Raw genomic sequence first — 72,089 nt, forward strand, 5'->3', positions numbered from 1 at the left:
TTTTCTCCCTTAATAATAAAAACCATCATTTAAAAACTGCATTTTGTGTTTACTTGTGTTATATTTGACTAATGGTTAAATGTGTTTGATGATCAGAAACATTTTGTGTGACAAACATGCAAAAGAATAAGAAATCAGGAAGGGGGCAAATAGTTTTTCACACCACTGTAAATGAAACCCAACTTGTTGACAACATTGAAACATAATGCAAAGTTATGTGGTGCATTTCATTTTGCCATACCTTTATCAGGTCATAATTAAAAAACATATCAACCGAATAACCAATTACTTTCACTATGACATGCAATTTTTGTGTCAGTTTTAATTGTAATGCTAAAGTGCATTGCATTTTCATGTCCGTAGATCATGAGTCATAACAAAACGCAAGCAAATGTATTGTGTTTCAATTCACAGTCATGCTGCAATTGTGCCAAAGGTAAATGACCAATCTGTGTCAAGAGGTGGGACTAGAGACTTCCATAGTTTGTGGTAAGAGGTGTTCAGTGTTGCGAGGTCCATGGTTTTGTCACCCAATTAGGCTATTTTTGATCGTCTTCCATGAGAAAAATGGAATCCAGCCACAGGGGATGCACAAACCACTGTGTTTCTTCATCCTGGTTCAAAGCCTGGATAAATGGGGAGGGGTACATCAGGAAAGGCATCTGGTGTAAAATTCTGCCAGATCAATATACAGACAACAATACAGATTTCCATACCAGATCGGTCAAGGCCCAGGTTAACAATGGCCGCCACCAGGTGCTGGCAGAAATTGGGCTACTGTTGGCCGAAGAAGGAGAAGAAGAGGGGGGAGACATGTCCGCAGGCAGGAGAAGAGGAGGAAGGTAAAGAGAGAGGAACTGAGAGTAGGAACTTTGAATGTTGGCAGTATGACTGGTAAGTGTAGAGAGTTAGCTGATGTGATAGAGAGAAGGAAGGTTGATATATTGTGTGTGCAAGAGACTAAATGGAAGGGGAGTAAGGTCAGGTGGATCGGAGATGGATTCAAATTGTTCTATCATGGTTTGGATAGAAGGAGAAATGGAGTAGGGGTTGTTTTGAAGGAATAGTATGTCAAGAGTGTTTTGGAGGTGAAAGAGTGGCAGGCAGAGTAATGATTATGAAGCTGGAAATTGGAGGTGTGATGATGAATGTTGTTAGTGCATATGCCCTACAGGTTGGGTGTGCGATGGATGAGAAAGAAGATTTCTGACCCAAGGGACAGAGAGTGGTGATTGGAGCGGATTTCAATGGACATGTTGGTGAAGGGAATAGAAGAGATGAGGAGGTGATGGGTAGGTATGGTGCCAAGGAGATGCATGAAGAAGGTCAGATGATAGTGGATTTTGCGAAAAAGATGGTCATGGCTGTGATGAATACGTATTTTAAGAAAAGGGAGGAACATAGGATGATGTACAAGAGGGAAGGAAGATGCACACAGGTAGATAATATCCTATGTATGAAGGTAAATTTGAAGGAGACTGAAGACTGGAAAGTGGTGGCAGGGGAAAGTGTACTTAGGCAGCATAGGATGGTGGTCTGTGGGATGACGTTGGAGATCAAGAAGAGGAGAAAAATGAGACAGAGCCAAGGATCAAATGGTGGAAGTTGAAAAAGGAAGACTGCAAGGTTGAATTCAGGGAGGAGGTAAGACAGGCAATGGGTGGCAGTAAAGAGTTACTAGACAGTTGGGCAACTACAGCAGAAGTAGTAAGAGTAACAGCAAGAAGGGTACTTGGTGTGACATCTGGAAGGAGGAAAAGGAAACCTGGTGGTGGAATGAGGAAGTACAGGAGAGTATACATATGAAGAAGTTGGCGAAGAAGAAGTGGGATAGTCAGAGAGATGCAGAAAGGAGACGGGAGTACAAGGAGATAAGGAGTAAAGTGAAGAGAGAGGTGGCGAAGGCTAAAGAAAAGGCGTATGATGAATTGTATGAGAAGTTGAACACTAAGGAGGTAGAAAAGGACCTGTACTGATTGGCTAGACAGAGGGACCAAACTGGGAAAGATATGCAGCAGGTTAGGGTGATAAAGGATAAAGATGGAAACGTACTCATAAGTGAAGAGAGTGTGTTGAGCAGATGGAATTAGTACTTTGAGAGGCTGATGAATGAAGAGAATGAGAGAGAGAAGGTTGGATGATGTGGAGATAGTGAATCAGGAAGTGCAATGGATTAGCAAGAAGGAATTAAGGACAGCTATGAAGAGGATGAAATATGGAAAAGCCGTTGGTCCAGATGACATACCTATGGAAGCATGGAGGTGTTTAGTAGAGATGGCAGTAGAGTTTTAAACCAGATTGTTTAATGGAATCTTTGAAAGTGAGAGGATGCCTGAGGAGTGGAGAAGAAGTGTTCTGGTAGCGATTTTTAAGAATAAGGGGGATGTGCAGAGCTGTAGTAACTACATGGGGATAAAATTGATGAGCCACAGTATGAAGTTATGGGCAGGAGTAGTGGAAGCTAGGTTAAGAAGGGAGGTGATGATTAACAATGTGGTTTCATGCCAGGAAAGAGCACCACAGATACGATATTTGCTCTGAGGGTGTTGATAGAGAAATATAGAGAAGGACAAAAGGAGCTGCATTGTGTCTTTGTGGACCTGGAGGAAGCATATGACAAAGTGCCTCGAGATGAGTTATGGTATTATATGAGGAATTCAGGAGTGGCAGAGAAGTATGTAAGAGTTGAACAGGATATGTATGAGGGAAGTATGACAGTGATGAGGTCTGCAGCAGAAATGATGGATGCATTCCAGGTGGAGGTGGGATTACATCAGGGTTCGGCTCTGAGTCCTTTTTTATTTGTAAAAGTAATGGGCAGGTTGACATACAAGATTAGACAGGAGTCCCAGTGGACTATAATGTTTGCTGATGACATTGTGATCTGTAGCGATAGTAGGGAACAGGTTAAGGAGACCCTGGGGAGGTGGAGATATGCTCTAGAAAGGAGAGGAATGAAGGTCAGTAGGAACAAGACAGAATACATGTGTGTAAATGAGAGGGAGGTCAGTGGAATGGTGAGGATGTAGGAAGTAGAGTTGACAAAGGTGGATGACTTTAAATACTTGGGATCATCAGTACAGAGTAATGGGGATTGTGGAAGAGAGGTGAAGAAGAGCGTGCAGGCAGGGTGGAATGGGTGGAGAAGAGTGTCAGGAGTAATTTGTGACAGATGGGCATCAGCAAAAGTGAAAGGGAAGATCTACAGGATGGTAGTGAGACCGGTTATGTTATATGGGTTGGAGATGATGGCACTGACCAGAAAGCAGGAGACAGAGCTGGAGGTGGCAGAGTTAAACATGCTAAGATTTTGCACTGGATGTGACAAGGATGGATAGGATTAAGAACGAATACATTAGAGGGTCATCTCAAGGTGGAAGATTGGGAGACAAAGTCAGAGAGGCGAGATTGTGTTGGTTTGGACATGTGCAGAGGAGAGATGCTGAGTATATTGGGAAAAGGATGCTAAGTATAGAGCTGCCATGCAAGAAGAAAAGAGGAAGACCTAAGAGGAGGTTTATAGATGTGGTGAGAGAGGACATGCAGATGATGGGTGTAACAGAGCAAGATGCAGAGGACAAGAAGATATGGGAAACAGATGATCTGCTGTGGCAACTCTTAACAGGAGTAGCTGAAAGAAGAAGATACTTGGGAAAAATGGGTTTTCACGGGTTGAGGTTTTTTGGGTTACTTTTTCAAAGCAATGTGGTATTTTGGGCTATTTTTACCATGTTTTCAATCCATCTGGCATCCCTTCCCCTGCTATCACATTTGTATTATTTTCTTTACCGTTCTAAAATCCCCCTCCCTCTGCTGTATGATGGTATATTCAATCACTCTGAAATATCTCAAAGGGAACTCCCCAACTTGGGCTTTGGTATGTACCTAACCTTCTCGCTCTGATACTGTCCCGTCCCGGCTTTCCAGTGTGTCATTTTGTCTACCTCGGCCATTGATCTATTTTTTCTGGGAGCCAAATTTGCTATTTTTAAGCAGTCATTGGGCTATAAAATTTTTAGGAACCTGGCAACACCAGAAGCGTTCCAGTTCTAAAACTCTCTATGTTCTGGTGCCAAAAATGATGTTTTGTCAAAGTGAACTGAAGAGTGATTTAATGAAACAATGAAAACTATGTTTTAGGTCTCACAGAAAAGGTTTACTCTTATATTGTCTAAAGTTTTTCTTTTTCATTTTATAAGTGTTAAAATAAGGTATGTAGTTAAATCTTCAAGGTATGGATTGTTAGCAGTTTTAATTAAATACTGAATATACAGGTAGTGACATATGTGTTAGTCACCTGACTTGCTTTCTTCGTGTCTTTTTATTCATACCCTCTGTGATAAGCAGATATTAGATATTTTTTCCATCTTTTGACATGGCAGAAAATGAAATCATAATTTAGATCACCAGCTTCCACTTGTTTAATGTCATGACAAATCCCCTGCCTTATCATCTGCTTGTTCCCCCAACTGCTGACGCCCCTTGCCCGCCTCTTGATACTGATCGGTCAATTGATTAAATTTACTTTTTGTACGATGGAATCTTTTTCTTGACTCAACATGGAATACATTTGCTTTTCTTTTACTCATGACACACAATCTATTGATGTAAATTAAAATGTAATGCACTTTTCTATTACATTTTAAACTGATATGAAGTGTTCCTTAGTGAAAAGCAGTTATTTGGTCTATGGGTTTTTAGTTATGATCTGATAAATCCGAGCCAAAATAAAATGCACCACATGAATTTGCATTTAATTTCAAATGCTGGATTACATTTTAGCCTGAAAAATCTTCCATATTAGTCACTAGCTGACTTAATGGGCATGGCACTCACATTAAGCTATAAACTCAGTCATGGAGTTAATGAAGATATCATGAGAAAGTCTAAATGATTTCTATTAGACTTGACTGTTAAATTTCTGTAATTAATCTGCCCAACAAAAGAACCAAGAGATTTGCAAGGAAACAAAAGCCAGAAAACAAGCAGTGGTCAAATACCAGGAGATCAAAACTGACACGACACGACTTCTTGTAAGGGGATGTCATACTTGATGCATGATGTTTTTAGTGTGAAAGTGTCCATGCTTTAGCTTCTTAAGGTTCTTTTGTAATTGCAGACAAGTTGATCGTAAAAATGTCTAAATAATATTTATGTGCTTACAAACCCTGTTGTACATGCACTCCCTGCAATAATTACCTCTGGAATCTTTAACAAGGGGCGGCACGGTGGCTCAGTGGGTAGCGCTGCTGCCTCGCAGTTGGGAGACCTGGGGACCCGGGTTCGCTTCCCGGGTCCTCCCTGCGTGGAGTTTGCATGTTCTCCCCGTGTCTGCGTGGGTTTCCTCCGGGAGCTCCGGTTTCCTCCCACAGTCCAAAGACATGCAGGTTAGGTGGATTGGCGATTCTAAATTGGCCCTAGTGTGTGCTTGGTGTGTGGGTGTGTTTGTGTGTGTCCTGCGGTGGGTTGGCACCCTGCCCAGGATTGTTTCCTGCCTTGTGCCCTGTGTTGGCTGGGATTGGCTCCAGCAGACGCCCGTGACCCTGTGTTCGGATTCAGCGGGTTGGAAAATGGATGGATGGACACGCTGCATGCTGCTGAGACCAAACCTCTGAAAGGATTCAACACTAAGCCTCTGAATACATTCACAATGGCAGAGAACGGTTTGGCTCAAAGTTCTCCCCACTGCCAGGGATGAACCTCTGCATACCTTAACAGTGGCAGACTGCATGCTGTGTTGCTCATGAAGCAAAAATGAACTGCAGAAAATGTCCTAAAAGACATGATAGACAGAACAAGATGTTTGAATTAAGGGAGAGGTGTTGTGCTGTCAGTGAAGATGACCTAACTAAATGAGCTCTGAATTACCTTCCTGTGCTTGTGGATGTAAAAACCTACTGGACTGTCAAAGTCTGCCCAGCTGTTATCATCTCCTCGCTTTATCCACGTCATCACCATGCTTACCTCTGCAACAGCAAACACAAGGCAGGGACCAGCCAGAGATGTAAATCCATCGCAGGGCCCACACAGTCACTGTCACTCATTCCACTGGGCTGTACAAGAGGATGAGAACAAACAGTCATGGGGAGAACATGCAGAATCCACACAAAAAGTGACCAGGATGTCATCTGGAGATGAGATCCAGCCGTGCTGTTTGTCTCAAAGGAGTCTCCAGCAAATTGTGAACTGGAAAGCTGCTTGCAATGGTGACAAAGAATATGGAATTTGGACTACAAGCAATAAAAACAAAAGTCTGAAGACATCGTCTGAATTGGGGTCTTGTTTTGCTTTATAAAGTGGCCTACTGATGGTTTTAAAATAAACGTGGACCGGGGTGGTATTGTCATGACCCATCAAGGAGCCTGTCATGGATGTGCTCACTGGGATCCTAGTTAGTATTTTTCACACTAGCTAACTGGCATATGAAAATAGTAGATATCATTCTTTTAATTTTCTGTGCCTTTAGTGTTGAAAATTGAAGAGATGGTAAAATACATAAAAAAAAAAAAAAAAAAAAAACTCATCCTGGTGCTGGAAACTTGTGACTAAATTCTCAGAACAAGGCGTGTGCTCAGACATTCCTTTTATATATGTCACATCATGTGAAAAAGTGAATTTATGGATTTTATTTAATGCATTCTTGTTCAGGGGTGACATATTGCTTGTTTACCAGATGTGCCAGTAAGGGTTTCAATGTGCTCTGTGCATGTGGCGTTACTACTGTGTGCAGTGTGTAAAACATCAGGTGGCCAACTTGCAGATATGGGCTGCATTTATCTTTACACACTGATTTATTAACAAAGACCATCCTACGGAAGATGGCACACATCTCCATATGGCTCTCGATGTGCTCATCACTCAGTTTTCATTTGTCCAGAGTCAATGAGTAAGGAGTGCTGAGGTTTAAGCATCTCTTGTAATAGCAGAGCAGGACATGGCGTACATATACAGAGCTTATCTTCACCCTTTTAGAAGTTCTTGCTTTTTATTGATATACAAAATTGAATCATGAAGGATGTAACTTGGTTTTTTGAAATTATTCAACAAAAAAAAAAACTCTTCAATGTCAGAGTGAAAACAGATCTCTGCCAAGTGGCATAAATAATTTACAATATAATTAAGCCAAATTGAGTCTACTGTTGTATAACAATAAAATGTGAGAACTCCTAAGGGGGTAAATGCTTAGGTATTGTACTTTAGGACTGAAGACAAAACAAAAACTTGACCACAACTGAGCATCAGTAGCTCAGACCCGTTAAAATGGGGTTTAAATGCAAAAGTTAAAGAATGTTCAAGTGAAGCATCAGATCAAACCTCTCTATTATAAAAACATGCAGAGCAGGTTAGAGATGATGAAAGTACTAAAATGCGGAAGTCTCAAAAAAGGATAGTAAAGATCGCATTAGCGCAACAAACAGAAATTACTACTCAGTGAAATAACGGAACAGCGAAAAGAGATCAAATATATTGTTTGGATTTAAACTTTAAGTTGGAGGCTTGTAGATCGTCTGATTCGTGTTGCCATCAGGGAAAAGTAGTGTTTTTTCCCAATAAAGAGGCGTTGCCGCAAGAATTAAAATATTTGTTGTTTGGTGAAAGTGAAATCCTGCGAGAGAAAATTTCAACCCCCACGAGACAAGACTTTATGCAAAGATATTTGGAAAAGTCCTACCCACATCTAAAACATTTACAGCCACGCACACGGTTCAATCATTTCTCATTTGTGTGAATGCTATTGTCAGACACGGTTCGTGTAGAGATAAAGAAACAATATTCGCTCACGGGCTGTTATACGTTGCATTGTCATGATGTAATTCTAACATGGAATCCAAATTAAATGCGATATTGACGAAAAGGTAAAAGTGAAAAGAAATCAAATATATGGACATAGGTGTTGACAGAAGTATGTAGATATTGTTTGGCTTTAATCTTTAAGTCGGAGACTTGTAGATCGTCTAATTCGTGTTGCCATCAGGGAAAAGTAGTGTTTCTTCTCAATGAAGAGGCAGGCCTGTCCGCGGGAATTAAAAGATTTGTTGTTTGGTGAAAGTGAAATCCACATATGCGATCAGCAGAGACATGAAGTTGCTGGTGCGTAGCGCAGGCCGAGGGGGTTGGCAAGCAAAGCGAACAGGGGGCAAAGCTCCCTAGTATTAAAAAAAATAATTAAGGTGAAGCATAAATGTGACTTCTTTTTGGCAGATGCTACTCATCTAAAGGAACATACAGTACCGGTCAAAAGTTTTTATGGAAATGCATACAATTTAATGTCTTAATATTTCATGAAATCAAGGCATAGGACAAATAAACAATGGCAAATAAAAAATATGTTAAGGAATCATTAAGTGTACAAAATGTTATTCAAATTGTTGAGTCATCAAAGTGGCCACCTTTTGCTGATATAACAGCCAAACACACACGTGGCATTCTTTCTAAAAGGGAAATCAAATGTTGGTCAGAAAGATCTTCCCAGCACTGCTCAAGATGTTCCTACAAATGTGTTGCTCGTGTTGGTTGCTTTCCTTTCACACTTCTGTCCAGTTCATCCTAAACTAACTCAATGGGGTTAAAGTCTGGAGGCTGTGCTGACCATTCCATGTTTTGAAGTGTGCCCTCTCTTTCTTTTTTTTTTAGCGTAGTTCTGACATTGCCTGGAGGTGTGTTTGGGGTCATTATCTTGCTGTAGGATGAACAACAACATAAATAAATAATTAAAATTAGAGAACACTAATTAACAGAATAAAAGTAAGGTCCGATGGCCAGGGAGGACAGAAAAAGAAAAACTCATGACGGCTGGAGAAAAAATAAAATCTGCAGGTGTTCCAGGCCACAAGACCACCCAGCCCTCTCTAGGCATTCTACCTAACATTAATGACCTCACAATCAGTCCTCATTGTATTCAGGGTTCTCATGGAAGAATTTGATGATGATGGTCATGTGTATTTCTGGCCTTTAATCCATCAATGCAAGGACATCATGGTGCTTTGATCAGGTGGTGGTGGCGCAGATCATCACCACAGAAAACCGGAAAAAGAACAGAAGAGAAAGTAGGGGTTAGTACGGATTTTGGAGCCACCATGAATAATAATAATATTTAATTGAATATACAGAGCATCAGGATTTAACTAAGATGAAGCCATGAGAAAGCCATGTTAAAGTAATGTGTTTTCAGCAGTTTTTTAAAGTGCTCCACTGTATTAGCCTGGCAAATTCCTATTGGCAAGCTATTCCAGATTTTAGGTGCATAACAGCCGAAGGCCGCTTCACCACTTATTTTAAGTTTAGCTCTTGGAATTCTAAGCAGATACTCATTTGAGGATCTAAGGTTACGATTTGGAGTGTAAGGTGAAAGACATTCTGAAATATACTGTAGAATGGAGCGAGATTATTTAAGGCTTTGTAAACCATAAGCAGTATTTTAAAGTCAATTCTAAATGACACAGGTAACCAGTGTAGTGACATCAAAACTGGAGAGATGTGCTCGGATTTTCTTTTCCTAGTTAAGATTCTAGCAGCTCCATTCTGCACTCGTTGCAATCGATTGATGTCTTTTTTGGGTGGTCCTGAGAGGAGTGCGTTACAGTAATCTAGCCGACTGAAAACAAAAGTGTGATCTAATTTCTCAGCATTTTGCAATGTTATAAAAGATCTAACTTTTGCTATATTTCTTAAGTAAAAAAATGCTGTCCTAGTAATCTGATTAATATGTGATTTAAAATTCAGGTCAGACTCAATAGTTACCCCTAAATTCTTTACCTTCATCTTGATTTTTATTCCTAATACATTAGGTTTATTTCTAATAACCTCATTATATCCATCATTGCCAATCACTAAAATGTCTGTTTTCTCTTTATTTAGTTTGAGAAAATTACTACTCATCCATTCAAAAACACAAGTAAGACATTGTGTCAGTGAATCAAGAGTGTCGGGGTTGTCAGGTGTTATTGATAAATACAGTTGTGTGTCATCAGCATAGCTGTGGTAGCTCACGTTATACCCTGAGATAATCTGACCTAAAGGAAGCATGTAAATCGAAAAGAGCGGCGGACCCAGGATAGAGCCTTGTGGAGCACCATATAGAATATCATGTGTCTTTGAAGTATAATTACCACAACTAATAAAGAATGTTCTACCTGCCAGGTAGGATTCAAACCAATTTAAGACACTGCCAGAAAGGCCCACCCATTGACTAAGGCGATTCCTAAGAATATTATGATCAATGGTATCAAATGCGGCACTCAGATCTGAGAGGATGAGAACAGATAACGGCCTCTGTCTGTATTTACCCGCAAGTAATTTACTACTTTAATGAGTGCAGTATCTGTACTGTAATTTGTTCTGAAACCCAACTGAAACTTATCAAGAATAGCAGGTTTATTGAGGTGATCATTAAGCTGCATAATGACTGCCTTCTCTAGGATTTTACTTAAGAAAGGCAGGTTAGAAATAGGTCTAAAATTTTCAAAAGCAGAGGAGTCAAGATTATTTTTCTTGAGCAGGGGTTTAACTACAGCAGTCTTAAGACAATCTGGGAAGACCCCCATATCTAATGACGCGTTTACTATGTCAAGAATGCTATCAATTAGCACACCCGATACTTCTTTGAAAAAACTTGTTGGTATTGGGTCAAGGACACAGATGGAGGGTCTCAGTTGAGAAATTATTATATATAAATCAGGTAAATCTATCCTGGTGAAAGAATTTAATTTGTTTAAAATGGAGTACCGGGGATTAAGTGGTTCAGTATTGGGGAGATGTACTATATTATTTCTAATATCATTCATTTTTTGATTAACAAATACAGCAAAAGCCTCACAAGTTTCAATGGAACTATTTTGGAGGCATTCCATTGAGTGACCTGGATTAAACAGACAATCAATTGTAGACAATAAGACTCTGGGATTACTAGCATTGTTATTTATAATTCTAGAGAAATAACACCGCCTCTCAAGATGGACTATGTTGTTGTATTCTATTATTTTAACCTTCAATATCTCATAGTGGATAATCAGTTTAGTTTTTCTCAATTTACACTCAGCTCTCCGGCATGTTCTCTTTAGATCAGACACTCTTTGGGTCTTCCATGGTGTAACAGTGCTAGAAGATTTTTTAACTATCTTTTCAGGTGCGACTATGTCAGCAGCTCTCACCTTAGTATTAAAATTTTCCGCCTTGCTATTTACATTATTCTCACTATTGTATTCTCACTAAGCACTACAAATGGACTGGTTGCTTAGAATGTTTGTAAATTTTGAAGCTGCTAATGAATCAAAGAAGCGTTTTTTAACAATATGCTTCTCGTGAATATTTTTTATCATTATTTCTGTATTAAATAGTAAGAGAAAATAACCTGATAGACCAATGTCAATGATCTGCTTCACGTCAACTTTTAGTCCTTTTGTAATTACTAAGTCTAACGTATAACCCACTTTGTGTGTAGGCTGACTAATGTGCTGGCTCAGATGAACCCCTGACCTACTAAATGCCAACCAGAAGGAATTGAGTGGTGCTGCAAAATGCTGTGGTAACTCCTTGTGATTCAGAATACTAGTCATTCAGTCACCAACTCTGCCTCCAGGAAAAGAACCCCAAAACATCACACTTCCTCCTCCGTGTTTTGACAGTTGGTATCACACACTGAGGAACCATCCTTTCACCAACTTGATGGCGTACAAACACTCTGCATGATGAACTAAAGATTTAAAATTTTGATTCATCAGTCCATAAGACTTTCTCCCAGTCTGCAGTAGGTCCACAGCTGGTATTTCAAGGCTGTGTTTTGTTTTTTAAGGAATTGCTTTCTTGCTGGCACACCCCCCGTCAAGCCTGCAGCACAAAGTCTCCTTGTCACAGTAGAAACTGAGACTTGCTGTTTTTGACCACTGTTAGGCTGTGCTTGAAGCTCATGTGCTGTAAGGTGCCTATCATACAAAGCTGGTGACCTTCAGAAACTTATCTTCTGATTGGGTTGTGACTTTGGCTCTGACAGATCTCTTCCTATCAGAGTTTCTTCCAGTTTCCAGTTGCCTTTGGATTGTGTAGAACACCACCATACTCACAGACACTTTGATTTTTTTGACAATTTCTCTAAAGGAAAGGCCCACACTTCTAATGGTAATAATGCTCTATCTCATTTCATTTGTTAATTGCAGTTTTCTTGCCATTATAACTGGAATATTGTCCAAGTAGTACCTCAGAGGGTGTAAGTAACACAGTCTGTTCCAAGTCTGCTTTAAGACAGAGGGTTTTTAAGTAATCAACAGAAGTTGGGACACATGTGCAAATTGTTTGCATCACATTACAAGGCTTAATTTACTTTAATTGCTGCAGAACATCTGTAGGTTGTAACCTATTGTTCCCTGAAGAAGGCCCACTTGTAATATTCTGAGATTTCCTCCTTTTCAGTTTCTGCTAGCCTAAATGTTAAGTTTAAACCTCTTACAGTTTACTTCTTACCTTTTCACCATTCTAGGTCTTTTATTGCATTTCAGCTGATTAAATCTGAAGAAAAACTGGAAAAGCTGAAGTGTTCTAAAACTTGTGACTGGTAGTGTAAATATTTTTATATGATATATTGTGACCTGTAGGGGGCGTCCTGAACACAATTACCATTAAAACCAATGTCACACCACAGGATTTCTGTTCGTAGAGTATGTCAGACTGCACTTGCTGATCTCACTGCTGGACCGTGTCAATTTAGATAACTGAAAATCACTGGGAGTGTCACATTTAGCGGTTGCATGCCGCCCTTCCTTCAGTAACATGGAGCTGGTGCTGTATGAAGGGTTAACGGGTAAGGTGAGTTCACCCACAATCTTGAACCTTTTTTTTCTGTTTTCCATTCTGTCATGGTACATAAAACATGCAATTTCAGAAGGATGAGTCTCTATTCTGTCAGACAGGTCCAAAACATCCATGTTCCATATTCCTCACCACTGCATTCTACGCTTTGTACTTTCAGATGACCACTCATTGGTTGTCAGCTCTCATGCACACAGAGCCCGCCCCTTATGACTAAAGACAAACTAGTTGGAGTGAGTCGCTGGGTATGACGCATTACGCGACTGATCATCACAAGAGTGAACCGCAACTGCATCCGACGCACAAAGATTATGTAAATGAAGGCTATGACTGAAAATTGCTGAAAATGTGACATGGGGTTATGTCCAAGGAGACCTTTTTTATTGTACAGAACTATTTTTACAAGTTTCTTCTCCACACAGTATCCATCCTTTATCTCCTTCAAAGTAATAACAATCACAATGGCTCCTTCCATTATGTCCTCCACTTCTCCTCATGTGAGCTTAGTCGTCCTCCTCCACTCCCGACTCTGACTCACTTGGCAGAGGTACAGCTGCCTCATTTAAGCCAGAGCAGCGAGTACATCTGGTGCAATAATGTTACCTCCACAAAGCACTTCTGGGTCAGGTAGAAACCCTTGAGAACAGAGGAGCCCCCCTAGCAGCACCCAAGGACCCCCTACTCATTGGAACTACGCTTCCCATGCAGCCCTGTAGCTGTCCAAATGGGAGCACCATGAGAGGGTCCTGGAGGCCGTCTCTACTGTCCATTCGTTATGTTGGCCTCCCAGATGGGTAAGAAAACAACATCCATCCAAGAAAGGATGCCAGCTTGACCTTACCTTCCCTGACAGTATGTCCAGTATATGATAGATAGATAGATACTTTATTAATCCCAATGGGAAATTCATGTGGATGTATATATACACTGCTCAAAAAATTAAAGGAACACTTTTTAATCAGAGTATAGCATCAAGTCAATGAAACTTCTGGGCTATTGATCTGGTCAGTTAAGTAGCAGAGGGGTTTTTTAATCAGTTTCAGCTGCTTTGGTGTTAATGAAATTAACAACATGTGCACTAGAGGGGCAACAATGAGACGACCCCGAAACAGGAATGGCTTAACAGGTGGAGGACACTGACATTTTTCCCTCTTCATCTTTTCTGACTGTTTTTTCACTAGTTTTGCATTTGGCTGTGGTCAGTGTCACTACTAGTAGCATGAGGCGATACTTGGACCCTACAGAGGTTGCACATCCAACTTCTCCAGGATGGCACATCAATAAGTGCCATTGCAAGAAGGTTTGCTGTGTCTCCCAGCACAGTCTCAAGGGCATGGAGGAGATTCCAGGAGACAGGCAGTTACTCTGGAGAGCTGGACAGGGCCACAGAAGGTCCTTAGCCCATCTGCAGAACTGGTATCTGCTCCTTTGGGCAAGGAGGAAGAAGATGACCTCCAGCAGGCCAGTGGTGTGAATGTCTCTAACTAAACAATCAGAAATAGACTTCACAAGGGTGGCCTGAGGGCCCGACGTCCTCTATTGGGCCCTGTGCTTACTGCCCGGCACCATGGAGCTTGATTGGCATTTGCCATTGAATACCAGAATTGGCAGGTCCACCACTGGCACCCTGTGCTTTTCACAGATGAGAGCAGGTTCACCCTGAGCACATGTGACAGACATGAAAGGGTCTGGAGAAGCCGTGGAGAACGTTATGCTACCTGTAACATCGTTCAGCATGACCGGTTTGGTAATGGGTCAGTGATGGTCTGGGGAGGCATATCCATGGAAGGACGCACAGACCTCTACAGGCTAGACAACGGCACCTTGACTGCCATTAGGTATCAGAATGAAATCCTTGGACCCATTGTCAGACCCTGCTGCAGTGGGTCCTGTGTTCCTCCTGGTGCACAACAATGCCCAGCCTCATGTGGCGAGAGTATGCAGGCAGTTCTGGAAGATGAAGGAAATGACACCATTGACTGGTCCCCACGCTCGCTTGACCTAAATCCAATAGAACATTTCTGGGACATTATGTTTCGGTCCATCCGAAGCCGCCAGGTTGCAGCTAAGACTATCCAGGAGGTCAGTGATGTCCTGGTCCAGATCTGGAAGGAGATCCCCCAGGACACCATCAGTCATCTCATTAGGGGCATGTTCGGGGCCATACAAACTACTGAGTACGATTTGGAGTTGCTGCAATGAAATTTCGGCAAAATGGATTAGCCTGCCGCATCATTTTTTCACTTTGATTTTCGGGATATCATTGAATTCAGGCCTCTGTAGGTTGATAACTTTCATTTCCATCAAACTATGTGGCATCCTTTCGTTCCTAACACATTACCATATCAGTCCGTATCAGTAGATATCCAGCAGGATTTTTTTTCCCATTGAGATCTGATGTGTTTTCAAAGTGTTCCTTTTAATTTTTTAAGCAGTTTATATTGTAGATATGTGGATAAAAAAACATCAATGTTGTTGCCGCAAGGGGTTATTTGTTTTTTATTTTTTCCTTCTTCTTATTGATCTTTTAAAGAACTAAAATGTATGTAAATATTGTAAACATAACGTGCCGAATAGGAAAGTGAAGAATGCAAATAGATTGTCCCCTTTTTTTATGCACCAGCTATGCAAATCTCTACTGAGAAACTGCAGTCATTTGTTGAAAACCTAGATGTGCCGTTTATTTAGGCTGATTAGTCTATGCATTAAAAAGAAAACTAAGGCTCCAGAACTGTTAAGCTAAAAGAGTTTTTCCTGCAGTCTGAGAAGCCACAGTCACTCTTTTATAGTGTGAGCAAGAACAGAAGATAAACCTCCCGCCACACACACCATGTAACGCTCCTCTCCGCTCCTTTGCTCCCCCAGCACTGCTTCTCTGCTCACCTCAGTACAAAGGGCCTTTTTGTCTGTAACTGATCCCAAAGCGCTAATGCAGTTGCTTCTTGCAAAACTCTTAAAACATTATACAGCATAATAACAAACGACCCAAACAGGATGGAGACCAACTGCCTACGCAGTTTTGTTTCAGCACTTTGGTAAATATGAATAAAGTTAAATGAAAAGTTCTGCCCGTATTTCAAGTGAGGACCTGAAATGTGTAATTCTCTCTCTCTGACACTTCATTATCTTTTTCTTACCCTTATGATAATTTCTTATAAAAAGAGAATATTTAAAGCCAAGACACAACTGATATCAGTATCTTAAGGTTTTAGTTATATTTAGAGATTGCTGGCTATATTTCAAGTGGCACTAATAAAAACACACCCTTTTGAAGGGCATTACTTATTAGTCCCTCTTATCAATATTGCACAGTAAGAACATTGTACATTTCAAGTGATGTCCCTTTTCTTGTTCTTGCACACAAGAATATTGATTTCTATACATGCTGTTTAGCATATAGTTTAAGAAATTGAACCTTAGTCAAAGATATTCTTAGAATAGTAAAAAAAAAAAATTTTTACCACCACCTAATGGTGGCAACTGGAATTGTCATTACATCTACTTATCCTTTACAAAAATGTAGTTCAAATTTATCTGACCTCCAGATTTGATTTGTCTTGCACAGTTTATAAGGTTTATTAGCCGAGAAATATCACTCAGAATTGCTTGTTTTTACAAAGAAAAGGAATTGGTTTCGTTACATATCCCATAAACTATTGGGACCAAGAGTCACTTTTCCTGGTTTTCACTTTTACTTTTGGGCATTAAGGTTTGGATTCACAATTGTTGTTGAGAACATAAAACTGAAATATAAATAGCTATTGGTTACTGTCTACAGAAACAACTAATTGTAATGCGGACCACATGGAGTATCAAAATTAACCCCCAAACCCACTTGAGGTGTTAAGATTAAAAGAGGAAGAAGAAGTCATCTTTTAAAAATCACTTGCCTGGGTACCAGCTGCTTTAATGGCTCTACTGCCAGCATTTAATGTTTTTTTTTTCCTTTTGAATTGTGTTCTGATTAGTAGGTAGTTGTGTTTACCATTTTAGAACACACTTATTAAAAAGATGGCTGAATTTTAAATAATATATTTAGTTATAATTCAGATAAATACCATCAGGCCTAAAGAATGACATTACTGAACATAGATTTAAGTTCCAGACCTCACTATTAAGAGTCCTTATATACACTGAGACACCATCCTCTAGATCTGTCTGGAAATTAAAAAAACAAAACTGTGTCTCACTTGAACTTGAACATATGGTAAGAACAATGACTATTTGTTCAAAAATCCCGTTGTGTTTGTTCATTTATGAAATTACACTTTAGGATGCCAGTCAATTTTAAAAAGTCACGTTATTTTTCATGCAGTCCTTGTTGGGCTTGGGACTAATGCAAATACAGCAATGCCCAAGGAGTTTATCCTTTGGAATTACTGGAAGATTATGTATTAAAGCTTCACTCATCAGGTGCACAGAAAACACAACAAGTAGCAAGAGTTTAGTTTGAATATAAAATTTATTTTCACAAGAAAATATAAAAAATATTTCTGTCTGCACAGCAGACAAATACGATTGGGCATGAACTTCCCATAAATAGTGTAAACATTTAGCATGTATGTAAACTTTTGAAATAAACTTTTCAAGTTTCATTTCAGAATATTTTAGTTTGCTACAAAAATATATTCCATTCAAACTGTAGACTAGGAAAGTGAAACACCGTCTCGTTAGCATATTCCACAAATCCTTAAGGCAGTGAGTTAATGCCAAGTGATTTCCCATTATATCCAGAATGGAAACGATTTCAAGTAGTCTTTCAAAACAGTATTGTGTATTGGAATACTGTCAATGTTGTCCTTTCCAAAAGTCTCAATTGTCTTTCTTCGACAGAGTTCCTGCAAACTTTGCACCTTTACTTTCCGTAGTGGCCTTACCAGGCTCCTTTTTGGAGAAGCCATGTAATATTCCAACAACTTAATGAGACAGTCAAACTCTTCCTTGCTGCCAACTAAACTGAAGCAAGAGTTTTTGAAATCAATCCGGATGCTCGTTGGCCCAGATTTAGTTTTCACACTCAAGGTGAAAAAGAAATCTTTTTGTCTGCTGTCCCGAATAAGAAAGGTACCCAGAGGTTCGTCTTTCAGTTTTGAGTGGGCTTCCTCAACCGTCATAGGACCCCAATAGAAGCCGCTGTTCTCCAGCATGGAGGTAGTCATTGTAATAATCCTGAAGTCACTCTCTGATCGAAACGGTCTGAAGTGTGTTTGAGTCAAAGCGCTGGCGATGCTGGGCCGGGACTCTCTGTGCCTTTGAGGAATATTGGGTACCTGAGGATGATTTCTTGCTCTGTTGTCAGCTGGTGCATTATCTGCCAGGTTACTATGTGCTACCATCCTACACCATAGACCAGACTATGTGGTCTTCCATAGCGTCTCTCATTGGGGTCAATCCAGGTCAGGATATTTTACTAAAATGAAAAGAACAAGAACACATTACTGGCTGGGTCAAAGTGTAGAACTCATGACTATAACAAAAATTGATTTACATATTTAACATTCATCCATCCATCCATTTATTTTCTTACAGTCTATCCCAGCAAGCCTAGGGTGCAAGACAGAATAGAGCTCCAATCCATCCATCACAGAGTGAACACACACGTGTATATATACTAATGTCATATACAATATCTAATGAGATGGAACAATAAAATGACTAAGCAAAAGAAAACAATTCAGCCCGGAGATTTTCAAGTAGGTATTCTCAAGCTAAAAACGACCCTCTGATTTTATTAATTCCTCTTCTGTTTTCTGTTATGATAAAAATTCCCATCAGGAGGAAGTGCGGCAGCCCTCTTTCTCAAGTGCACCTGACGTAGTCTTTTTTGTCTACCTTAACCTTACCTCAGCAAACAGGTTTTATTGAGTAATCTGACAAATGACCCAGACAGAGTCTTAAGCTTTCCCAGAAACAAATTCCCACAGCAAACAATTACTCATATTGCGAAGGTATTAGAAAATGAAATGCGTATAGGCCCTTAAGTTATTTTTTAGCATTCTAGAATGTGACTGACATCTAATTAGACCAGACAAACCCAGCAAGTCCTAAACACGGTGAACAATAAACAAGTGACCAAAAATAGGCCATAAAACAGGCATCATTCAGAAAAAGAATACACTTCTCTCATAGTCTGCAACTATTTAATAATGGTTAGTACTGCCAAATAAATTAACTTTCATCTCAAGATCCTTTTTAGGAGTACCAATTCCGTTTCCTCTGAAATATTTTGCACCATTCAGGGTTAAATCCTGCTTCACCACTGACTCTGCCAGGGCTTACGAGTTTAATTAAACAGGTTTGAGAACGGCATGTTACTTTCTCTTGTGAGGCAAGCACATTTCCTCCATAGTTTTAAAATCTATGCTTCATTTGTTTAATTTGTTGACATTCTGCACCCAATAAATCCACACTGGATTTATGTTTTCTTAGCTTATACTGTGAAAAATCTTATCGCATTTTAGCATATTGCTTAATAATGATTAATGACAAATTTTTTTCTCATTGGCCAATTCTACTTAAACAGGATTTGTTTTTGTCAAGATGCCACTGAAACACACCCGCTGTTGTTTAACCAGTTGCTACCATTGTATTATTCTGAACTAACAAAGATACCTGACATTGTTCACTTGTGTTAGACAGACACTCAAGATAGTTGTTTTACATTTTTTTTTACTATTTTTATATAATATCAGCTCAGGTTTAACTGTCTCCATTTCTCTATTAACAGAGAACAACTGCTGAGTTGACCTCATTACAAAGATTTCATTTGCTGCTGCTTTTTGTTGTTTGCTGCTGTTTGGTTAACTAAAGCTGTCTTAACTCTCATTCAAACTTTTTGCCACAGAAGTGTAAACCTAAGCTGATTGAGCCAGGCTGGCATGAAGGCTGGCACCTCTGTTTGTTCATTCACTGCCTGAACTCTCTTTTGACAAGACATGGCATGCTGGAGCCCAGCTTGATGTTCAGCTAAACACAATCACTGATGATACGTGAAACTGCCTGAGCATTAGCCTGGAATCGTCCTAGGGAAAACAGTGTGTCAACTTTATAATACAACGAAAAAACTTCCTTTCACTTGATCTTTTTAAATATTAGAAATACACGTTTGTTTTGCACACATGGAATAGTTTGTTTCTCCTGCATTTGCTTTTTCTTCTTTTGTATTTTAAAGTTGCCACAGGTAGAAACAGCACAGACTGACCTGCTCTCAACATGATTAGTGTTTTGTCGTTTGTAAAGCTTGTTTTAACAAAGATAAGTAGACATTTACTAAAATCTACCATACAAATTAGAACTCAAACACTTGTGGGTATGTACGAGTTCATTAACGGAATGCAGAAGTAAGACTTCAAATTAAACAAAAAGCTCAACTTGTTGGCACCAGCTGGCCATGTTATCAATGCACTGGTTGGCACAACATCTGCTGCCTCTATAGGACCAGGTTTAAGACATCCTACACTTGCCAGCCCCCCTTCAACTGTCAAATTAGATTTTACACCACTTGCGCAGTAATTAGCCCAAATGAAAGTGTGGGGAGAAAAACACAACAAGAAATACAGACGGTATGTTTTAAAAATCCATGAAATAACCTGAGGTCGTTTCACATGAGTGGTCTCCCGTGTGAGGTACTGCATCCTAAATATAATCCAAAAGTAAGGACTCTTGAATTCCAAATGAAGGTGCCGTCTACAGTTCCAACGCGTCAAGCAGCGGGACTCGCACCGCGGATGGATTTTTTTTTGTCTCCCACAGGACTGCGCAGTTCAGATTCAGTATCTTTGCTGGAATAGTATTCCCAACAAAACCATTTAAGCTTCCTTTTGAAGTTTTTTTATTAGTTTTTGTCATCCACCTTCACTTGTTGTATTATCACCTTTTTGAAAAGAAAAAGATAACTGCTGTGGAAAAAAGAGAGTCCTTACCGTGGTTACTAATGAGGTTAAATGCTTCAGTGAGAGCGTTTCTGTGGATAAAAACGCAGCAGGTGACGGTGGAGCGAGGTTCGCCAGTCCAGCGCCGCCAGAGCTGCTGTCGGACCCGGGCCGGTGCTGAGCCGCGTGGGTGTGTGAAGGGCTCTGTCGCTTCGGGTATCGGGAGTGCGCACTCAGCCCGACCGCCTGCCTCATTTCATTGATCGCGAGTAACCAGGCGCGCTGCCTTTTCTTTTCTACATACAAAGCCACGCCCACCCAGTTCACCTCCCCTCCAGAGCCTGAATTCCAGGAAAGCATCTGCTTACTGAACACTCTGTTCTCATAAACAGCGTGCTGTGTTTCGCTTTCGCTTCGAGTCCTCGCTCGCACTTCTTAGAAACCGATAGTTTCCGCGTCTACTACAGGAGAAAGGCCGGGTCTGCAGCTTCATTTCAGCGGAATAAAGAAGGAGGAAAATTCGGACGAACTTGAGACGGTCGGCGGGACAGGGCCGGTTCGCGGCGGGGAAAACGAGCAAGGAAGGGGCTCTGATTCGTAAATAAATAAAAATAAATAAGGACAAGTCATTCGTGGCGTGCAGGCGACGAAGAAGCGCGGCATGGAGCCGGGTCAACAGCCCATACATCTTTCATCATTCTGGACACGTCGATTATTCTACTTTGTATGAATTCAGGTGTCAGTAGCGTTCAGATTATTACAGTGCATCCGGAAAGTATTCACAGCGAATCAAATTTTCCACATTTTGTTATGTTACAGCCTTATTCCAAAATGGATTAAATTCATTTTTTTCCTCAGAATTCTACACACAACACCCCATAATGACAACGTGAAAAAAGTTTACTTGAGGTTTTTGCAAATTTATTAAAAATAAAAAAAATGAGAAATCCCATGTACATAAGTATTCACAGCCTTTGCTCAATACTTTGTCGATGCACCTTTGGCAGCAATTACAGCCTCAAGTCTTTTTGAATATGATGCCACAAGCTTGGCACACCAATCCTTGGCCAGTTTCGCCCATTCCTCTTTTCAGCACCTCTCAAGCTCCATCAGGTTGGATGGGAAGCGTTGGTGCACAGCCATTTTAAGATCTCTCCAGAGATGTTCAATCGGATTCAAGTCTGGGCTCTGGCTGGGCCACTCAAGGACATTCACAGAGTTGTCCGGAAGCCACTCCTTTGATATCTTGGCTGTGTGCTTAGGGTTGTTGTCCTGCTGAAAGATGAACCGTCGCCCCAGTTTGAGGTCAAGAGCGCTCTGGAGCAGGTTTTCATCCAGGATGTCTCTGTACATTGCTGCAGTCATCTTTCCCTTTATCCTAACTAGTCTCCCAGTCCCTGCCACTGAAAAACATCCCCACAGCATGATGCTGCCACCACCATGCTTCACTGTAGTGATGGTATTGGCCTGGTGATGAGCGGTGCCTGGTTTCCTCCAAACGTGATGCCTGGCATTTACACCAAAGAGTTCAATCTTTGTCTCATCAGACCAGAGAATTTTCTTTCTCATGGTCTGAGAGTCCTTCAGGTGCCTTTTGGCAAACTCCAGGCGGGCTGCCATGTGCCTTTTACTAAGGAGTGGCTTCCGTCTCGCCACTCTACCATATAGGCCTGAATGGTATATTGCTGCAGAGATGGTTGTCCTTCTGGAAGGTTCTCCTCTCTCCACAGAGGACCACGGGAGCTCTGACAGAGTGACCATCAGGTTCTTGGTCACCTCCCTGACTAAGGCCCTTCTCCCCAGATCGCTCAGTTTAGATGGCCAGCCAGCTCTAGGAAGAGTCCTGGTGGTTTCGAACTTCCTCCACTTACGGATGATGGAGGCCACTGTGCTCACTGGGACCTTCAAAGCAGCAGAAATTTTTCTGTAACCTTCTGTAACCAGATTTTTGCCTCGAGACAATCCTGTCTCGGAGGTCTACAGACAATTCCTTTGACTTCATGCTTGGTTTGTGCTCTGACATGAACTGTCAACTGTGGGACCTTATATAGACAGGTGTGTGCCTTTCCAAATCATGTCCAGTCAACTGAATTTACCACAGGTGGACTCCAATTAAGCTGCAGAAACATCTCAAGGATGATCAGGGGAAACAGGATGCTTCTGAGCTCAATTTTGAGCTTCATGGCAAAGGCTGTGAATATTTATGTACATGTGCTTTCTCAATTTTTTATTTTTAATAAATTTGCAAAAATCTCAAGTAAACCTTTTTCACGTTGTCATTATGGGGTGTTGTGTGTAGAATTCTGAGGAAAAAAATGAATTTAATCCATTTTGGAATAAGGCTGTAACATAACAAAATGTGGAAAAAGTGATGCGCTGTGAATACTTTCCGAATGCACTGTATGTATTGTTTAAACCACAGTGATGTGTTTATTTCAGTTTTCTTTGTTTTATGGTCATCCTGAATGTATAATCCTTATTGTTTAATGTCTTTATTAACACTTCGAGACACAATATTGATCGGTACATCAGGAGACCGGGATTCAAATTCCAGCCCAGTTAGTGTGTGTATGGCTTCCATCTCAAAGCCCCAAGTCGTGTTTGGTTAAGTGGTGATTCTAAATGATCCCAACGTACGCCCCGCACTGATCTTGTGCCCTGGCCAGGGTGTTATGGTGTTTTCTCCCATCCAAGTTTAATTAATCAGATTAAGTAAATAAATGGATGGGCTCCAGCTTTCTCAGTACACCTTAAAGGGTGAGAAGATTCAGGCTACTTTATGGACTGGTTTCCAGTCCATAGATTGTTCCTGCCATCCGTAGGAAAATGTGGGGCAATGTCATCCAATTTGAACTTGAATTGAAATAAGCAAGTTTGGAAAATACAAAAAATATATAATTCATATTAATCATGATTCTCATTTACTGTCTTGATCCTTTAGTAACATTAACATGTCGTTATTCTTTTCATACTTATGATTCAACTAACTCTTAATTCTATCTGTATTGGTGTTGGAAAGGATGGGTGGTTGACTCAGTAATCCAGTTTAGTCATTACTGATGACAAAATTTTTTTTTAATATTCAGTTCTGTTTCTTAATAACCTGCTTCATCTAGTGCTGGGTTTTATAGCCTTTCCCAGCTGAAACTGTCAGCAATCCTGAGTAAAAAGAGAGAGGCCACCATATGGCTTCTACAACACAACAGCACTCATAACAGGCTGGTATAGAAGCGCCGGTCAAACAAACTTCACTGCGGACAGTGTAGTCCAAAGAGGAAAATTCCACCTAATGTCCCCCACTATGGGCAAAGGGAGTGGAAAGGTGGAAACATATCCTGATGGGGTAATCATACCACTCAATAACCTGTAATTCAGTCATGCATTAAAGTAACTGAGAAATAGGGCTATTATTAGAAGCATTTGGGCAGCAGCAGAACTTTTGACGCCAGTCTGTTGCTGGGCATGCTTCATTTGTGCTTACACTCTCACTTTTACTGGGCCTAGTCGTACACATTTCAGGAGTGTGGGAGAAAGCTGGAGTACTAGAGAAAAAACATAAGTGAACATAATAAGCAGAGCATGCAAAGTCCACGCTGTCAGTCAAACTGGAGCCCAAGTGGTGTGCGGCAGCAGTGCAGTGCAGTGTGGTACTAAATGTCATATTGAGGGCTGCTTATGTATGTGTAGTGTCTTACAGAGCATCATCACAAGGTGCTTTATAAAACAGAGAACTCATTTCAAAGCAAAACAAGAAAACAGGATGTGTTATGATACTGTATATTCTAAATAGTACATTTTATTGCATGTTCTGTTGGCTGCATTGGCAGCTTTGATTAATCAGTTTGCTGATTTTGTGAGTTGTGTTGTTGGGATCAAAATGCTAAGTGATAAATTGGATTGCTTCTTGTTAGTCCAGTTTGTCACTTTCAGCTTGTCATCTGACCTTCTAGTGCACCACGTCTAGATTAAAAGAGTGGGCAAAAAACCTTCAGTAGGTGTTGACTATAAAAGGGTTGCAATATAAAATGACATATGGTTGTACAGTATTTTTAACTTTAATCGTACAGGACAGTTTTAAAGGTCATATACTTGTACTTCTGTTTTGTAATTATTGTGTGTATTTGAGGGGGTTGTTGTTTGTTACAATGTTCCTTGATCTTGTATAAAACAATAAACTACCCTCCTGGGACAAGTAAATATCTATCTATCAATAGGACAAATGAAGTTCTATCTATCTATCTATCTATCTATCTATCTATCTATCTATCTATCTATCTATCTATCTATCTATCTATCTATCTATCTATCTATCTATCTATCTATCTATCTATCTATCTATCTATCTATCTCCTTATGTGGTATTTAATTGACTATATTCAAACAAAAGACAATATTTATTGTTAAATTGAAATGTATGCTTTTTTACTTTGTGATTGTGTATTTTATGAATGGCACAATATAAAATAAAGACGGATGAAGTACTATCAGTAGTGGATTATTCCATCTACTTATCCATTCCCTGGGTTCGCTTGATCCAGTTGTCTTTTATCAGTTTTGTACATTTGCCTTTTCCTTGTTAAGTTTTAAGTTCAGATGATATTAAAAGCAAGATTTTGCTGTTCTTTAGGAATCCTGCTAAACTTTATGTTGACAGATCTGCCCCATAATTTTCATTGTTCTGTTCCTTAAAGATATTTAAATTTTTTTTAAATTGACCCAGTATGAGTAAATAGTAGTAGTATTGTTACATGTGTAGAATGCCATGAAATTCTTACTTGCATATCTGACTGTTTAAAATGTACACATCAGCACAATAAAAAAGAATCCCTGTATTTACAGAACTTCATTGTAATTATCAAAAATGAGTTTATGTGATGTGTTCCTTACTCCTTTTTCCAAGTGTGAGAGTCCTCTAGAATGGATGGACTGTCTAGGACTGGTTCCCACTTTGCACCCAGTGCTGCTGGACTGAACCCCAGCACCATACAACACAGGACTGGGTGAGTAGGTTTAAAAATGAAAGGGGATCTTCTTTTTGTTTCTTTGGGCTTGATCATTTATTGTTAGATCATCCTTCAGTTTAACCCTTTTGTAATTGTGCATTTTTTAGTGCAGAGCCTAATGATGTGGTTTGCACACTGAGTAGTTTTCATTTTAATGTGTTTACGGCATTCTCTAGGTTTGATTTTTGGAGTTATCATTATTTATTGTTGGTAGGACGTGTAAGTAGGAATTTCACAGAACTCTGTAAATGTGACAGTACTACTACTACTACTACCACTAGTGCTGGTGCAATTAATTGGACTTTTTGGCAAATAAAAACGTAACCCCTGAATAGTAGAAAGAGCTACACAGGTGGTTCTGCCAGAATTATGTTTACCAAGACTGCATGCCTGCTTTTGAACATTACAATATGCCAATATTACAGTACAGTATTACAATATCCATACTGTGTGTTGTCTGGTTGGAATTTGCACGTTCTTCTTAATGTCTACATGGGTTTTCGTGTAGCTCTGGTTTTCTCCCACATCCCCAGAAATGTGCAGGTTGCGTTAATCGTCAGCTCTTATTTCACCTTCTCTGCAGAGATGAGCCCTGTGATAGTCAGACATCCTGATCAGGGCTGTTTCCTGCTTTGTACCCAACGTTGTCAGGATAGAATATGGCACACCACAACCCTGAATTAGAGTTAAGTTTGTCTGAGAATGCTGATTTACGCTGTGTACTATGTGGTTTACAACGTGAGGGGTTAAACTGAGAGCTGTGCATCCTGTCCTCATTTACACACGCAAGTGTACTCTTTAATACATAGCAGCCAACTTGTGTTTGGTTGATTATGACTTTTCTGCTCCTAATTATTGGGAAGAAGTGACTTCATCTCCCCCTTGGCACATGCCAATATGCTGTATTCTGTACTTTTTCTCCAACGTTGGCTGACAATTTTTGTACTGTAAATTTCCCTTTTCTGCTACTTCCTTCACACAGCTACTGATCACACAAACACATCATCGTCTTCCGATTTGTGCTTGACCCTTGTTGCCTTGCACAGTAAAAATGAATTCTGATTCCATTTTGACTCCACAGTGTGCAGATGTGATGATTTCACTGAATTAGAAGTTTGTCATTGTCATTTCCTAGTGGTTTTTATTTTTCCATCTTTCAAGAGTACAGTGTCTGAAATGAATAAGCAGTCATGCTTGATGCCGGGGGATGTTCTAACTTCTGGTCAGTGTGTAAACCCTTTCTGTAAAAAAAAAAAAAAAAAGTTTCCAAGCACCTACCACGAACAACACCCTCGGCTTTACTATTAAATTTAGATTGGTGCTTGACAATGATGCAATAATAAAATCATCAGAACTGTCAGGCATTTAACGTTCATTTCCAGACTTTAATCTGAGCACCTTTTATTACTTAAAGATTAATTGCCTATATAAATTGCAGAACTTGCTGGTTATGCTTCATTTTAACAATTCCCGGTCTTTTGCTTTCTCTTTGTGCACATTTTACAGAAGCACACTTACTGTATTTCAATATTTATTTGTTTTCAGAGGCCTATTTTACCATCAAAAGTAATGTCGCTTCTTGAAATTGGTTTCTGATCCCCCTTATTCACATACGTTTTTATGTGGTTTCAACTTGCTGCAGATTTCGGGGAAGGAACGTTTGAAACGAAAATATGAAGATTATGTTTATTCTGATTAACTGTAAGGTCTGATAATTGCAGATTAGATTAAATTCACCCTAACACAATCAGTGTTCTCTTTTTTGTTTGCAGAAGTAATTTGACCAACTAAATAATGAAAAGAAAAGTTTTTCTAATACTGTATATTGAAGTTTTGTTACACTGCACTGCCAATGCTCTGGTACTATATAAATATATACCTGGACTAACAGGCAGCACGGTGGCACAGTGGTAGCGCTGCTGCCTCGCAGTAAGGAGACCCGGGTTCGCTTCCCAGGTTCTTCCTGCGTGGAGTTTGCATCTTCTCCCCGTGTCTGCATGGGTTTCCTCCTGGTGCTCGGGTTTCCTCCCACAGTCCAAAGACATGCAGGTTAGGTGTACTGGCAATCTTAAAATTGTCCCTAGTGTGTGTGCTTGGTGAGTGGGTGTGTGTGTCCTGCTGTGGGTTGGCACTCTTCCCGGGATTGGTTCCTGCCTTGTGTTGGCTGGGATTGGCTCCAGCAGACCCCCGTGACCCTGTGTTTGGATATAGTGGGTTGGAGAATGACTGACTGACTGACCTGGACTAACTCATTCCATTTTCTGCTTCATCCATTACAGAACTGCAAGGAGCTAGAGCCAATGACAGCAGCACTTGGTGCCAGGAACACTCCTGGAATGAGATGTCAGTCCATCACAGGGCATTTAAAGTGTCTGTTTTACTTAGCCTACATGTCACAGGAATGTGGGAAGATAGTAGCACAGACAAAAGGAGAACGTCTGAATAGAGACAGTGTCCAGACCTCAGGCAGGAGTTCTACTTTATTATTGATCTGGATTCGTGACAAATAAAAACTCCTCTGTGATGGGTGAAGACTTTTCAGGACTGCACTAAAAGGGCAAATTCAGGTCACATCTCCATTTTTTGAGTCTCACTTATTCACATGTGTCTTTTCCTTGTGATACTTAATTCCACATTCAGATCTTCTCAGAGGAGTTTGCCAGCACATCATTTCTGAAAATCTGTCAAGCAAAAATCTGAGCTTGCACATTATACACCGCTCTTGCACCCCGTCATATTCCACCACCAAAGAGGGCTTTGTAATGGTGGGGAGGGGGACTGATCTCATCTAGAGTAGTGGCACCCAAAAGCAGACCTTAAATAGTATCAATTAATCTCCCATAAACGGTGGTCTGTGTGCAGTGGTCACCCACTGATGGGGGACTATTTTTTTATCTTTTCTGTAGGTATAGAAAAAGCAGAACAGAATGAGACAGCTTTGGCATTTGTATACATTAATAGCAAAATGCTTCACTGGAAATTGTGATGCAGAAGCAACAAAGACATCTTTCATGTCAGACAAGTTCCAGTGAATCAGCTTTACTCAAGAAGTTACTAAGCTGTAATCACCAGTATTCATAAACGAGAACATGTGGGCTGTTGTGCAGACTATGCTCTCTAGTGGTAAGTGATGCAAACTATTCATATACTGTGGCGCTGGTGTTTAATTCATGTTTTTGTGGTTTAAACTCTAATGCAGCTCAGTTACATTAACAAAAGTAATGTTCATTTTGAATTGTATTGATTCAAGTATACTCGTATACCATGCAAAATAATTGGCAGCTGCTACTTTATAAAATATTTTCCTTATATATGAATATAAAAACAGCAGCTGTCATTTAATGTTTCTAAAAGGAGAACACAAACATATCTTCTTCCTGGGGTTTTGTTACAACATGAAATCTAAGAGATTGCAACTCAGTGCCCAAGGGCTTGGTGTGTTTTAAGTCCAAATTAACTAAGCTGTTTTTTCATGTTTACTTATTTGGCAGACACTTTGTTAAAGCGATTTACACATCAGGATGGCACCTAACTGTGGTAGTTAGTTGCTCAAGATTACAAAAGGACGAGAGGTGTGGGGTTCAACCCGTAACACAGCAATCCAATGTCTTAGCCACTAGGTCTCACTGCCTATGAATTCTTTTTTTGCTTAAATTTACCATGTCATTGTGAGATTCACTTAGCCCAGTTTAGGTCTGGGGGCAGGTGGCACAGACCCACTGCAGTGCCCACTTGTGGACACACCCACTCTCACACCCTAACCCTAACACACAAGTATTTAAGGAATACATGGGCACCTGGAGGAATTCATAATAAGGAATTATTTCATAAACACTTTAATAATCATTTAACTATGGTGGCCTAGTGATTGACCCTGCTGCTGTTTTTAGATCCAGGCGCCAGGGTTTGAATCCTGACCTGTTTGTGTAAACTTTGCATGTTCTCACCATGTCCAGGTGGGTGTTTCTCCAGGTAGTCCAGTTTTCTTCCCCCTTCCCAAAGAGATGTGAGTTAAGCAGACTGGCAATTCTACTTTGACGTAATGTGTATGTAAGTTTGTCCTGTGATGGCCTGGTGTCCCATCCACGTTTGCCTCCTGTTGTTTAAAATGGAGTTTGTCTCCCTGTGACCTAAAGTGGTAATCCTAAAGTTCGGTAAGATGGGGGGGATAGGAATGACAAGGCAGAACACTCCAGCCGACTGTATTCAGTTTCCACTCTCCTAACAGACTCTGCATGGATTTTCTTTAGATTGGGCTTCCATGTCCTAAATGTGCTTGTCAGGTAAATTGACAGCACTGAATTATAGGACCTTTAGAAGGCCTTTAGTGACAGAAGTTGTAAATGCAGTCTGAATCCAGACGTTGTGTGGGCTGGATGTCAAGCCCATGATCCTGGAGCTGTGATTCAGTAGGGCTGGTCACATTGACCACTGTGATCACAGATCATTTCTTAGTTGCTTTGGAGACTGGCTACTTTTTCAGTATTGTGAGTGAACCTGATGTGATGAAGAATGCTTTATTAAAGATGAAATAATGAAAAACTAATTTGAAGTGAATGGCTTTGTGACCTACAGCCTAAAGTGCCCAACTGTATTCCACAAGGCTTCCCATTCAGTAGTGATGGCTAATTTACAAGTGATTAGTTCTTTTTGAGCAACTCTTTTTAGTGAATTGTATGAATCGACTCATGAGCACAAACAAACCAATTGAGTGGAGCCCAATGGCAGTGGTAAGGTGCACATGTGTCCTGATGTCATAGGCGTCTTTCATTTTACTGACGTTGGTAGGGGTTTTTAGAACATGCACAGGAGCCGCCTAAATCACTTCATTAGTAAATGAGTCACTACCCAAGAACCAGTCTAGCGATTCTCATTCATTTGATTTGTGAACAAATCATTACACATTGAAAAATTCACATTCACTTGTGATTCTGTAATGAAACGTCATCTTGAGTTATGCATCTTAATTGTATTGTCGTGCTGTGTGTACAGAAACAGGAAAATGGCATCATGTCATATATGTAATTATTTATATACAATTAATTGTATACATTTTTATACATAATTATCATATACAGACAGACATGCATACATATCAGAGTAATGTACAAGTTATTAAATTATATATTTGTGATGCAAACAGAAGGGACCCCTCAGACTTCCCATACACACCAGACACTAAATGAATGAAAAGAAGTGAATTGCTTGAACAGATAATTTGAAGGATTTGAACCAGTGAATTGAAAAGCGCATCACTCCAACTCAGACTCATGGTGTGAGCCTGGCAGAGTTATGTTGCTATACCTGTCTGCGCTTCAGTAGCAGATATGTGAAAACGCTGTAAAGATGCTGAACTGAAACTGCTCAAAGCTTGTTCAACGCTTTCAAATATAAAAAGGCATGAGAGAAGAAAAATATAATTGTTCACAGCGCTTGCTCTCTGCCTTCATTTTAAATGTAAGCTGCATTTCAGTGGCCCATTCAGGCATTTTCACAAATGACTGACTTGTATTAAAAATGACACGAACATGAAAAAAAATCATCTCTTCACATCAAGCAGATTCGTAACTTTGAAAAACGTCGAATTTAAAGGCCTTTCTGTAATTATGGGGGTTATGGGAGCAGCATGGAATAACACTACATCTCTCTGGCATTTAATAGACTCCCAAAAGTGGCCAAAAAAGTGCAGAACAACCTGGAGTGAAAATGTGGCAACTCAGCACCATGAGGTTGGCGTTTCTCTTAATCACAATGTACGTGTACAGTATACATAAAGATGCATTCAATCACAAGTTCCATACTGCTTGAGATAGCGGCTGTTGGCCTGTTAAAATAATGCATATGCAGTACATACGAGTGGGTGCAAGAGCTCATAATAGAGTACTGGAGCTAAGGCCGTCGTAGGAGAACACGTGGGAACATTCTGCATAAGTGACAGAAACTGCATAGTACCGGGGGACGCCCTGTGTACCCCATGGGTTTTAATGCTGTATCATTCCAGTACTTGATTACATTACAAACCCCCATGTTTGTCAAACTCTGACATTCTGTGTCATGCAATGGGTTGAGAAGGTCACATCTACAAGTGAGCAGTTGTGATTTGGCGTTTTTTTGGGGATGCAGTGTCAGCTCCCAGCAGAAAAAAAAAACGTCTTTTTAAAAGTCCAGTTTCTTATGGTTTTCTTGGCTACAAAACACTTTGTAATGTCTTTCCAGCCTTGTAGTGTCAGACATGTTGTGTCTTTCCTTAAAGAGCAGCAGATGATACAAACAGTGTGCATGCAGTGACTCCTCCGTTTCTCTAAACAGTTCCATAAGGGTTAGATGCCTCTGTGTTCCAAGTTCTGGGTTGTATGTTATGAAGCAGGCACTTGTCAAGTAATCATTAAGCAAACAAGAAAAAAAAAATCAGTATGGATGCCCAGAACCAGGTGATTCTTTTTTTGGCTTAGAAAAGTCTCATTTACAAGTTTAAACAGTGCTTCTTAAGTGCATGAAAGGAATGCAGCAACACGACTTGTCCTTGTTAACTTTCATTTTAGAGACAGGACAGGTTCCTTCAAACGTACCTCTGACTCGATTTATATAAAACAGCTCAAGAATGCTCACACATACACACCTTTGCTGTGTAATAGCTAATGCGAGAGAAATAGTAGGGGAGAATATAAAAACTGTAGCCTCTTTATACATTGAACAGAAATAGCCTTGCTGTTAGATTTAATTTTTAGTAAGCTGCAAACTCAGAAAATGAAACTTAAGAGCGAAAGAGCAGAAGAGAGAGACCAGTGTCCAGGTGCAGCTGTTGTAAGTTGCACTTCTTAGTTTAGTTTCACTTCTGTGAAACTGCAAGTCTGCCGCTCCACTCCCCTAGGGGTGTTACCATTGCAATGTCCACCTACAGTATAGGCACAGCTGGGACGTGAAGTCTGATTGGTCATAAGTATTCCTCTGTTCATTTTGACTTTAATTCCTTATCTCAGTAAAAAGCCTTTTTTTCGTTGTCTTTTGATAAAGTTTATTCTTCACTCAGCTGTCACAGGACACAAGGCTGGCCCCTGGCATAGGAAGAATTAGCAATATCTAAAACCATTTTGGCAGGGAAATGTTGAAGAGAGCTTGTCTTCCAGGTGGAGGTCTTAAATCTGTGGTCACAAGGCTTTGTAGTTGGAGTGTCACTTTAGGCAATCGCATCCTCACAGCACATTTCAACCATTCTTTATCCCCACACGGTCTGCAGCAAACGATGCAAGGTGGGCACACACAGATGCACATTTACACAGCTAGGCATAGTGAGAGTGAACTGACTCGAAAAGAGAGTTACTCTTTTAGAAAAAGGACCAGGAGAGGAGACATAATCAGTGTTCATGCCAAGTCTGGTAACCAGAAATCAAGCCATTCTTTCAACAAGCCTAGAGCAATAACCAAAAATCTAAATTGAAAAGTCAGAAGACAATGTCTTTATACCAGAAACACACACCAAAGGATCACTTGACAAAAATACAGTTACATCTTAATCTCAGATAATACAAAGTGTTTACTCTGACCTTTATATGGCTGCACTGATTATGACACACACTGCCTAAGGGGATTCTGGGAAATATCACTATGGTAGCAACCAATGGGAACACGAGAAAATGGTGGCGTGGCAATTGCATCTTTTTCAAGACATCTTGTACTACAAAATACATGTCAAGAATAAATTCTTTGGGTATAAAATCCCAGAGTAAACACATACATTATCACAAACACTTTAAAAAACTGTGAAAAGCACCAATCATGACACACGGTGCCTTCGGACTATTGGGGGAAACACACATGAACATGAGGAGAACAGGCAAATGCTACACAGATGGCTCACAGGCTGCTGGTTTACTCTTTATTTATTATGGGAAATAAAAATATTATTCCAAACTTAGTTGTTCTTTTTGTGTGTGTTTCTGCAACCCCACTGTAGCTCAGAGCCATTGTTTTACTCTCTGCCATCATGGCACAAATAGAGTCCCTTAACTCTTCCTAACATGGCATCACTCCACATATCTTATATTGCCTCCCTTTTGCCATCTGGAAAAGATTCAAAATTTCAGCTTACGTTGCTGAAAGAGGATCAGACCCACCACACCTCCTGATTGTTATGAAACCATAGCAAGGCCATGTGTTCGACATCCTCGTGACCAGTGACGTTACCGGTTGTGAAACACAGCAAGGCTGTAGTGGGACACCCTTCTGAACGGTGATCAGAAGTGCCAAATCTCTACTCAGTGGAAGGAAAATCATTTCACGCACCCGTTCTCGCCAATTCTCAAACACACTGTGCAGTTTTTGCTTGAATTTGGCTTGATCTACTTCATAACTGACGCATCTCAGACAGGCCTCAGAAAATGAGACTCTGAAATCATAGTGTGAACAGTATGAGTGCCGTGCTTCTGCATGACGTATACAGTATACTGTATATTTAACTTCATAATTGTACCTTATGATTGCCAGGCAACTGCAGTTACGTGGCCATCACTCAGAGTGTTGCACCTTTGGCTTTTCATTTCTGAAATAAAGGCTTAGGTGTGTTAGCCTAGGTGTGTAATGTACGGAGTCTCTCTCATGTTTTCTGGACTTTATTCTTCTCTCAAATATGATTTCTGGGTGACTGTTTTTTGTATGATTTTGACCTAGTAAATAATCATATCTGCTGCTCTTCTCGGTGTCCTTGCTAACCCTTCTCAAATGTGTTGGATAGCTGATCTTATTTGGTTTAAAATGTATTCTCGTTTTCCTGCAAGCCATCTTATGTCCCCGAATCAGCCTCCCAAGCTGAGCCAAGACGTCATGTCACCTGTAAGTTCCAGTGAGGAGGTGAAGACCAACATTGGATCATGGGGCCAGCAAGACTAAACAATTTAAAGAATAGAGTAAACAATTTATGACAGGAATGAAAACCAGTAAAGCAGCTGGAGCAGACAACGTTTCATCCCACACTCATAAACCCTGCAGGCCTTTGAACCAGATTTAAAAAAAAACATATCTGGCAAATAAAAAGAAAAGATTAAAATGGGCAAAAAAACGCAGAAATTAGATAGTGGATGACTAGAAAAGAGGAATATGGGCAGCATCTTGGAGTCGTCTTTTCACTGGTACTTAAAGAAGCAGCCAACTGAGGACCTGTAAGGCGCCTGTTTCTCAAACTGCACACTCTGATGTGCTTATCCTTCTTCTTCTTTTGCTTTCCTATTTAGATCCAGTTTGCCCTCCCTCTTCTGTCAAGACAGTAGTGAAATCGTCAGTTTCTTGGCAGTCTTTCACATGTAATAACCTTCATTTCGCAAAACAGCAATAGACTGGATATTTTCTTGAGAAAACTTTTATTTTGGCTAGTTTTGAACCCAGAATTGAACTTTAGGAATGCCAGTCCTTGGCAGCCCAAAGAACAACAATTTACTTGTGTTATTGAACGGAATGGCAGATTTTCAGCAGCTCTAATTACAAAGTAATTACAATTGCAAACAATTACACAGGTTTCTCTAATAACCTGTTAGCATTTTAACGTGATTAGTAATCTAAGGACAGTGGAGTATGGACTCCTAAAATGGGGCTTTGCAGTCGTAATTGAATAATAAATCAGTCATATGAAGCAGCAGCAGCCATTAATAATGTTAGTAATGCTCTAGCTATATTTTAAATCAATTTAATAATACCTTGGTAAAAAAAACAAAGTATCAATTTCTGTCCATAAACAAGAACTGTTCTGGGTGGTTCCAAACTTTTAAACACTAGAATGTTTAGCTGCCAAAACTCCACTGCCAAAAAGTCGCTCACATGACTAAACTTCTTAATGAAACAGCAGTTGAACTGAGAGCCCATTGTAATTGTTCTGAGGAAGAACAAACTTTGTAAAGTTCCAACTACTACTGACTCATTGTCTGCATTTCACTGGAATTTGCAAACAAAGTCAGTATTTAGCAGGCAGTATACTCAGAGGATTTGCCATATTTTTACTTCGAGTGTTTCATAGCGGGGATAGCATCTCTGTTTTTGTTGAACTTTTTTAGACTGCTTTGTAATTCATTAGGCTTTGATGCTAAATATGTCTCAGTGTCTATTCATTGGTTGGACGATTTGCCACATCTTAATGATTTTGGGGGGGTTATGTCACACTGTCCGCCCTCTATGTCCTTCTTCTATTATTTAGTCTTTAGTATATCTAGCATTTGCTAGACTTTGATAAGTTTGATTTGGCCAATAATTTAACTCGGTAGCTTTTCATTGTTCCATGTTTTTGACATTCTCACATGCCCTGTCTGTCATTTGGATTATTGATCTTGAATATCCAATCACATGTTGCTGTTTTCCGAAAGCCAATCTCATGTTCTCTCACATTTGATGGAGACCTCCAGCCAGACAAATGAGTATCAAAGGAGTGGCCTTAGCTGAGGGAGCAAGAGCAGGGTGACAGTGACAGATTTATTGACATCCTGATAAAAAACTTGTATGATTACTTGTATATAGGCGGCCTTCTGCTATTATGCACCTAAAATCTGGAATAGCCTGCCAATAGGAATTTCAGTGGAGCACTTTAAAACACTGCTGAAAACACATTACTTTAACATGGCTTTCTCATAACTTCATTTGAATTTAATCCTGATGCACTGTATATTCAATTAATTCTCATTACTATTCATGGTGGCTCCAAATCCATACTAACCCCTACTCTCTCTTCTGTTCTTTTTCCAGTTTTCTGTGGTGGCGATCTGCACCATCACCACCTGATCAAAGCACCATGATGTCCCTACATTGATGTTAATTTCCCATTGGGATTAATAAAGTATCTATCTATCTATCTATCTATCTATCTATCTATCTATCTATCTATCTATCTATCTATCTATCTATCTATCTATCTATCTATCTATCTATCTATCTATCTATCTATCTATCTATCTATCTATCTATCTATCTATCTATCTATCTATCTATCTGATGGATTAAAGGCCAGAAGTCCATGTGACTGTCATCATCAAGTCTTTCCATAAGAACCCTGAATACAATGAGGACTGATCATTTATGTTAGATAGAATGCCTAGAGGGGGCTGGGTGGTCTCATGGCCTGGAACCCCTGCAGATTTTATTTTTTCTCCAGCCGTCTTGAGTTTTTTTTTTTTTTTTTTTTCTGACCTCACTGGCCATCGGACCTTACTTTTATTCTATGTTAATTAGTGTTCTAATTGTCTCTATATAAGACTCTTATTATAAGTGTCTCTTATTTTAATTCTTACTTTGTCTTTTTTCTCTTTCTTCATCATGTAAAGCACTTTGAGCTACATTATTTGTATGAAAATGTGCTATATAAGTAAATGTTGTTGTTGTTGTTGTTGTTATATTACTGACATGGGCACAAGTTTGAAAGAAAAGTGCTCAACATCATGTTATATAACTTACCAGTAATGGTGCACTGCACAAATTCACCTGACTTGAGCATTCCTAGTTTTCATCCTCTTTCTTTCTCTGTACATTTAATATTCGTTTGCTCAGAGGTTGATGCGCTTGCTGCTTCCTGAGCAGCTCTTCTTTTCTCCACCCTAGTGGCCCGCTCCTTCTCAGTTAAAACTGATTAAGTCAGTGTTTGTGTTGCAATTATTTAGTATGTTTTCTTTAATTTTGTCACTTAAGCTGGCACTTAAGTGTTCAATCTGCCTCAAGAATGATTTAAGATATGAAGAGGTAGGGGGAAGTGATGGTGAAGGTTGGTAGGGATGAGAATGGCGCCCGTATGCGTGCTGGCTGCTGCCGAGAGTTGATTCTATAATAACATAAAATAAAAATAAAAAGAGGAATAACCTTAGAGGTCAATCATCACCCAAAAGCGGATAGTAGACGTCACGTAGTATATGTGTACCAAATTTCAGGTCAATAGTTCAAACGTTTTGCAAGCTACTGGTGATTTAAAATTTTAGACAGACAAACAGACAGCCACAGTAGCGTATTATATAAAAAGATGAGTCCAGGCATTTATCATTGTCTGAATCAAATGGTGTGAGTAACTCACTGATCAAAACACACTTTCTTGCAGACTTATATTGTGGACTATATTAGTAGGTTCTAGGTGTTTGAGTAAGTACCTTCAGCTCGTTCAGTTGTCTGGTATAGTACAGTCTCGCAGAGCCACACTTATACCTCTATTACATACATCTGGAGACAACAATGAGTGAATTTTTCTCAAAAGTGAGTGGGAACAACTGGACAGTTCAATGACTGTCACATTTGTAAGCCAATCAAAAGACTCAGAGATTTAAGCAGCAAATTGATGTTTTCCTACCAACAGATAGCTTATGGTTACAATATAAAAACCTTGTAAAGACTCCTAAAAAGACCACAGTTAAACATATAAAAGTGCATTGTTCATACAACGGAAACATTAAATATGTTAAAAACAACAAGCTGTAAAACCAGGTTCTAAAGACATGATGGAGCTAATGACAAAAGTGACCGATGCCATGCCACCAGCTGTATGTGTTGTCTGTCGCTTTCAATTACAACAGTCGTTTGAATTGGCAGCCATTTTTGTGAAAAGATGAACTGTAAAGTATGCATTTGAACTCAATGGTGTGCTGCCAGACTCAGCGAAAAGAACTGCTGAGCTGATAACACAGCAGACAGAGATTTCAGGACTCAATGCACCCAGAACAGTAATTGTGCCTAAAGACACTGACACCACTCCAGCAGAACCTCGGGTGAGACTGCACAGCATCCACCTTCTGAATGAGAATCTAACGGAAGTTAATATTACTGTCTGTTTGGAAATGCCACAAACATGTCACACCAGAATGTAGTCACAGCATTTCCACACGTAGTGTTTCTCTAAACACTATTTGCCGTTGTTATGCCATATAGTCGTACAATAGTCAAGATGATAGCAAGATATTTTTGTAGCCAGCCAGGGCCGGATTAAGGAGCAGAGGGGTCCTTTTTGATGTGCTATACACATCAACGTCAAGGTCTCAGAGTCACACAGACAAAAGTAAAATGACCACTACAGAGCCCAGGCTTTAAAATGAATGTCAAAAATCTAAATAACAGAAAAAATATGGACTTACCTCCATGAAACTATGAGAAAAACCGATTAAAGCCTCTGTCTTTAATTAGCCGTTGCTGCACAGACGACATGTAGGTTTGATTTGTCAATAACCAGAACCCTATTACAAATGCCCTGCAACAGCAAGAATATCAAATACTGTTCTGCAGAGGCCATTCTCTGTATTAGCACAGACAAATGCTTGCTTTTCAAAATTGTACTCTTTGTAGCACAATGAAAAAGTACACAGTATTTACTGTTGTCCAATAATGCCATATTTGTTTGTTGTTTTGGTGCGATCATGTCAGCTCTTGTCATGATAATCTATTCCAGAACCATATAGGAATGTGTAACTTATGTCATGGTTTCTTCATAAGTCATCATGGGGAGCTGGGAAAAAAGTTTGCCTAAGCCAGCCGCATGATGAACATTTAGGAAAGAATTCAATAAGCAAAGTCGCCAGCAACTCTAGAAAACTGGCTGGAAAAATTGTTTTTGTGGAGCCCTGAGTTACTGCCCCAGTAAGCCCTTGCTAAAATCCGGGCTTACAGTAAGCAGACAAAAACACTTCTCAGGATATTAAACACTTGCAGTGTTATTACAGGGGAGCAGCGCTTAGAGATGATATGGAGCCACCTGATTGCTTCAAGTCTACTTAACCATATTGTCTGTTCCTTGCTTTCTGGAGCACTTTCCAGGGTCTTGACATCCAGTGGTGTGGACTGTTGGAACAAGAGTGCTGCAAGGGTCAGAGGTCTGAAGGTTCTGGTGTCAGAAGGTGATAGCAAAGTGTAGCCTGTGTGTGTGGATGGCAGAAGCTGGTGAAGCAGCCGAAGTGCTGCGTGTTGATGAGTGGACAAGGAGGCAGGAGATGGAATGGTTGATGATTCTCATGTGGGAAAAGACATTGTGTAGAGGCAGCCACAAGTTGGTAGGTGTGTTGCTAAAGAATGGTGCTGAGATCATTCTATGTGTGCATAGAGGACAAGGCGCGAGGCAAAGCAAGGACCCAGTGTTTAACAACGTATTTGTTGTTTTGGGAGATATTCCCTGTGGCACCTAATAGCGGGGTAATGTGGGCAAGCTAGGGTATAGTGATCTGCCTGTTTCTGTGTTCTGATGTTAAATAATAAATATCTCTGAAGGCTCAAACCCGCACCTCCAGCATGGTCTTTCTGTGTGTGCATCAATGTCTTTCATCGCAGTATTCTACAATGAATAATCATTTAGCTTTGGTTACCTTGTGTTACAGATCGTTTGAACTGATAGCAGCAATTTTAGCTTTGTATTTCTTCACAATGTCAAGTGTTCTGTTCAGTTTCTTTCTTTCAATTCATGTGTTTCTATTGTTAGTCTATATACTTTGTTTAATTCATGAGGAGAAATGGCACGATGCAACCACAGCTGTTTAAAGTGCATAGACTGGAAGAAAATGGGGGCACGTTGTTAGGAAGAAACCCTGTGGGTGGAGCCTTGTCCTCAGCCAATTTCAGTCTGGTATCTCTGCAGCCTGGAGTTGACTTAATGGACAGTCTTTATTATTTGAGTCAGATAATCCTCCCCACAACCCCCAATCTTAACCTTATTGTGTAACCGGGAAGAACTCTGGAGGTCTGCAGCTAGACTCTATTGGCACTCATTGGAGTCAATTCGACCTACTTGGAGCTCCAGGCTGCAGACATATATACTTGAATTTCACCACTATGCACTACAACATTTTTAATGACAGAATCACATCAGGCCCCATGAGACTAGGTACAGCATAACAATGCAAAGTTTTCATTGATATCTTCTTTGAAATTAATTATCTATTTAACAGTCCCCAAATTGTTCTCATCACAATATCTGAACATTGTCTACTTCTTACTGTAGCACTTTATGATTAGATTGCTAATTGCTGTGATTGGAAATTGCTTGGTTACAAAACATCTAGTAGATAAATAAATGATAATGTGTTAAAATATATGATGATGACAACTAGTCTGAACAGGGAGAGGTGTATTTTCAGATCTCTGCCCTCACATTATACCCTAGGCAGTCTAGTAATCTTTCTTTTTTCATTTTTTTTCCTGTGCTGTAATCTTATAAATTTGATCTTTGAACAGTATAGTGATACAGATAGTAGTGATGCAGCTCTGTGGCCCAATTGGAGTGGACACGTTTTCTTATTTTGAAAAGAGTTTGCTATTAGGATAATATTTTTCTCTGACAGACCATTTGCTTTTTGCTTCAGTCTCTCCGTGTTTGGCAGTGTGTCGTATAATGGAGTGGCTCCCCCTACAATATGTATTACTGTCTTGCCCCCTTGACAGATTTACAATAGAGGTGGCTAGACCTGAAGTTCATTAATGGAATTTGAGAACAGTAAGCCATGTTTCTGCCTTTCTTGATTTGTAGGTATTGTGAACTTTGTGACGCAGTTATAGAACAATTATCAGTTCTATGGACACATTTTTTCGACAATTGAGTGTCTATGAAAAGTAAGTGCATTAACAAGCTAAATGGGAGGCCTGCAGGGGTAGCTAAAGATATGCCAATTCATTTATCGCAGGTTTCCCCTCAGGCTTTCACCTGAAATAGATTGTGGTTCGGTGGAAACCTGAGCTAGAAAGACGGGTTCAGAAAAAGAATGGATGAACATCTGAACTTTTGCCATGTTCACCCATAATGTATTTAAGGTCAGGCAGTAAGTTATTCAAAGATACCAGAAAAATGGCCATGTCATCCAAACTAACCATGTTGCTTAAATGGTACTTAGGCTAGTAGACTGATGCCAGCAACCATAGCACCTGCACTTCAAAACAGGCAATCCACCTGAAGCTAAGCATGATTGGGCCCAGCCAGCACTTGGATTGGATACCATCTAGGAAATGCTTGGATTGCTGCAGGAAGAGATGTTGGTGAGGTGCTTACCATGTGGTCTGAATGTGGATCTCAATGCCCCAGTGTAGGGACAGGGACACTGTGCTCTAGAAATTGGCGCCTCTCTTCAGTTGAGACATAATACCAAGATCTTGATTCTCTGTGGTCATGAAAGATTCCTGGGAATCATTCTTAAAAAGGTTGGCTGTTTCTCGATGTCCTGTCTAAATTGTGCACCACATCATGGTCATTCTGACCTCATTATCTTCCCCCCTCTCTACTTAGCTAACTATATCTGTTACTCCTTCATTACCTAATAGGTAACGTTGCCATCTCATCATCCTGGTGCACGCTGGTGGTGATTGAAATGGCTACCCCACTGTCTATTTAAAGTGCTTTGAGTACATTAGAAAAGAACCATCTAAATGTATTATTAATATTATTAAGAGGCTTTAGCCCAGTTAAAACTCTAGCGACATGAAGAAAAGCCGTAATTGAGGTAATAACTGACCCTTTGCTTTTTCTTTCACTTTTCGTTTAACATAATTCTAGACAAAGACAAAGGAAGGAAACAAAGGTGCACTCTTACAGATAATCAGCTGGTTCTGGGAAAGCAGTACTCAGTATGAAACTGAATTTCATTGGACAAGTAACTGAACAAGGTTCCCTTATCCCGAATGGCAACAACTGCAGGTGTCACAGAAGGTCGCGTTTTAAGTCAGTGCTAGCATCAACTGGAGTATGTGAAACGTGTGGCTGATCAGGATAGCACTGCTGTTGCTCAGTGCCAGCTTGTGGGTTCAAAAAATTCCACCCAGGGGACCACCTTTCTGGACGTCTCTGCATGGCTAGTCTTTAGTTTTCTTATATCACACAGATATGTAGCCCCCCAAAAAATGTGAAGCATGAAAGTGAATGTACTTTGGCTATCCTTGCAGGCGGAATTTTTTTTTACTCCATCTTAGTCCCAAAGTCCATTATGTACATGAAAGACAGCAAATACAAAACATGTTTTTCTTTCATCCTCCAGTACAGCAACATTGGCAGTGTTAAATGACCTCTTGTAGTATGAAGGTAACCCTTAAAAGTATATGTATGGAAACTTTGTTTTCACATCTACACTTTGAGTGTTTATTTAACACTGGCAGTTTTGCTGTGAAGTGGATACTGTACCACCCTGGTAGCAGTGCCACCAACCCGTGGGAAAAAAAGAACTAAATTTGATGCCATAATCCTGCAATCACATTTTTTATATCCAGGTAGTGTACATTTTTAACTTTATTAGGAGTGATCCAACTTTTCCCGGATTGATTTTACATCCAATATAAGCATGGACTTCAAACTTTTTGCTGACGATGAGTTTTGGGCCACTTCTGTTCCTAACTAATTCATTCATGCCAGGCTTGACTGCAGAGTTAGGTGGGGCTTTCACGGATCTCTAATCAAACCAGACAAATGATCAAAATAGTGTTACTTTTCAAGGTCTAGCCACTGTGATATATGGCCGGCAATTTATCCCGGCCAATACCCCCAAGCCCTCCCTGCAACGTGGAGATGACCTGAATTCCAGCAGGGCATCATGGACCTTGGAGTTTTCCTTCACAGCCCTGCTGGATACCATGGGGGCCGCCAGAGGACGCTGCAGGGAGGCATAAGGATTTATATTTGCAGTATAACCCGGAAGTACGTCCTAGTCACAGGGACAGAGGAAATGACGTACTTCCGGGCTGAAGAAAAAGAGGAGTTTTCACCTGACCCGGAAGTGCTGGGGAAATCACATGGACTGGGGAATCAGAAGCACTTCCGGGTTAAGATATATAAAAGAACTCTGGGAAATCTCAGCAGCGAGCCGAGTTGGGAGGAAGGGTGACTGAGCTGCTGGGAGTGGAGGATTGTGGTTGATTATTGTGTTATTATATAGATTTATTGGAGTACTATGGAGTGGAGGGTGCTTTGTGCACTTTATGATAAAAATAAATAATAATTGGACTTTTATCTGGTGCCAGTACGTGTTGTCCGAAGGGTTCAAGGGGTCGACAGCGCCCCCTATCTGTCACACCACTATAAGGAATGAAATGTTGTTGAATTTCAAAAACTGTTATCTGCAAAATAGAACAAGTTTATCTGTTGTAAACTAAAGCCTCTTTATTAATTTTACAAGGCCATTCCGGGTTTAACTCCAACCTCTAGCAGCCACATGATTTCTATTTTCAGATTTGCTGATCAGTACAATGCCATTTCTGAAGCTGAATGTAACTGGAGATGAATTTTCAGTGGTTTAAAGGGTGTGGGACTGATGCCAATGCCCGCTACCGCTACCTACAGCAAACAATGAAAGGATCACTTGAGCTGTGATTGTCACATTGCCAGCCTAACCCTTCCTAGTTCTTCATTTCGGGCTAATGCAGTCCTTCTACTTCTTCACCACAAAATCATTTCAGCCTTCCATCTCGAATGTCGTAAACTCATCTGGATTTTAGACATTGGGGTCTCAATCTCTGCCCTGAGTGACTGTAATAGCTGTGGTATTCTGTTGTCTCTCATCTCTTATTTAAAGACGTATTTTTGGGATTCTTCTGTCAAAGTGCTCAGATGCGTGTTTTGCTTTTCCAAAGCTTCTGTAAAATATTTCTTGTGAATACAGATTACTTCCATGGAGTTTTACTTCACTTTTCTGATTGTCATCTTCCTGAATGCTGTCAAAGAGCTTAGCTGTATTGGAATAATTGATGAGAAATCACACAGACGTGTTGCTCATTCTCTGCCACTCCTATTCATTCCTGCTTTTTGAAACACTTTTGCAGTGCAAAGCAATAACAGCAAAGCAAGAACAGGCTAGTTAGACAGTGGATGTCTCTTTTCAGACTAAACACCACAATAACAGCATATGATTGACTTGAGACTACTAAAACAGGAATTTAATAGAATGACTGAGCTTCGTCATGGTGAAACATCTGCCTTCTGACCTAACAACTGTGTCTCAAGGTAGGCTACTGCCAGAACCTTCTGATGCTATGCCTGGTGACTGCTTAGTGTTTATTCCATGTCTCTCAAACACAGTAATAGTCATGTGTGACAGGAGTAAAAGTTTATTACCTAAATTTGGAATTACATACCTAAATTTGGAATTAATAGGAAACTAAAAAAAACTCCACAGTGGATTAATAAAGATTTAAAAAAGAAGTTGCAAAGGAAAAAACTGCTTTATAAGGCATATAAGAGTAATGACTGCAAAGTGAATTGTAGAGCGTATGAGAACATGAGAGCAACCATTAAGAAGGATATCAGGGAGGCTAAAAAACAGTTGGAGAGGAATATAGCAGATAAGGCGAAAGGCGACCCTAAGAGATTCTTTCAGTATTTTAGTAGTAAAAGAACAGTCAAGGAGGAGGTCAAGTGCATCAGGAATAGTAAAGGGGAATTAGAAGATACAGACAGTGAAATAGCGGATGTCTTAAACTTACATTTTTCTGAGGTGTTTACAAGTGAGCAAGTGGATAACCTCCCAGAGGTAAACGCGGCTACTAAGGAGGTACTGAGGGATTTGGAAATTGTAGAGGGAGAAGTACTGCTCAGATTAAATAAGCTTAAATTAAACAAATCACCAGGACCAGATAATATTTATTCTCGTGTTCTTAAGGAGGCTAGTGAGTAAATATATAAACCCTTGACACATTTTTAGGAAGTCACTGCACACTGGAGAGATTCTGAAGGACTGGAAAATGGCAAATATCATCCCATTATATAAAAAGGGTGACAGGGCAGATCCAAGTAACTATAGGCCAGTAAGTTTAACATGCATCACAGGAAAATTAATGGAGGGAATTATTAAGGATAAGATTGAGCAACACTTGGCAAGGACAGGAGTTATTCTGAACAGTCAGCATGAGTTCAGAAGAGGGAGGTTGTGTTTTACTAACATGCTGGAATTCTATGAGGAGGCAACAAAAGGATACGATCAGAGTGGAGCTTATGATATTATTTATCTGGACTTTCAGAAAGCATTTGATAAGGTGCCACATGAGAGGCTGGGCATCAAATTAAAAGAAGTGGGAGTTAAGGGTGATGTTTTTAGATGGGTGCAGAATTGGCTCAGACACAGGAAGCAAAGGGTGATGGTGCGAGGAACTTCATCAGAACTGGCCAATGTTAAGAATGGTGTTCCACAGGGGTCAGTGCTAGGGCTGCTGCTATTTTTAATATATATAAATGATTTAGATAGGAATATAAGTAACAAGCTGGTTAAGTTTGCAGATGATACCGAGATAGGTGGATTAGCAGATAATTTGGAATCCATTATATCATTACAGAAGGACTTGGATAGCATACAGTCTTGGGCAGATTTGTGGCAGATGAAATTTAATGTCAGTAAATGTAAAGTATTACACATAGGAAGTAAAAATGTTAGGTTTGAATACACAATGGGAGGTCTGAAACTTGAGAGTACACCTTATGAGAAGGATTTAGGAGTCATAGTGGACTCTAAGCTATCGACTTCCCGACAGTGTTCAGAAGCCATTAAGAATGCTAAAAGAATGTTAGGTTATAGAGCATGATGTGTGGAGTACAAGTCCAAGGAGGTTCTGCTCAACCTTTATAATACACTGGTGAGGCCTCATCTGGAGTACTGTGTGCAGTTTTGATCTCCCTGCTACAAAAAGGACATAGCAGCGCTGGAAAATGTCCAGAGAAGAACAACTAGGCTGATTCAGAGCTACAGGGGTTGAAATATGAGGAAAGATTAAAAGAGCTGAGCCTATACAGTTTAAGCAAAAGAAGATTAAGAGGTGACATGATTGAAGTGTTTAAAATTATGAAGGGAATTAGTCCAGTTGATCGAGACTGTTATTTTAAAATGAGTTCATCAAGAACACAGGGACACAGTTGGAAACTTGTTAAGGGTAAATTTCGTACAAACATTAGGAAGTTTTTCTTTACACAAACAACGATAGACACTTGGAATAAGCTACCAAGTCGTGTGGTAGACAGTAAGACGTTGGAGACTTTCAAAACTCGACTTGATGTTTTTTTTGGAAGAAATAAATGGATAGGACTGGCGAGTTTTGTTGGGCTGAATGGCCTGTTCTTGTCTAGAGTGTTCTAATGTTCTAATTAGAAAATGCCTGCAGCTTCTCTGCTAAACTCTCATTTCATGGGCTTGGCCCACAACAAACATACTGTATGTAATTTGCCAAGCCCAAATCAGTGGCCTGGCCCTGCCATGGTTGTAGCATGCTCCCTTTTCTAAGAAATGTTCTTGTGGCCTTTTTATGTTAGTTCTATTTGTCATATTATAGGTGGTGCCTATACCCTTACACATCACACCTTTATAATACATCTGTTTGTGTATTTCTCTGGAACACTTACAGTTGAAATTATACCCTTTTGATGAAGACTGATGTGGAAGTTTAAAGGTTTACTGTCCAAACCATTAATCATTTTGCAATGGTGTTATCTACACCAAATGTGTTCTGTTAAGTAATTCTCCATTCTAAGACACATTATGTATACAGCATATGCCACAATCCTCCACTTTTCTATGGTTGGCTCATTACAAATCTCCCAGTGAATGCCATATTGATTGAGCTGGCTGTGTCTGGTCCATCATCTCATTGCTAGGGGGCGCCGCTCTCCTTACCCTCATCCAGGTTCCTCACTCTGCCTTCTACCATTTTAGTGATATTTTGCAATATACTTATGACCCCTTATGCCAACCCAGCCTGCCAACATTTAATCTACAAGAGACTGCTTCTTATCTAGTCCAATCTTCATCAGGTCCAAACCCAGCAGCTGGCAGTGGACCTTGCTAGGCGAGTTTTTTTGGCTGCATTTTGTGTAGTCTAATGCAGTTTTTTGAGAGTGGTTATCTCAGGCTACCAGTGAACACTTGACGTTAGTTATGTTACTTCAGGGGATGCACACAATGGCCACCTCCTGAAATCGATCAAATGGGCTGCTGGGAAACAGAGACACAATGAACTTTAGCAAGGTTACATTGACAAACTGCCTCCTGTATAGTGACAGAAATAGAAGGTCAGCAGACATCTAGACAAGAATGCCCCTTTTCAAGATGTATAAGTATTTTAACATTCCTCAGCTGCATAAAATAATTATAGGCAGTCATTTTATAAACATAGGGCCCCAAATACATTGGACTGGTCTATCTTAGAATCTTTACACAACTCCATCAGTGTCTTATTTGAACACGTGGCTGAAGAAAATTATATCTGCCACCTGTTGGAGTTGAGTTCATACTTCCCTCTGGCCCAGTGCTGGACGGAGCCTATATGTCAGGCCGATGGCACTCCATGATGTCCAGACCGCATGTTGTGGTGTGAAATTTTGCATATAAGTTGATACATATTTTGTATGTCTTGTAACTTATAGCACTAATGTCTATCATTGATAAGAACCGCAATGGTTAGATGGTTAAGAAACCCCTTCCCCCCTTTTAGGAATGAGTCTTTGTAATTTTACAACAGGGTTGGTGGAAGTGCCTCAAATAAGGTTGGCTAATGTTTCTTTGCAGGGCTCTCTCAACCCCCACAGGGAAGCCAGGCTGCCTAGCTGGCAAATACTGTATCACCTTAACAAATGGTTTTGGGGGCAGGTGTGCAGGTATTCTATGCCCCATTGTTCTGAAGTATGACTGTTTGTGATTGGCTTGTATCAGAAGCCTTTAAGTACCATGACTCCCTGTAGTGGCTGTAGGGGTTGGCCAGAAAATCTATAAATTTGCATGCTTTACCCCCCCCCCCCATCCCCCCACCAACTGATAAAGGAGCATCTCACACCATGAACTGCAAAGGACAACACAATGAAGAGCACAGCTTGGCAGCCATATTGAGGCAGGCATGCGGCCTGTTCTGAAGAAAGCTGACCAAAAATGAGGACTTAACTAAAGACATTTAAGAAACTAACAAGTCTGCATGCCGCCTGAAACTACACATCAGCATTTATCAGGTTGTATGGTTTCCAATATTCAAATGTACTTTGCATATTATTATTAATACTATCAATAATATATTATTCAAATTGTAAATTACCTCCTGCTTGTCTTTTACTACACCTAATTGCCTAAGGTTATAAATATAGAAGGGAAGGTGGGGAGACGTTATATGGTACAATACCTTATAAACAAGTGGTAAGTCTGTGAGATTTGAAGCATTCTTACAAGGACTACATATTAATAATACAAAAGAGGAAAGTAGAATAATATATCACTCTACATAGACAAAACACTGTGCACCTCTTGAGTTACCAAAATGGAGCCCCTTGATGTTCCAAAACACGGAAGAGGGGAGACTGGAATGGAAAAGTTCAGAGCACATGCCAGTTAAATTACATAATGGGAACCCTCAGTGTCCATAGCACATTCAGTATTATAAGACTTTGAGGATGGGGGATGCTGGGGTTCGCCCTCAGTGTCTCAAGCACACACCCCTTGAGTTCCAAAAGTGGCACAACATGCTGTGTGGGAGGTGGTTGGTTTGTTTAGTGGATTCTGGAGCACCCACCATTTGAGTTACAAAATGACACCCCTTAGTATCCATAATGCGCATTTAGTGTTAATAAACCTCAAGGACGGACTGGGGTCTTCATTCTCAGTGTCTAGAGCTCCCACTGCTTGAGTTAGGTAAGTGGCATCCCTCGGTATCCAGAGCATGCACCCCTTAACTTTCATAAACAACGCCTTTGACAGCCATCTATGTCAAATAATAGATTAACTTGCTCAGCACAGGCCTCAATTTGGATTTTCTAATTTATCACTGTGGGTATAATATCTGCTGATTGTTGCTAATGGACTAACTAACCAATTCATTCTCTTCTTGGATTCCATTTTTAATTTTGCTTAAGTGGCCTGATAATGATATGTAATATGGCCTCACAATAGAGGAGCAAAATGGCTGCAGCACAGACTGACCATAATACCAGACACAATGCCAATGTTTAGTTGACTCACCTCAAGGACAGGACATTTACAGACTGCATACTGAAAGGACAAGAGAAGAAGGGCACTAGCTTACTCAGATCTACAAGAGACTGTGAAGGGGACAGACCACTTCAGGTTTCAGTTTCATTTTGTTTCCCTGTACTAATTGTTTAAGGCCTATAAGTGTGTTTAACTATTCTTTAAATAACACTGGATAGCACAATTTTTTTTCAGTTTAACTTCCTGAAAAATTTTTGGTGATTATAATAAACAGCTTTAAGTTGAACAAAAATCGAAATCCTTCACCTTCCTTGTTCATCACGTTCATGAAATGTTCCATCAGTCCAAGTTTTATATGATAAAGAAGCAAAAATATCTTGATTGGGTTGACAAGTGGTTTATGCCCCACACGTCTCTACCCTGGAACCAGTTGCTTATGGAGTGGCCAATTCTTTTTAATGTAATGAGGCTTCTACTTTCATTTAGAAATGAAGCAACAGGAACTCCTAGTAGCAGTGCCACTACTTGTAAAAACCCCTACAGATGTTCCAGCTGTAGTTGTTCTGTATACAGTAGGTATGCTTATAATATGAGAGAAAGTCACAAAGATAGACCAGGCTTGTGTGCATTCATCTACTTGTGTCAATGTCCAGGTTTTTATAGCTTGTATATTTGCCGCCCAGTAATAAAATTGAAAGTTAAGTAAAGCCATGCCACCTTCTGCTTTAGGTCATTGCAGGGTCACCCATTGGATGCATGGATGTTTCAAATTCCAAATAAATGAGGTTATGATTGAATCTAACTTCTTAAAAAATGATTTATTAATGTGTATTGGGATGCTTTGAAATATAAAAAGAAGCTTAGGAAGGATATTCATCTTGATAGTGTTAATTCTCCCTGCTAAAGTGAGATGGAGAGAGACTAACTATGCACATCTTCTTTAGGGTTTTCTGTGCAGACAACAACATTTTTTTGAAAATGAGCTTTATATTTACTTATGATGTTTACCCCTAGGTATTTAAACTGATCTGCAATGATAAAAAGGAAGGTGTCCAATCTAATGTTGTATGCTAGAGAGTTCCCTGGAAAAAGCACACTTTCATTCAAATTAATTTTGAGTCCAGATATCTTTTAAAATTCTGCTAGTACTGTAATCAGCATATAGTGATATTTTCTGTTCAAGTCCTTCTCTGATAATCCCCTTTGTCTCTGATGCATTTCAAAAGTGAATAGCCAATGGCTAAATGGGAATTGCAAAGAACAGTGGTGACAGGGTGGAAACAAAAAAAATCTAATGAGCGACCATTCTGTATTTGAAAATATCTTGTTAATAAGAGAGGCCAAGGGAGAATGGCTACATTTGTTCAGGGAAGTCCTCACATACTCAAATATTCTTAACAGTGTTGTGCAGAATGGCATCTCTGAAAACACAGCTCATCGGACTTTGAAATGGGATACAGCAGTAGACGACACCCCAGTTAGCTAAGAACATGAAGATGAATTTTCACAGGGTATGTGATCACCAGGACTGGGTGACTGAAGAGTGGGAAAATGTTGCCTTGTCTGACTAATCCTAGTTTCCACTGAAGCATGCTGGTGGCCATAATTTGCATTATATATGATTAAGCAGTGGACTCATCCAGCCTTTTGTCAATAATGCAATTGCCATTTGAATGGCTCAGCAGACATGAGCATTGTTGTTGACCAAGTGCATCCTTTTATTGTCACAGTCTTTAACAGCAGTCTGTTTCATGTGTGCACAGAGCTTATAATGTGTATATATATATGTATGTATATATATATATATATATATATATATACAGTATATATATATATATACATATATATACATACATACAGAGGTGGGTAGTAACGAGTTACATTTATTCCGTTACATTTACTTAAGTAACTTTTTAAAAAAAATGTATTTCTAAGAGTAGTTTTACTGCACCATACTTTTTACTTTTACTTGAGTACATTTGTGAAGAAGAAACGCTACTCTTACTCCGTTACATTGGGCAACACTCAAATCGTTACTTTTTTCCATTAGATACACTATATTTTTGCCAGAGAGAAGCCGCCAGTGGTTCTACTGCATGACTGTTTCACCAATCAGACGTAGCAATAATAATCACAAGACTCCGTTTCACAAATCAGACATAGCAGCAATAGTCACATGGCTTCGTTTCACAAATCAGACATAGCCATGCAGTCACATGACCACTCCTCACAGACAGTGGACAGGGAAAGAAAGAATACAAGCAGAACCTCGGTTTGCGAGTATAATTTGTTCCAGAAACGTGCTCGCAATCCAAAGCACTCGTATATCAAAGCGAATTTCCCCATAAGAAATAATGGAAACTCAGATGATTCATTCCACAACCCAAAACTATTCATATAAAAATAATTATTACACAAAATATAAAGTAAAAATACATAAAACAAATTAACTTGCACTTTACCTTTGAAAAGAATCATGGCTGGTGTGAGTGAGTTTCTAAACTCTTGTGGGATTTCACCCAACGGGATGACACACGGAAGAGTGACCCGAAGCAACCGCAGGCACCCAGCACTGTAGCAGTTCGCCGTAAAAGTGAATCTGAAAAGATTGCGGTCATGCTATAAGTGCCTGCCGTTGATGGGTGATACAATATATATTATAAATGCGCAGGGCACTCTATTACTTGGCCACTAACCTGGGCATGACCCTACCTGACTGCTGTGTCTGTGTATAGGAGAGTGGCAGATCCCGGTACAATAAATAACTGCGCTGTTCCTGTTTCAAGCTGTATAAAGATGGTGTCGCTAAAGTATTGAGGCTCAGCTTCATGTTTTGGGGTGCATGATGGGGACTCACACATCACAGCACACACACGTGGTCACAATGCTGTAGTAAACAGTATACGCTCATACGGATGTTGACTATATGAGTGAGGCATGCCGACTGACGATTGCCCATAATCCCACAGCGAGAGAGAGAAGAACCATCAGCTCAGTTGTGATCACGTGACGTTCGGCAGACAAAGCGTATACGGACTACTCGTATTGCAAGACCTCATTTGATTATCAAGTCAAAATTTATTAAAAATTTTAGCTTGTCTTTCAAAACACTCGCAAACCAAGTTACTCGCAATCCAAGGTTCCGTTTGTACATGAAAAATGACAGCCAACTCCTGCTCAAGCTTAACCATCACTTCACTGAGTGAAGAGCAAGCACATTTTAACCAAACATGCACAGACACAGACAGTCAAGGTAAAGTTAGACTTCTTGTACGTGCACAAGCTGCCTTGTTCTAATGTTTTTTTCTATCAGCTGTGCTATTTGGAGGGCAAGTGAATATGCAGTATTATACTGTCAGTGTACAGTCAGTATATCTTGTCACTGTAAGTAGTTTGAACTGTTCAAACATACATGTTACCTACTGTAGGTATTGGCTTCAAAAACTTTGTTGTGAAAAACTGAGATTTGGAACTTTGTGTTATTTGTGTATCTTTATTTTGTAAAGATATTATTTAATTTTTACTCATTTTTTATTTTATTATTTGGAAATAGCAGAATTTGCACATTACTTTATATTTTTGTCTGTCTTATTACAACATTTCTAAAAAATAAATAATTTATTATGATCAAACAGTTACTCAGTACTTGGGTAGACTTTTCACCAAATACTTTTTTACTCTTACTTGAGTAATTATTTGGATGACTACTTTTTACTTCTACTTGAGTAAAATTATTTTGAAGTAACGCTACTCTTAATTGAGTACAATTTTTGGCTACTCTACCCACCTCTGTATATACAGTATTATGTGTGAAATATTCCCATTTTTTTGCTTTACAGCCTTAAATGAAAACACATAAACCAATATTTTTCCCAGCTTTACTTACTCAATGCAATCTATAATACCCAAGTGAAAGATATCACAGCTACAGTTCAGAAGAAGTTTAAAAAATAAAAAACAAGAAATACTGAGATTAATAAAGGATCACCCCCCTCCTAAACAATATTTGTAAACTAAATCAGGTGTAAGTTACCACCATATCCATTGCAGATCATAGTTACTGTGATCAATTGTAATCAGTGTGATTAGTGAAGCTGTTCCTTGAGTATTCCCTTGCTTGGTAGTGCAACTGACAGCAAACAACTGACTATGGGTGGCAAACCACTTTCAAAAGATCTCAGGGATAGAGTTGTTGACAGACATAAGGCAGGAGATGGATACGAAGAAATCTCAAAGGCTTTATCAATCCCAAGGAGCACAGTAAAGTCCATAATAAAGAAGTGGCAAGTGTTTGGTACTACTAGGACCCTCCCTGTACCCGGCTGTCCCTCCAAACTGGATGGAAGAGCAAGGAGGAAACTGGTAAGAGAGGCTACCAAGAGGCCAATGACCACTTTGAAGGAGTTTCAGGATTTTATGGCAAAGAGTGGCCATTGTGTGCATGTGACAACAATTTCACAAGCACTCCACAATTGTGGCTTGTTCGGGAGGGTCGCAAGGAAAAAGCCACTTCTCAAGAAAGGCCACATTTAGGCTCGTTTGAGCTTTCCCAAGATGTACCTTGAAGATTCTGATGCCAAGTGGAAAAAGGTCTTATGGTCAGATGAGACCAAACTCAAACTATTCGGCTTCAATACCAAACGGTATACCTGGCGGAAATCCAGTGCAGCTCACCATCCACAACACACCATACCTACAGTAAAGAATGGAGGTGGCAGCATCCTGTTGTGTGGGTGTTTCTCTGCCACAGGGCCTCGTTAGGGTAGAAGGAAAAATGGATGGGGCAAAATACTGTCAAATTCTTGAGAAAAACCTGCTACCCTCTGCCAGAAAGTTGAAGATGGGCAGAATGTTCACCTTTCAACATGTCAACGACCCAAAGCACACAACAAAATTGATCACACAGTGGCTGAAGGAGAAAAATATAAATGCCCTCGTGTGGCCCAGTCAGAGCCCAGACCTAAATCCCATTGAAAATCTGTGGAAAGATTTGAAGATAGCAGTCCACCAACACTCATCATCCAATTTGACCGAACTTAAACAGTTCTGTAAAGAAGAGTGGGCAAATATTGAGTGGGCTCAATCTAGATGTGCAAAGCTGATAGAGAAGTATCCCAACAGACTCATGGCTGTCATTAAAGCAAAAGGTGGTTCAACAAAATACAGACATTGGGGGGTGATCCTTTATTAATCTCATTATGTCTTGTTTTTGATTTTTTATAATTTTTATGAACTGTAGCTGTGATATCTCTCACTTGGATGTTGTAGGTTGCATTGAGTAAGTAAAGCTGGGAAGAAATTTTTTTGTGTGTGTTTTCAATTTAAGGCTGTAAAGCAAAAAAAATGGGAATATTTCGAAGGAGGGGGATTCTTTTCTACACCCACTGTATATATACTGTATATGGTAATGGATGGCAAGGATAGACTACTGTTCTGGCCTGGCTGAATCCTGTCTCGTTACCTGGCAGGGAGGCTGGGATAGTGAATGGACAGGAGGTGACAGCCCCTCAAGAGTGCATGCTACCCTAATACATTGGGTGGCAGCATTCCTGGGCTGGTTTGCCCATTCATGTGCATCCTGGTAGTGTGTCCAATGTGTACTATCCAGGGGGAGCTGTCTTTACTTTGCGTAGCTCCCACCTGACCTGGGAGTGCTTCCTTCTTGTAATGTCCTAAACACCAGGAAGTACTCCTGGGTCTGGCATAAAATAGGACACCTCCATTGGCTCGGAGAGTTTGAGTCAGGAGGAGGTGCAGGAAAAGAAAAGAAAGGAAATAAAAAGCAAAGATAAATCGTGAGACTGTAGAGTTTGAGGAGCCTGTGAAAAGTTACTCTGTAAATAAAGCTCTCCGGCTTGCACCCAGAATTGATGCTGCACCAGTTGTGTCAGAGGTTTGGGATTCAGTCTATATGTTTATATTCAGGTTGACATAGTAATGTAGTGGTTGACACTACCATTTCATGAGTGCAATGCACTGGGATTATATCCTGCACTGACGAGTCTACAAATTCTCCCCACGCATGTGTAGGTTGTTCTCCAGGTACCCCGGTTTCTCCTCCTTTATCTCCAAAGATGTTCCCCTTATGTCAACTGGCAACTCTAAATTGGCTCAAATGTGTGTGGGCCCTGCACTGAACTGGCTCAATGTCCAGAACTGTTGCCTGCCTGGTGCCCTGTCTGCCTGTGTGCTCTCCAGCACCCTTTGAGAATAAGATGTTATGATAACGTTTAGAGTTTGCCACTGTCTGAAAATGACTGCAATTCCCAAGACAGTTAAATGTTATGTTCTCTTCAGTTGTGTTGTACCACCGTCACTAGCCTTTGAGAAATGTGCAAGTAAGAAATTCATTGTAAAGCCAAAGCTACACAGAAATGGCTTTAAAAAAAACAATGTTAATGTCATGGAGTGTCCAAGTCAGAGACCATTTCTCAGTCCAAGTGAGAATTTGTGTGTGGACTTGAGAAAGGGGGCGGCACGGTGGCACAGTGGTAGTGCTGCTGCCTCGTAGTAAGGAGGCCTGGGTCCGCTTTCCGGGTCCTCCCTGCGTGGAGTTTGCATGTTCTCCCCGTGTCTGCGTGGGTTTCCTCCGGGTGCTCTGGTTTCCTCCCACAGTCCAAAGACATGCAGGTTACATGCATTGGCGATTCTAAAGTTGTCCCTAGTGTGTGCTTGGTGTGTGGATGTGTATGTGTGTGTGTGTGTGTGTGTGTGTGTGTGTGTGTGTGTGTGTGTGTGTGTGTGTGTGTGTGTGTGTGTGCCCTGCAGTAGGCTGGCGCCCTGCCTGGGGTTTGTTTCCTGCCTTGTGCCCTGTGTTAGCTGGGATTGGCTCCAGCAGACCCCCGTGACCATGCAGTTAGGGTTGGATAATGGATGGATGGATGGACTTGAGAAAGGCTGTTCACACACAATCCCCATGGAACCTGACAGAGCTCAAGCAGATTGGCAAAGAGGATTGGAGAAAAAAATGTCCAGATGTACAAAGCTGATAAAGACCTGTGCAGGCAGACTCAGGGTTGTCTTGGCTGCCAAAGGTAGATCTACTGAATCCTGATGTGAATAATTATGTGATCAATTATCCTAGGTTTTATATTTGCAATTAATTTAGACCGCTTTGCAAGTGACCTGTTCTCATTTTGAAATTAAAAAATCTTTCTCTGTCGATCATTGTCAAAAAATCCAAATGAAAACCACTGTCATTCAATAATGTATAACAATAAAATGTGAAAACCTCCAAAGAGGTCAATACTTCTTTTCTGTATTGTATTTATTTGTGACAGTTGCCATCAGCATGTTTAATAACACAGCTATCTTCACATAAAGAGAAGCGTCCATTTCCTTCTAACAGTAGAAAGGCGTGTCTGTGCATTGCAAAATATGCGGTTGTGTCCTCACCAGTTACGCCAGGCGGACTGGACTTACGTCACAGGTACTGAAATTTCTCACCCTCCGGCTCTCTAAGTCTCTGTCCAGCACATGACGTGGGCCTGCTATCACACAACAAATCAGTAAGGACACGTTGCAGCTCAACACCAAATTATTTTGACACAACTAAAGGCTAGACCCACCCCTGCAGTTATAAAACAGGTAAAAATATACAGCACTGGAAAATAAGAGTCAGAATGCTTCAGGACGGCCATCAGCTAAAACATCGACTTCTCAGTTAAAAATAATAGACATGACGTTATTTTTCAAAGAAACACAAAACTTGTATTTAGACATGTGATGTGAGATAAAAATAAAGAAAGAAAAGCAATATGAGCAGTGTGAGATAAATATATAGAATTATTTTTTAACCTTACCTGGCTCCTTCTGCATGGGAACTGCTAATTAATATCCAGTTACAAAAAACATGAAGAGCCTGCCAGCCTTTTGGGTACACCTTCTAAGTGAGAAGAATTGAAAGGAGACTTCAAGCATAAAATGTGCCTTATAGGAAACTGCCGTTCTGGCAGAGCTCTGCAGCTTCCAGAACAGAGAGGGACTTACAGGAATATGAAAGTGAAACTAAGAGCAGCTTGAAGCCAAGTCATGTACACCCGCAGTAAAGAGAAGTCGGCTCAGTTCTGTTTGTCTTACTGCTCGCGTGCTGTTATTCTGCAGGTAATGATTAGACCGTCTGAAGTGATTTATTATGTGCAAACGTAAACCCCTGTGTCACATCAGAAAGAAACTTAACTAAAAAGGAAAGTAATTCTGTTTTTTTTTTCACTTCATGTTTAAGCTAAATGGGAAGTCTAACGTTTTTGTTTTAAAAAAAATCTCTCATGCTAAACAAAAGAAGTAGCACAGTGAGTTCAGTTATTACTTCTGGTGCTTTGCTGTTCCAGTCACACAATTGTGACTCCCGTCTTAGCCAAATGTCTGTGTAAAATTTGTGTATTCTCCCTGTGTCTGAGTGGGCTTCTCTCATGAATTCAGATTCCTTTCACAAATCAGCAGAGCCAGCTCTGGAATTTTTGCCGCCCTAGTTGAAGTTGTAAATGGTGCTTCATGTCCTTCGGATGAGACGTAACACAGAGATCCTGAATCTCTGTGGTCATCAGGGCCATCTCAATACATGGGCACGCTGGGCTGGAGCTTATTTTGAGAGGATCAGATGCCAGGCAGGAACCAAGCCTGAATTAGTGGCCAATCATGTTAAAAATTTAGAATCACCAACTCAGCTAAAATGCACATCTTTTGGATGAGGGAGGATTGTCAGAATACACGGGGTAGCACTACAATCAGACAGGGAGACCATGCAACTCACACAGGCAACAGCTGGGCATAGGACTGGAATCCAGGATGCTGGATCTGTGAGGCAGTGGCACTAACAATGCTGCACATCCCTTCTGTGACTCACTAATATCCAAACAAATTATTCAGCAGATGTGTGTGACGAAAACACTGCGGAGTTGGCTTCTCTCATGAATTCAGATTCCTCTCATGAATCAGCAGAGCCAGCTCCGGCATTTTTGCTGCCATAGTTGAAGTTATAAATGGCGCTTCTTGTCCTTTGGATGAGATGTAAAACTGAGATCCTGAATCTCTGTGGTCATCAGGGCCATCTTAACACATGGGCACTCTGGGCAATAGCCTGGAGCATAGGGGCCCAATGCTAATCTAAGTAACTAACTGTAAATATTTGTTATTGCGTTATAAGTGGACATTGGCATTCATCTCTGATTTAGTATCACAGTCACCTCTGCAACCTCACGTGCATGTATGTACACGGATCTCACACACTACATAACGTAAAAACTTTTATGTTAACGTCACTTCAACTCAATTCTTTGCAAAGAAATTTCACAAATGTTTGCTTTGAACGCTTGATTAATAATAAATAATTCATAGTAATTTCATGCTGTGCCATCTCTGTCTGTATGGTTTACCAACTGAGTATCATTTATACAGTACTTATGTACATGTGATTTCTCAGTTTTTTTATTTTTAATAAATTTGAAAAAACGTCAAGTAAACTTTTTTCATGTTGTCATTATGGGGTGTTGTGTGTAGAATTCTGAGGAAAAAAATGAATTTAATCCATTTTGGAATAAGGCTGTAACATAACAAAAGGTGGAAAAAGTGATGCGCTGTGAATACTTTCCAGATGCACTGTATGTTGAACTTTTTGTCAAGGCTTATGTTATATTATTCAACCGTTTGTGTTGATTAATGTTTGCTCTACGGCATGTTTTTTAATGTTTAAACACTGATTTTGTTGGAAGTACCAATACAGTAAATATATGTTTCATTTTATCAACCATTTACATTTTTATTCCTGTGAGTGGTTGTGTAGGTAGGGGCCCCAGTGCACTGCTTTGCCTGGGGGCCTGTAATACTGTTAAGACAGCCCTGGTGGTCATAAAAGATCACTGGGCATCTTTTGTAAAGAGTAGGGTGTTTCTTGATGTTCTGGCTAAATCGTCCATCACTGCTTGGTCATTTTGGCCTCCTTTTCATCCCCCCATCTCTAATTGGCTGACTATTTCTCTTACCTCTTTGCCACCCAATAGCTAAAGTGTGGTGAGCATACTGGCACAAAATGGCTGCCATGGCTCCACCCTCTCTATGTAGAGCGCATCTTGAAAAGCATTATATAAATGCAATGCGTTCTTCTTCCACCAACCCCTTTGCATTGAATGGAGTAGTATGCTCTAGAGGGGTGCCAATTCACAAAACAAGTAGTCTGTATTAATTGCCTTTATTTATTTGTGTGCGTATTTTAACATTTGGACGTCTGTGGAACATTAGAACAATTTAAATGTGAAGAGATCATTTGGATCAACAAAGCTAACCAGTCTTATCAACTTAATTCTTCTAAAGTAGCATCAAATCTAGTTTCGGAAGTCACAAAAATCCCATGCATCTTACGATGATGGTGACAATCTAGTTATTATCTTTCCAAGGAAGCTCAATAACATATATGTGTTACTTAGATTAATATCATGAATTGACAAACTTAAAATCACAAAATTCAAGAAGCTGAAGTATGATGATTATCTTTAAGTAGGAATCTTTGCCCACAATTCCTATTCACTGTATATATGCAAATAATCTATAATAATAAAAGGCAAAGCCCTCACTGACTGACTCACTCACTGACTGACTGACTGACTGACTGACTCATCACTAATTCTCCAACTTCCCGTGTAAGTGGAAGGCTGAAATTTGGCAGGCTCATTCCTTACAGCTTACTTACAAAAGTTAGGCAGGTTTCATTTCGAAATTCAAAGCGTAATGGTCATAACTGGAACATATTTTTTGTCCATACACTGTAATGGAGGAGGCGGAGTCACGTATCGCGTCATCACACCTCCTACGTAATCACGTGAACTAAAAACAAGGAAGACATTTACAGCACGAGTCACACGCGGGAACGAAGGTAAATGACGTTAATTTTTGACTGTCTTTTAATACTGTGTGAGCATACATATTAACACATGTGCAATTAAACGTGTGCATTTACGGGGTGATTTCTGAGGCTTAAAAGCTCACCTTTTATCAAACGCGGGAAGAAAGGTAACTGACGTTGTTCACTGTCTTTTAATACTGTGTAACCATACATATTAACACATGTCCAATTAAACGTGTGCATTTACGGGGTGATTTCTCAGGCTTAAAAGCTCGCCTTTTACTAAAAAGGTAAATGCAAAACTATTTTCAATCAGTTTATTGAAACGCTCCCGTTAAGGATTGCAATAACATATTTGCGAGATAAAAGAACGAAGTAGGGGGAAATGGAGGAACAGCCGCAAACAGCGAAGAGCAAAAAATTAATTAAACAATTGAGAATGGAGCGAGTTAAGCATACAAGCATGTTCATAAGGGAAACAAAGCACGGTGTAAAACGTAACTTTAAATTAAGTTTATAGAAACGCTCCCGCTGCGGATTGCAATAACATATTCGCGAGATAAAAGTTTAATGAGAAGACACAAGGTATAAACGAAGCACACGCCGTGGCGCAACGTTAGGGGCAACAGTTTCAACCATTCTATGATCTGCTTCTTGCAACTGAAAGACGGCACATGGCAGATGTTAGCCGACTTGCTGACCGCAACGTTAGGGGCTTCAACTATGGTGCTGACGCAACATCTCAGTGCCAACACTTTGCAGACTGTACTTAAAAGACACGCCCTCCTCACTGGACAGTTAAAAACACCAATCAAACTAACGATGACATCAAGTATTACCCAATCAAAAGTAGGAAAGGAGGCATCTTCATAAAATGCGTGTGGGATGATTTGCATGAGACGCTGCTTTAAAAAAAAATGATAAAAAAAATACGGGATAAATCCGTCCAGTATTGATTCAAAACGGGACGCGCAATTTCATTCTCAAACGCGGCACGATTCCGTATTTTAAAGGACGGGTGGCAACCCTACAGTGCCAGGTAACCACCCATACAATCAGATTGTGATTCAGACTAGGAATGCAATGAATGTAATTACCCCGATCTACATACAAGGCGAAAGTCTTGCAACATTCAAAGATGATGGTTTGTGATAATTAGTACTTATTAAGTACAACATTGAACATAAAAGACCTTATGAAGCCTTGAACCGAAAAAAAGCAAGATCTCAGAGATCGTAAAAAAAATAAAGGAGGTAATGTCGTTTTACTCGCTATAGATTTTAGTCAAACATTACCAGTTATTCCACGAGGGAGACCAGCAGATGAACTCAACGCGTGTTTAAAATCCATGCTTCTCCCACGGTCAGTTATATGTCGCGTGTTCTCAGGTAGGTACACCAAAAAATGTATACATTTAAGCATGTAATGGGCAAAGAAAAAATGAGGTATACCCGAAGGCACTGCAGTAGTACTCAATGTAACTTTACTTCTTAAATGTTAATGTTTTACTGTTTAATAATTTATACGCTTCTTATATATTGTTCAAATTCTTTTATCAAAATACCAGTGACAGCGCAATGCACGATAACATGGAGTGAATACACCATACGCATCTGCCCACGGCCGCCCTGGTGTGCGCAGATAGGAGTTGATTCTAAAATAAAATAAACATTAAAAGAGTAATACATTCATCACCCATAAAGCGGATAGCAGACGTCACGTATTATATGTGTACCACATTTCAAGTCAATACGTGAAACGGTTTGCAAGCTACATGTGATTTAAAATCCTGGACAGACCAACGAAAAGCCACGGTAGCAAATTATAGAAGAAGATTTTACTGTTTAATAATTTATATTTATATGAAATGTGCTTCTTATATATTACTTCATATTCTCATATGATAATGATGTTAATGTTGTTTATATTGATTTCTATGTTATTGTAAGTGCATCTATGTGTGTATATGTATGTATGTATGTGTATATATATATATATATATATATATATATATATATAAAAAATATATGTGTATATGTATATATAATATATCTGTATATGTGTGTATATGTGTGTGTATATGTGTATATGTATATATATATGACAGCAACACTCATAACAATGACAACACAATTACATTGACAATCATGTTATGTTATTTTTAAAATGTTTCCTTTACTTTTTCATAACCTCTTTAACACACTACTTCTCCGCTGCGAAGCGCGGGTATTTTGCTAGTGCTATATAACTATCCAATCAATGCAAGGCACTCACAGAGTCTTTTCCAGGGAGACATGGACTATAAAGAGCTGCTTTTATGTTCCAAGAGCAAATGTCATTAAAGGTGCTGAACTACAGAGAACCATACTTGCCAAATTTTAACACAAGCCTTAATATAAGCCCATTTGGGAGATGATTATAGTTTGAATTAAATCATCTTTTTAACAATGCATTCAAGAGCTGCACTCCTGTTGCCGTTTTGATCATCTCATTTTATTTTTCTCATGTCTGTGTCTTCTACATGTTTGAGGATTATTGTCATAATCATTATTGTTGTTGTTCATGTTTTTTGTTGGATGGTGAACTTCATCAGACGTTAAGACAAAACATCATTGATTTGTGAAAATAAAATTAAACAATATAATCGGAAAGTCCTTTGAGTCAGAGTGTTCATTTGTCTGCATTGTTTCAAAAAAATGCCACACTAGGCGACAGGTGAGTTCACCGTAACATATTGGCACTTTACCGGTTTTCTCTTGCAAGGTACATGTAACTGTAAGGAAATTGGCAATGGCCCTGGGGGAGACCCTGTTTGTGAGACAATAAGTTACAGCTAAGCCTTGCCTTCTTGGGAGTTCTGGCCTCTCATAAGAGTTACATGTTTATTCTGTTATCACATCTTAGAGCTATGCTGAAAGTGATCCACAATATGGCCTGTAATAGTGTGTAACAGGCCATAACATATTCAGACCTCTAACTTTGGGTTACAAGGCTGGAACTTATTTTGAGAGGATCGGACGCAAGGCAGGAACCAAGCCTGAATTAGTGGCCACTCATGTTAAAGATTTACAATCACCAACTCAGCTAAAATGCACATCTTTTGGATGAGGGAGGATTGACACAATACACGGGGAAGCACTGCAATCAGAAAGGGAGAACATGCAACTCACACAGGCAACAGCTGGGCATAGGACTGAAATCCAGGATGCTGGATCTGTGAGGCAATGGCACTAACAATGCTGCACATCCTTTCTGTGACACAATAACAATGAGGACTTTCATCTAACCAATTATTCAGCAGGGCGACACGGTGGCGCAGTGGTAGCGCTGCTGCCTCGCAGTAAGGAGACCTGGGTTCGCTTCCCGAGTCCTCCCTGCGTGGAGTTTGCATGTTCTCCCCGTGTCTGCATGGGTTTCCTCCCACAGTCCAAAGACATGCAGGTTAGGTGCATTGGCGATCCTAAATTGTCCCTAGTGGTGCTTGGTGTGTGGACCCTGCGGTGGGCTGGCGCCCTGCCCAGGATTTGTTCCTGTCTTGCGCCCTGTGCTGGCAGGGATTGGCTCTAGCAGACCCTCTTGACCCTGTAGTTAGGATATAGTGGGTTGTATAATGACTGACTGACTGAATTACTCAGCAAATGTGTGTGATGAAACACTGTGGAGGCTCTTCATTACCAACAGCAATATATCTGCATAGTGCCTCACTGGGACTGTGACAGCCAAGTCTGAATTTTTCTTTCTTTAGAATTTTCTTGCTTTATAGTCATTTCAGTGTGTGTTCCGATCAATGTGTTTATGCATATTTATTTATTTGTGTGTTTGTTTGTTTAAAGAGCTTCTTTCTATTATTATTTATTTACCTATTTATGTATTATTTATTTGTTTAAAGAGTTTTTTTCTCATTTAAAAAGCCAGATCTATCTATCTATCTATCTATCTATCTATCTATCTATCTATCTATCTATCTATCTATCTATCTATCTATCTATCTATCTATCTATCTATCTATCTATCTATCTATCTATCTATCTATCTATCTATCATGCCACCCTGTAAAAGTGCAGTTTGAGTTATACATTACATTTAATTTATTGGCTGTATACTTATAACAATGATTCTGTTTCTGGAAATGTTACCAGAATCAAGTATTAGAATTAGCAGGAAACATCAGGGTTTTTGGCTTCTTCAGAAAGAGGAAGGTCCTGTTAGTCTTTTGGATCTGTAAATAAATATTTGCGAGTGCTTCAGTGAAGAACATTGTATGAAAATAAGCTGAGTTGAACTAAATAGACATGCAAATATACTGTCCAAATATACTGTGCCTATGAAATGTATTCATCTCTTCGACGTTTTCCCATTTTATTGTTGTACAACATTGACTCACAGTGATTCAATTTGGCTTTTTTTCAACTGATCAACAGAAAGAGACTCTGTAATGTCAAATTCAAAAGGATTTCTGCAAAGTGGTCAAAATGAATTGCAAATATAATATCTAGAATAATTGATCACATAAGTATTCACCCATTAATTTGACTCACCTAAATCATCAGTGGTGCAGCCAATTGGTCACCTAATTAGTTCAATGGAGATCAGCTTTTGGGGGAATTCAATTGCAGTCTAAATGCACCTGATCTGGAAGGTCCAGCTTGTCGTGAGTCAGTATGGTGGCCTAACCAGCAAACAAAAGAACAATCCAAGCAACCCAATTAAAAGCTGCTGGAAAAGGACAAGTCAGGGGGTGGGGACAAGAAATTACTGAATATCCCTTGGAGTCCAGTTAAATCAATTATTAAGAACTGGAAAGAGTATGGCACAGCTGGGAATCTGCTAGAGCAGGCCATGCCACAAGAAGGAGACTAGTGAGGGAGGCCACCAAAATCCTCTGAATGCACTGAAGGGGTTACAAGCTACAGTGTCTAATTATGGTGACACCACCATCTGCATCACCAGTCTCAGAGAGAGTGGCAAAGAGAAAGCAGTAGTTAAAAAAAAAGAAAAACACAACTAACACCTCAGCTAGAATTTGTCAGAAGGCACGTGGAAGATTCTGAAGTCAGCTGGAAAAAGGTTCTGTTGTCTGATGAGAGTAAAATTGAGCTTTTTGGCCATCAGTCTAAATGCCAAGTTTGCCATAAGAAAGACACTGCATAATATCAAAAACACACCATCCCCATAATGAAGCTTGGCATTGGCAACGTCATGCAGTAGGGATGCTTTTCTGTAGCAGGTCCTGGAAGTTCTTGTGAGGATAGACAGTGAAATGAATGCCTGGAAAGCGTGGAGAGAAACTCGATGCAGTCTGCAAGCAACCTGCACCTTGGGGGAAGATTTATTTTCCAGCGAGTCAACATCTAAACACCTAAAGCCAAACCTACACAGGAATAACATAAAAGGAACCATGTTAATATCCTGGAGTGGCTGAGTTAGAGTTCAGATCTCAATCCAAAATAGAAACCTTTGTGGCTGGACTCGAAAAAGGCTGTGCACTCACAATCCCCACACTACCTGACAGAGCTTGAGCAGTATGGCAAAAAAGAAATGCGGGGGAAAGGGCAGTGTCTGGATGTGCAAAGCCCATAGCGACCTGTGTACACAGACTCAAGGCGGACATGGCTGCCAAAGGTGCAGCTGCTAAGTACTGATGAGAATGGGTGAATCGATTATTTTGTGGTTTTGATTTGTAATTAATTTAGACCACATTGCACATTCTTTTACTTTGAAATTAAAATGATTTTTTACTATTGATCAGTGCAAAAATAGCCAAATTAACTTTACTATGACTCCTTGTATAATAATAAAATGTGAAAACTTCCAAGGAGGTGAATACTCCCTATAGGCACCGTATGTGGTATTAGGGTGCCCCACTGGTAAGAATGGGCTTCAGCAAGAGCACCACCACATGCCCAACCTACCTGGAAAGGGGTCTCTTTCTGAACTGCCTTTCCCAAGGTTTCTTCCATTTTTTCCCTACAAGGGTTTTTTTTGGGAGTTTTTTCCTTGTCTTCTTAGAGAGTCAAGGTTGGGGGGCTGTCAAGAGACAGGGCCTGTTAAAGCCCATTGTGGCATTTCTTGTGTGATTTGGGGAAATAGAAAAATAAATTGTATTGTATTGTATTGTCTAAATGAAAACACAGGCATGTAGGTACAGAATATAGCCACAGCATTTTAACAAAACATATATTACATAGATCACAATACTTATCTAAGCTCTGTTTGCTGTTGAAATGCAAACTAGTGATGCAATAGTCAAAATGACAGAAAGATATCATGGCCAAGAGAAGTACTTGCTGCAGTGGTCTACTGTGTGTCTGTCTCTTCTGCCGCCACACTCTTCACAACGTACAAAGTAATCCTTAAGCTTCATTTACCTTCTGCTAATGAGATCCTGAATGGTTTTCAGCTATTTTTGCTTTTTATATTCTCACAGTGTCAAGTCTCTTATTCTGCTTCTTTTGCTCTCTTCCTTAAACCCCAGCAGTTTAATGTACATGGAGTGGAGGAATTGAAGGCTGGTGTTTTAGGAAGATGCAAATATGCAAAACATGCAAATCTCCCACAATCTGAAATGTTCCAAAATCCGATATAATTCTGGTCCCAGGCATTTCAGATCCTCAACCTGCAATACTCTGTCTACATTTTCTATTTCATTTCCTTATTAAAGCCAACTATTTTACTGCCAGGCTGTTTGCCTGCCTATGGAAAAGTCATCTCTGATAAAGGAGCACTGGAATCATCAGGTATAAGGGTCCTTCCATCAGATTGGCCCTCCCAGGACTGACTCAGCTGTGGAATGGCCAGTAGGGGGCGGCAGCTTGTTGGCCGAGGTCTCCAGGACTCTGAACAAATCCGAATCCTCATATGTGGTATCATCTACTCTTGCATTTCACTTTGTAGCTTGTACAATTACTGTTGTATTGTAATCCTGAGGTGGCAATGATAGATTGGCCATCTAGCTCTGTGAAGAGGATTATTTGTATTCTGCATTGTGTGTTGTGTTTAGCCCATTTTTTGATGCCTATTGCATACCCAACCTACCTGGAAAGCATTCTCTCTCTGAATTGCCTTTCCCAAGATTTCTTCCATTTTTTCCAATAAGGATCTTGTTTTGGGAACTTTATTCTTGCCTTCTCTGGGAGTGAAGACAGAGGGAGCAGTCAAAAACAGGGCCTATTCAAGTCCATTGTGGTATTCCTTGTGTGATTTTGGGCCATATTGATGTTGTTGATGATCATACATGGGTGTAGATGGGAATAAGTTACAGAATGATCTGGTTCTTTTGATATTTGCATCTCAGCTGCCTAAGAAAAAGGTCAATGCAGTATCTTAAGTCTAATAGGCACGATTAAGAGTTTAAAAAGTGTTGCTTGAATAATTAATTGCTTCAGCAGCAAAAATTACCTTCTGATTAACAAACTGGGTTGGAACAAAATCCTGCGACCACTGCAACCCTCCAGGACCAAACTTGAAACATGAAAACTAGTATATCTCTTATGTAATAAGTAAAAAAGGTGTAAAAAAGATGTTGGAGACCAGTGACTGTGGTGCTGTGATGGCATATCATATGATCCATCAGACCATGTGCTGTGATACCCTGGGGTTGGCTGCTCTGCTTCATCAACAACATTCACCCTCCATCGCAGTCTCTCAGCTCTCTACACTTGTGACAGCGGCTTTGTTATCACATTTTTTACGTGCTAGTGGTATAGTAGTTAACAGTTGCTGTCTCTCTTCTGTTGAAGACTGGGTCCAAATTCCAGGCACTGCTTATTTGTGGTTTGCACGTTTTCTCTGCAGCTTTTTTAGGTACTCTGATTTTACACTCACCTATCAAAGACATTCATGTACATGACTGTTACTTTCAGTTCACTGCTACCCTATCCAGAGTTGGTTCCTGGCTTGCACCCAATGCCATGGCCCCTGTGACTCTGAATAAGATTAAGTGGGTTTAGAAGATGGATGGCATTAGTGGTGTTTCTGGAATGCTCACTTCTTCCCCTTTTTAAGACTATGTGTAATGTGTGGCCCACTACTGATGGTCATGGATATAACAGGAATACTGATCTGAATTCACTGGACACATTTTTTCAAAAAGTTTTGTTTCCTGAAAACGTTTGTGGTTTTCAGAGATTGTGTCATGTTTAATCACTTAATGATGCCTAAACACTGCTTTAGTTCAGCTGAGCTAAAACTGTTTTGCTGCTGGTTTTCGTCTTCACGCAGTTTCTGAAGCTTGTTCAACAACAGCTGGCCACTTGCCCTGATGAAACTTTTCCATCGTTGTTATGTCCTGGTGAAGCCTTTCACCAAGTTCACCACTGACTGCACCAACATTAGCAGGTAAGAATTGTGAATGCAGAAAATGAATCTTCAGTGATATGTTGCATTTCATGCTTTTGTTTGCTTGAAACACATTGCCAACAAGCTGGACTTAGTTTGGTGCTCTGTAAAAAAAATTCTGTGAACTGCTTGTCATGGATGAAATGTCTGATTTGTGGACCAACAAAAATGTCTTCCTTAATTTTGGCTTCAGTTATTCATGGAAACATTTGTCTCAGATATCAAAATCCTTCACCTTCATTGGTCATCACTTTCACAAGGTTTTTCATCAGTCTAAGGTTTATATGACGAGGGGATAAAAATATCTGTGCTGGGTCAATAAGACGTTTATGTGTCACACTTTTCTGCACATAAACCACTTATCGGGGGCTTCAGGGGCTTAAACCCCAAGGGGACACACTCTTTGAAAATAATAATTGACAGTTAAATAAGGGTAAACATTATTATTTAGGGTTATCAGAGGGTCCGCAAATCCTAACGACGTCTATGCCTGGAAGTAAATGCTTACGGAGCAGCCAGTCCTTTTTAGTATAATAAGACTCTTTAGCATAACTGTCCATTTCACAAGTGAAACTGCAGTACTTCATATATCTCAGCTGCACTCCCAGCAGCAATGCCACGACTTTTAGATCACCACAGATGTTCCAGCTGTAGTTGTTGTACTGTACTTTATATGTTGTCACACATGTGTGCTTGGTAGTCGCTTTCAGGGCTCAGCTAATGGTATTTCCACCCGAGTCAGGGGTTGGCGCTGTTGCCTTATGCTTCTACTCTCCTTTCTCCTGCAGATATGAGGACGAGTGACATCACTTCCAGGTTCCAGTCCCCTGAGTCTGTCACTTCAGCCTTACCCACTTCTTAACCGGCTTCTGTGTTTTATTTTGTGTTTATTATTTTTCTGCAGTTATACTGGATTTGCCTCAGGTTGTGCCAACCCTTTATCATTTTTTGTGTTTCAATTGCAATGTAATATAATTGAGTTCAGAGAAAATTTTAAAAATAAGCAATTGCAAAAAAAAAAAAAACGGTACATGATTGTAAAATTCAAAGGTGATTTTTCTGATCAGAAGGCCAAAATCAACAAGATACACCCAAAAGTGTTCAGGATGCAAAATCTCCATCATCCAGTGTTACTAACATACTTGGACATGGCTGAGTTCAACCCACAGTCACCTGCATTTCGATAGGTGCCCATGCCAGAGACACATATGCTAAGTTAGTAGACGATGGCATCCCATCATTACTTGGCTTCAACTCCAAACTCGACGATGGCTCTGCTTTCTGCTTTGCACCTGGTGATCAAAAAGCCTGAACAAGAGAAAGCAGTCACAAACATTTACTGATGTAATGAACCCTTGACATTGCTGTTTCATATATTTGGCCAAGATTATCACATATTAAAGTCAATAACAGCTGTTCCAGGAGTTTGTTTATTGCAGGTTTTATGAAAACTTCATCAAGGTAAACAAATATGGCTTTGACCTTTTTTATTAGTCTCCCTTCCTGGGGTGGTTCTTGCACTGCAATTGATGCTGCCTGGTCAAGCTGCAATGCTCTAGGACCCTAAGATCATAAACAGAGGGATGGGTGTTTGTTGGTTGTGCTTTCTCTTGACCTTCCTTTTTTAACATCCTCTATTTACGACATATTCTAGCCATCACTTTTCTAAACCTATTTTTTGATTGCAGGGTTTTGGGGAGTCATTGTGGAATAGAAGCAGCCCAGGTTAACATACAATGCACACTCACACCTACAGCCATTCCGACTAACAGGATGAATCGACTTAGTGAAGGATTCTGAAGAACTGAAATTAGACTTTTTTAATGGTGAGCTGTCAAAACATGGGCTGATGAAAGTATTGCCGCCTTACAATGTTACTTCCCTTATTGTATATCTGGTATCTTTATCTGTTAGAAGTGGTAACAACATGATTACCAGTAGATTGGGGATTTAGTATCATATTGTAATGAAATATTAAAATCCTGAAACTGAAACAAAACGTTGCTTTGTGTACAATTACGAGATAAACATGTGCCAATTTCTAATGGGCTTTGATATGCATTTGAGATAATAACTGATTTCCAGGAAAGGGCACAGAAGTGTTGTACTAAGAAATCAACACAGAGAAAGAGAAGTAAGTTGAAGAAATCTGACAGAATTCAGTTATGCACCTTTTCAAATTCATTCTTTTCATGGGTTTTAGTTACACCTTGGTTAATTATAATCATCCATGCGTTTATTCATTTTTTATTCCTGCTTCTCCATGATGTGTTTTTTTTTTTTTTTTTGCATGATCTCATACAGATAGATTGATAGATACTTTATTAATCCCAAGGTGTAGAGTTCAGTTCAATTCAGTTTATTTTTGTATAGCCCCCTTCACTGAGTGCAGGCTCAGGGCACAGTAACAAGTTCAGGGTAACATACAATTTTAACTTGTACAATTTACTAACTGCATAATGCACACAAATAATGATACAGATTGGTCTAAACCCACAGTATGATAAAGCAGTTTGAAAGTGTATGTCATGAAAGGACTCTAGCAATGTAAATCCATTCTTATAATCACTGAGATTTGACCAACTGACCAGCAGGAGAGGAAAACAAAAACTAATTTCAGCAACATCTGTGGTCAGTTATAACAGAAAACGAAAGACACAGTCCTGGGGACCCTGGCCAACTGCCCGGCCACCCCTTCCTAGACAATCTATAGTATAATTCTGTGCTGGACCACCCAATATGAAGACAGACTCTTTTTATCCTGTATGGCAAGCCAAATTAACATTTAGAGATATCTCAAAATGAATTTTATGATATCTGGAAATGCATTTTAGATATCTCAAATTGAATTATAGATATCTAAAAATACATCTATTTTAAGATATCTAAAAAGAATTGTATGATATCTCAAACAGATTTCAAGATATCTTGAAGTGATATGCTGTACATTTTCAGATATCTGAAATGCATTTCAAGATATCTTAAATGCAATTTGAGATATCTTGAAATATGTTCATGTGCATTTTGAGATATCTCAAATACATTTGAAGATATCTTAAAATACATCTGCAGGCATTTTGAGATATCTGAAATACATTTTCAGATATCTTAAAATAGCTTTGTGCACATTTCAAGATATCTCAAATACATTTTCAGATATCTTAAAGTAACTTCCTGCGTATTTCAAGATATCTCAATTACATTTTCAGATATCTTAAAATAACTTCCTGTGTATTTCAAGATATCTCAAATACATTTTCAGATATCTTAAAATCACTTCCTGTAAAATTTCTTATACTTTCAATGGAACTTCCTGCCTATTTTAAGATATCTTGAAATGCATTTAAGATATCTCGAAATGCACAGGAAGTGATTTTGAGATATC

General features: G+C 39.8%; 1 protein-coding gene across 2 annotated transcripts; it reads right to left on the reverse strand.

Moving 5' to 3' along the window:
• Positions 1–17,244: 17,244 nt before the first annotated feature.
• On the reverse strand, positions 17,245–57,496 carry socs1a (suppressor of cytokine signaling 1a). Of its 2 annotated transcripts, none has more exons than XM_028813859.2 (2): positions 57,333–57,496; positions 17,245–18,211 (listed from the first exon to the last, which is right to left on the reverse strand). In XM_028813859.2, exon 2 carries the CDS (start codon positions 18,135–18,137, stop codon positions 17,526–17,528), a length of 612 nt encoding a protein of 203 aa, XP_028669692.1. In that variant the 5' UTR covers positions 18,138–18,211; positions 57,333–57,496; the 3' UTR covers positions 17,245–17,525. The 2 variants fall into 2 exon arrangements, with proteins under 2 accessions (XP_028669692.1, XP_028669691.1); XM_028813858.2 differs by lacking the exon at positions 57,333–57,496 and adding an exon at positions 20,724–20,997.
• Between the last annotated feature and the right edge of the window lie 14,593 nt (positions 57,497–72,089).

Source organism: Erpetoichthys calabaricus, chromosome 11 (genome assembly GCF_900747795.2).
Source record: "Erpetoichthys calabaricus chromosome 11, fErpCal1.3, whole genome shotgun sequence".
Classification (NCBI taxonomy): domain Eukaryota; kingdom Metazoa; phylum Chordata; class Cladistia; order Polypteriformes; family Polypteridae; genus Erpetoichthys; species Erpetoichthys calabaricus.

Bases quoted from the DNA above. Each gene is read 5' to 3' on its own strand.
- socs1a (XM_028813859.2), bottom strand. From the start codon at position 18,137: ATGGTAGCACATAGTAACCTGGCAGATAATGCACCAGCTGACAACAGA.